The following is a 72,089-nucleotide window of genomic DNA, read 5'->3' as shown; positions in this document are numbered from 1 at the left end:
TCTAGCCGCTTGAGATCACCCTTACCTGCCGATCTATAAATTACGTCTCTGTAATCTATCATGGGTAGGATGGTCATCTGAATCAGGGTTAGTTTGGCAGCTGGGGTGAAAGAAGAGCTATTACTATAGAGGAAACCAAGTCTAGATTGAACCTTAGCCTGCAGCTTTGATATGTGCTGAGAGAAGGACAGTGTACCGTCTAGCCATACTCCCAAGTACTTGTATGAGGTGACTACCTCAAGCGCTAAACCCTCAGAGGTAGTAATCACACCAGTGGGCATTCTTCCTACCAAACCAAATTACCTTTATTTTGGAGGTGTTCAGAACAAGATTAAGGGCAGATATATATACTATGACATTTGTAATGTCTTTACTGTTTTGAAACCTGTGTAATGTTTACTGTTAATTTTTGTTGTTTTTCACTTTATATATTCACTTTGTATGTTGTCTACCTCACTTGCTTTGGCAATGTTAACACATGTTTCCCATGCCAATAAAGCCCTTGAATTGAATTGAATTGAAATTGAATTGAATTGAATTGAATTGATAGCTTGTTGGACACTAAGAAAGTTTTGTTGTAGAGCATTTAACACAAAATCCGGGCAGCTGAGTATTAGACTATATTATCTGCATATAAATGGTTGTGAGAGCTTCTTACTGCCTGAGCTATGTTGATGATGTAAATTGAGAAGAGCGTGGGGACTAGGATCAAGCCTTGGGGTACTCCCTTGGTGACAGGCAGTGGCTGAGACAGCAGATGTTCTGACTTTATACACTGCACTCTGAGAGAGGTAATTAGCAAACCAGGCCAAAGACCGCTCAGAGACACCAATACTCCTTAGCCGGCCCACAAGAATGGAATGGTCTACCGTATCAAAAGCTTTGGCCAAGTCAATAAAAATAGCAGCACAACATTGCTTAGAATCAAGGGCAATGGTGACAAAATTTTAGACCTTTAAGGTTGCAGCGACACATCCATAACCTGAGCAGAAACAAGATTGCATACACGAGAGAATACAATAGACATCAAGAAAGCCAGTCAGTTCATTGTTTACATGTTTTTCCAGCACTTTTGATAAACAGGGCAAAATAGAACTAGGCCTATAACAGTCTCCCCTTTTAAATAAAGGATGCACTGTGGCTGCCTTCCAAGCAATGGAAACCTCCCCAGAGAGGAGAGACAGGCTAAAAAGGTCAGAGATAGGCTTGGCGTTGATAGGGGCGTTTTTTAGGGTCAATTTTAAAGAGCTCCTTTAGCACCTTGGACTCAGTGACCGCCTGCAGTGAGAAACTTTGTAGCGGGGCAAAGGAAAAAGAGGGAGGAGCATCGGGGCTAGTCTCATTTGAAGGGGTGGGAGATGAGGACATGTTGGACGGGCAAGGAGGCTGGCTGGAGGCAACGATGTCGAGGATGCAACAATGTGTGGCTCTTAAACAGATTCTGATGTGTAATTTGAACATGTTAGAATAACTGTCCACATTTACTTTTCCTCAGCCAACAAGACGAGTAACGAACAGCAAAAATCACTAACCTATATTAATCTACTACAGTAGAAAGGTTTAGGCTTCCTATTCTATTGGTCAGCTTGTCGAGAAAGAAATGGCCTATTCCAAACTGATTGTATGTAACGGCATTCATAGAAAGAAGGTGAGGACCAAGGTGCAGCGTGGTACGTGTTCATATTATTTATTTGAAACTGAACACTAAATACAAAATAACAAAAGGAATAACCGAAACAGTTCCGACAGGCGATACAAACACTCAACACAAAACAACAACCCACAAAACCCAGGTGAGAAAAGGCTACCTAAGTATGCTTCTCAATCAGAGACAACGATAGACAGCTGCGAGAATAAAAGCCTCTCTATGGCCAGGCCGTGACATTGTAGGACAGTTGTGGGACGATAGATCCCAAATTCATACATCCAGTAGGTCTAGGCTACATAAAAAGCAACAAATCTGAACATTTAGCTTAAAATATTGATCAACTCTTATTTCTTCAGATTATATGCGCACATGGCAGTAGGCTACATTTTAGGTTCTCTCAACTTTCTGCTCTCCTTACACAATCCCATTTCTTTGAAACCTCTGGAAGTAATTATGGTCCGTCACATGACAAATTGCTGCATCCCAAATGTTACCCTATTATATATGCTGTGTGCTAGTGTGCTAGTGAACAGGGTTCCATTTGACCAGAGCAGTAGTGAACAGGGTTCTATTTGACCAGGGCAGTAGTGAACAGGGTACCATTTTTCCAGAGCAGTAGTGAACAGGGTTCCATTTGACCAGAGCAGTAGTGAACAGGGTTCCATTTGACCAGAGCAGTAGTGAACCGGGTTCCATTTGACCAGAGCAGTAGTGAACAGGGTTCCATTTGACCAGAGCAGTAGGGAACAGGGTTCCATTTGACCAGAGCAGTAGTGAACAGGGTTCCATTTGACCAGGGCAGTAGTGAACATTTGATACACAGACCTTGTTATTCCTGACGTCGATGACAAGCCCTCTTCTCTTTTCTACTAGCGGTTACAAAGACATCAGAGAGGCTTTGAATGACACTGACTGTAACTCCAATCCAACGGCATCGTCACTGATCATCTGAAATTAGCCCTCTTATCGGTCTTCATTTCACCGGAGTCGCATCAACCATCACCCCACTGTAATAATCCTGCTCTTCACCCTGTCATCAACCCTCTCTAATGGCAAAGTGTGTGTGTGTGTGTGTCTCTCTCTCTCTCTCTAATGGCTATGAGCCTGCTGCCCTATCATCAGTAGAGGCTCAGTAATGGTTTGATGGGAGGTCACCACAGATGCTAGTTAGACACTGACACCGTTATTAATGGTATTATTATCTGGGCGACCTGGGTCTGACACTGTTATTAATGGTATTATTATCTGGGCGACCTGGGTCTGACACCGTTATTAATGGTATTATTATCTGGGCGACCTGGGTCTGACACTGTTATTAATAGTATTATTATCTGGGCGACCTGGGTCTGACACTGTTATTAATGGTATTATTATCTGGGCGACCTGGGTCTGACACTGTTATTAATGGTATTATTATCTGGGCGACCTGGGTCTGACACTGTTATTAATGCTATTATATCTCTCTCTCTCTCTCTCTCTCTCTCTCTCTCTCTCTCTCTCTCTCTCTCTCTCTCTCTCTCTCTCTCTCTCTCTCTCTCTCTCTCTCTCTCTCTCTCTCTCTCTCTCTCTCTCTCTCTCTCTCTCTCTCTCTCTCTCTCTCTCTCTCTCTCTCTCTCTCTCTCTCTCTCTCTCTCTCTCTCTCTCTCTCTCTCTCTCTCTCTCTCTCTCTCTCTCTCTCTCTCTCTCTCTCTCTCTCTCTCTCTCTCTCTCTCTCTCTCTCTCTCTCTCTGGAAGGAAGGAAGGAAGGAAGGAAGGAAGGAAGGAAGGCCTCAGAGCATTTTCACCTGTCATGAAATACTGCCATTCATAGAAGCTGCACGGAACGCGATAGAAGTCCAGCCAGTCAGGCTGTTGAACAGTGGGACACAGGACATAATGTGGGCTACTGTACACGGCCAGTCAGTAGACCACAAGGGCAAGGAAAATATGGGCAGCATATGTTGTGCTATAGCATTATGTTGTGGAAAATGTTTTGGGTTTCTTCTGAGTATCAACGTAGACACTGACTCCAGTGGCGGTTGGTGCCGCTCAAGAAGAGGGAGGGCGATAATTTGTTTTAATGATCATGGCCTTATTTCTATTACGGCATATTGGATGACTGTCATTCATATTCCATTCTCCCATTTCACGGATCCCTCCTTGGCCCCTATTCCCACTAATTGTATTTGTATATATGTGCCCTTTGGTTTCCATTGTGCCATCGATTATTGTTACAATGTCCGTTGGTACGTGTGAGTACCTGTGCTGTGTGTTTTTGGGCTTTCGTGCAAATGTGGATTGGGAATTTATTCGAGGTACTCCTCGCACTTTTGTTTGGGTTTCAACCCTATGTTTTTGTTACGTGTTTGTTTGGTCTTCGTCCCCTTGTCCTTATATGGCACGCCGTAATTTGGGTGAAATAAAAACCCATATTACGCATTGCTGTGCCTGTCTCCCGATCCTTCAACCCAGTTAAATGTAACATCGATAGGTTTTGGCTTCTACATGACACACATATTTTCCCTATACCCATCATGAGGTTGCTACAGCCTAGCCTATGAATGAATATACTCCTGATCACACACAAACACAGTTCACTTTCATAGCAGCCACATACAAACAGCATGATCATTGTATAATTCCTTCTCTCATCTACGCGCTCTCCTCCTTCCTCTCACCCTTTCCCTTTGCTTGTGGACTTCAGTGCAGAACACATTAGCGGTCTGTGACCAGGCGTAAAAATCTTTCCAAGCCAAACCTTCATATCTGGGTTGGCGCACCTCCCTTCGGTTGTGCCGTGGCGGAGATCTTTGTGGGCTATACTCGGCCTTGTCTAAGGATGGTAAGTTGGTGGTTGAAGATATCTCTCTAGTGGTGTGGGGGCTGTGCTTTGGCAAAGTGGGTGGGGTTCTATCCTTCCTGTTTGGCCCTGTCCGGGGGGGTCCTCGGATGGGGCCACAGTGTCTCCTGACCCCTCCTGTCTCAGCCTCCAGTATTTATGCTGCAGTAGTTTATGTGTCGGGAGGCTAGGGTCAGTTTGTTATAACTGGAGTACTTCTCCTGTCCTATTCGGTGTCCTGTTTGAATTTAAGTGTGCTCTCTCTAATTCTCTCTTTCTCTCTTTCTTTCTTTCTCTCTCTCGGAGGACCTGAGCCCTAGGACCATGCCTCAGGAGTACCTGACATGATGACTCCTTGCTGTCCCCAGTCCACCTGGCCGTCCTGCTGCTCCAGTTTCAACTGTTCTGCCTTATTATTATTGCACCATGCTGGTCATTTATGAACATTTGAACATCTTGGCCATGTTCTGTTATAATCTCCACCCGGCACAGCCAGAAGAGGACTGGCCACCCCACATAGCCTGGTTCCTCTCTAGGTTTCTTCCTAGGTTTTGGCCTTTCTAGGGAGTTTTTCCTAGCCACCGTGCTTCTACACCTGCATTGCTTGCTGTTTGGGGTTTTAGGCTGGGTTTCTGTACAGCACTTTGAGATATCAGCTGATGTACAAAGGGCTATATAAATACATTTGATTTGATTAGATTTTTTGTGTCATAATCAACATAGCTACAAGAACTCATGCATTAGTAAACCCGCTACAGTGTGCCGTCAGCAGCAAGCAATTTAACAGTTACACTGATGGGCCCCGGTGGCAATAAATTAACAAAACCAAAAGCTTACCTTGACTTGGAAGAGTTCCAATTTTGGATAGGCCAGCTAGCTAATGTAGCATCCCTCTCTGTTGAGCCAGGTGTTTGAGTAGGCTAAACTAGCTAGCTAAGTAAGTGAATGAGAAAGTGAAAAAAATATATGACAAAATATGGCTAGCTAGCTCTCTCTATCTCTCACTTTTTAAAGAAATGAAGTTGCTAAAAACTGCTATTGTTTTTCTCTGAGTCAACTACTCACCACATTTTATGCACTGCAGTGCTAGCTAGCTTTAGCTTACGCTTTCAGTACTAGATTAATTCTGATCCTTTGATTGGGTGGACAACATGTCAGTTCATGCTGCAAGAGCTCTGATAGGTTGGAGGAAGTCCACCGAAAGTTGTCATAGTTACTGTGTAAGACTACAGAAGGGGGTGAGAACCATGAGCCTCCTAGGTTTCGTAGTGAGGTCAATGTACCCAGAGGAGGATGGAAGCTAGCTGTCCGCCGGCTACACCGTGATTACACCATGGTGCTACCCTACAGAGTGTTGTTGAGGCTACTGTAGACATTCATTGCAAAACAATGTGTTTTAACAATTATTTGGTGACCTGAACATATTTTGTATAGTTTTAATCGAAAGGTTAACTTTTTTTATGAAATTCAATGAGGAGGATGGTCCTCCCCTTCCTCCTCTGAGGAGCCTCCACTGACTGACTCTGTGACTGGGTTTATCAATATGTGCATAGAGGATGTTGTTCCCACTGTGACAATTATAACTTATCCAAACTAAAAACCATGGATAGATTGCAGCATTTGCGCAAAACTGTGCAAAACATTGCATTTAACCATGTGACCAGGTGACTGGGAACATGGACGTGTACAAACAGACCACCTATGCCCTCTGCAAGGCAATCATAAAGGGGACAAAGTGGGACAAAGTGGAGTCGCAATTAAATGGCTCAAACACGTACAGTTGAAGTTGGAAGTTTACATACACTTAGGTTGGAGTCATTAAAACTTGTTTTTCAAACACTCCACAAATGTCTTGTTAACAAACTACAGTTTTGGCAAGTCGGTTAGGACATCTACTTTGTGCATGACACGAGCAATTTTTTAAAACAATTGTTTACAGACAGATTATTTCACTTATAATTCACTGTAAAACAATTCCAGTGGGTCATAAGTTTACATACACTAAGTTGACTGTGCCCTTAAACAGATTGTAAAATTCCAGAAAATGATGACATGGCTTTAGAAGCTTCTGATAGGCTAATTGACATAATTTGAGTCAATTGGATGTGTACCTGTGGATGTATTTCAAGGCCTACCTTCAAACTCAGTGCCTCTTTGCTTGACATCATGGGAAAATCAAAAGAAATCAGTCAAGACCTCAGGAAAATAATTGTAGACCTCCACAAGTCTGGTTCATCCTTGGGAGCAATTTCCAATCGCCTGAATGTACCACGTTCATCTGTACAAACAATACTAAGCAAGTATAAACACCATGGGACCACGCAGCCGTCATACCGCTCAGGAAGGAGACGCGTTCTGAGATGAACATACTTTGGTGCGAAAAGTGCAAATCAATCCCAGAACAACAGCAAAGGACCTTGTGAAGATGCTGGAGGAAACAGGTACAAAAGTATCTATATCTACAGGAAAACGAGTACTATATCAACATAACCTGAAAGGCCGCTCAGCAAGGAAGAAGCCACTGCTCCAAAACCGCCATAAAAAAGCCAGACTACGGTTTGCAACTGCACATGGGGACAAAGATGGTGCTTTTTGGAGAAATGTCCTCTGGTCATATGAAACAAAAATAGAACTGTTTGGCCATAATGACCGTCGCTATGTTTGGAGGAAAAAGGGGGAGGCTTGCAGGCTGAAGAACACCATCCCAACAGTAAAGCGCAGGGGTGGCATCATCATGTTGTGGGGGTGCATTGCTGCAGGAGGGACTGGTGCACTTCACAAAATAGATGGCTTCATGAGGTGGGAAAATTATGTGAATATATTGAAGCAACATCTCAAGACATCTGTCAGGAAGTTAAAGCTTGGTCACAAATGGGTCTTCCAAATGGACAATGACCCCAAGCATCCTTCCACAGTTGAGGCAAAATGGCTTTAGGACAACAAAGTCAAGTTATTGGAGTGGCCATCACAAAGCCCTGACCTCAACACTATAGAAAATGTGTGGTCAGAACTGAAAAACTGAAAAAGCGTGTGTAGGCAAGGAGGCCTGTAAACCTGACTCAGTTACACCTCCTCTGTAAGGAGGAATGGGACAGAATTCACCCAACTTATTGTGGGAAGCTTGTGGAAGGCTATCTGAAACGTTTGACCCAAGTTCAACAATTTAATCTACCAAATACTAATTGAGTGTTTGTAAACTTCTGACCCACTGGAATGTGATGTAAAAAATAAAAACTGAAATCATTCTCTCTACTATTATTCTGACATTTCACATTCTTAAAAAAGTGGTGATCCTAACTGACCTAAGACAGGACATTTTTACTAGGATTAAATGTCAGGAATTGTGAAAAACTGAGTTTAAATGTATTTGGCTAAGGTGTATGTACATTTCTGACTTCAACTGTATGTGGCAGGGACTCCAGACAATCACGGACAAAAACCAGCCATGCCGCAGACTCCTTGCTCATAGATAAACTAAAAACCTTCTTTGCCCTCTTCGAGGAAAACAACATTGAGTCACCGACACGGGCCCCCTCCACTCATGAGAACTGTGTGCTCTCGTTCTCCGTGACCAATGTTATTAAGTCAGTTAAGCGTGTTAACCCTTGCAGGGCTGCCGGCCCAGACGGCATCCTAAAATGCGTCCTCAGAGCATGTCCAGACCAGCTGGCTGGAGTATTTATGGACATATTAAATCTCTCAATATCCAAGTATGCTGTCCCCACATCCTACAAGATGTCCACCATTGTTCGTGTACCCAAGAAAGTGAAGGTAACTGAACTAAATGACTAGTAGCACTAACTTCTGTCATCATGAAGTGCTTTGAGAGGCTTTAAGGACCATATCACCTCCACCCAGCAACCTAGACCCACTACGATTCGCAAACCGCCCCAACATGTCCACAGTTGAGGCAATCACCATTTCACTGCACACTGCCCTTCATGGACTAAAGCTCAGCCTTCAACACCATAGTGCACTTCCAGCTTATCACTAAACTCAGCGCCCTGGGTCTGAACTCCTCCCTGTGCAACCATCTTGGTCTCATACGTAACATCTGGAACACTCAAATTAGTATGATACTCTACTTCTACAATATCGGTGGGTCTCCTGTGGGACGGTTGAGCTAACGTAGGCTAATGTGATGAGCATGAGGTTGTAAGTAACAAGAAGATTTCCCAGGACATCTGATATTGGCAGAAAGCTTAAATTCGTGTTAATCTAACTGCACTGTCCAATTTACAGTTGCTATTAGAGTGAAAGGATACCATGTTATTGTTTGAGGAGAGTGCACAGTTATTAACTTGAAAATGTATTAATAAACCAACAAGGCCCATTTGGGCAGTCTTGATACGAAATTCTGAACAGGAATGCAATGGTTCATTGGAAAAGTCTAAAACTTTGCACATACACTGCTGCCATCTAGTGGGTAAAATTTAAAATGCGCTTGAGCTGAAATAATACATTATGGCCTTTCTCTTGCATTTCAAAGATGATGGTACAAAAAAACACGTTTTTTCTTCGTATTATCTTTTACCAGATCTATTGTGTTATATTGTCCTACATTAATTTAACATTTCCTTAAACTTCAAAGTGATTCCTTTCAAATGGTACCTGTAGCTCAGGTCCTGAGCAACAGGCAGTTAGATGTAATTTTAAGTGAAAATTGAAAAAAGGGTTGTATCCTTTTCTACGCTTGGCATGGTTACATAAGACAGAAGGTTACTTAAAGGAACACTCCACCCAAATGTCTGAATGTCTAAGAATGGAATTGTATATACAACAGACTATGGTTGAGTTACAGTAACATGGTGCAGCCCAGACTCCCAGTGGAGAGTTATCATGATGCAGCCCAGACTCCCAGTGGAGGCTAAGTGGAGACTCCCAGCGGAGAGGATCAGGCCTGTACTAATCAACAAAACCACTGAGAGAGAACGTGAAGGAACGCATTCTAACACCAACGTCATCCTTGACTCGACTTACTTACAGCGGCACCTGTGTTGTTGTGAATGATTGAATTACAATCTTCTCAGAAATAGAACATGCTGGGTGATACATTTTTCATTTGTTATTGGCTTTGGTAAGTTAGATGGACACTGACTCCTGAGATCGGCAGTCAGGATACGCAGCACATACAAACCTAGGAAACTACACTCTGTCAAAGGGACACTTCAGGTTTTTTGGCAATGGAGTCCTTGTACAACTTCTACTTCCCCAGAGAAAGATGATCTTATGTTTCTGCGTTTAATTTGAAGGAAGTTGCTGACTAGCGTTAATTAGTGTTAGCAACTAGCGTTAGCGCAATGACTGGAAGTGTATGGTAACTGCTAGCACATTTTTGCGTCACAAATGGCACCCGGTACTCAAAATTGTGCACTACTTTAGACCAGAGCCCTATGGGTGGTACACTACATTAGACCAGAGCCTTATGGGTGTTACACTACTTTAGACCAGAGCCCTATGGGTAGTGCACTACTTTAGACCAGAGCCTTATGGGTAGTGCACTACTTTAGACCAGAACCTTAAGGGTAGTGCACTACTTTAGACCAGAGCCTTATGGGTAGTGCACTGCTTTAGACCAGAACCTTATGGGTGGTACACTACATTAGACCAGAGCCTTATGGGTGTTACACTACTTTAGGCCAGAGCCCTATGGGTAGTGCACTACTTTAGACCAGAGCCTTATGGGTAGTGCACTACTTTAGACCAGAACCTTATGGGTAGTGCACTACTTTAGACCAGAACCTTATGGGTAGTGCACTACTTTAGACCAGAACCTTATGGGTAGTGCACTACTTTAGACCAGAACCTTATGGGTAGTGCACTACTTTAGACCAGAACCTTATGGGTAGTGCACTACTTTAGACCAGAACCTTATGGGTAGTGCACTACTTTAGACCAGAGCCTTATGGGTAGTGCACTACTTTAGACCAGAACCTTATGGGTAGTGCACTACTTTAGACCAGAACCTTATGGGTAGTGCACTACTTTAGACCAGAGCCTTATGGGTAGTGCACTACTTTAGACCAGAACCTTATGGGTAGTGCACTACTTTAGACGAGAGCCTTATGGGTAGTGCACTACTTTAGACCAGAACCTTATGGGTAGTGCACTACTTTAGACCAGAGCCTTATGGGCGGTACACTACATTAGACCAGAGCCCTATGGGTAGTGCACTACTTTAGACCAGAACCTTATGGGTAGTGCACTACTTTAGACCAGAACCTTATGGGTAGTGCACTACTTTAGACCAGAGCCTTATGGGTAGTGCACTACATTAGACCAGAGCCTTATGGGCGGTACACTACATTAGACCAGAGCCCTATGGGTAGTGCACTACTTTAGACCAGAGCCTTATGGGTAGTGCACTACTTTAGACCAGAACCTTATGGGTAGTGCACTACTTTAGACCAGAGCCTTATGGGTAGTGCACTACTTTAGACCAGAGCCTTATGGGTAGTGCACTACTTTAGACCAGAACCTTATGGGTAGTGCACTACATTAGACCAGAGCCTTATGGGCGGTACACTACATTAGACCAGAGCCTTATGGGCGGTACACTACATTAGACCAGAACCTTATGGGTAGTGCACTTCTTTAGACCAGAACCTTATGGGTAGTGCACTACATTAGACCAGAGCCTTATGGGCGGTACACTACATTAGACCAGAGCCTTATGGGCGATACACTACATTAGACCAGAGCCCTATGGGTAGTGCACTACTTTAGACCAGAGCCTTATGGGTAGTGCACTACTTTAGACCAGAGCCTTATGGGTAGTGCACTACTTTAGACCAGAGCCTTATGGGTAGTGCACTACTTTAGACCAGAACCTTATGGGTAGTGCACTACTTTAGACCAGAACCTTATGGGTAGTGCACTACATTAGACCAGAGCCTTATGTGTAGTGCACTACTTTAGACCAGAGCCCTATGGGTAGTGCACTACTTTAGACCAGAACCCTATGGGTAGTGCACTACTTTAGACCAGAACCCTATGGGTAGTGCACTACTTTAGACCAGAGCCCTATGGGTAGTGCACTACTTTAGACCAGAGCCTTATGGGTAGTGCACTACTTTAGACCAGAACCTTATGGGTAGTGCACTACTTTAGACCAGAGCCTTATGGGTAGTGCACTACTTTAGACCAGAACCTTATGGGTAGTGCACTACTTTAGACCAGAACCTTATGGGTAGTGCACTACTTTAGACCAGAGCCTTATGGGTAGTGCACTACTTTAGACCAGAGCCCTTGTTTAAAAAAAAACAACAGAAAAGAAATAAGTGGTGTGTGCATATGTTTTCACCCCCCTTTGCTATGAAGCCCCTAAATAAGATCTGGTGCAACCAATTACCTTCAGAAGTCACATAATTAGTTAAGTAAAGTCCACCTGTGTACAACCTAAGTGTCACATGATCTCAGTATACACACACACACACAAAACACACACACACACAAAACACTCACCTTAGTTTATATTGTTGTTTTTCTCCATGTGCCTATCCAGTGATCTTCTTTTGCTCAGTTGTCTGAGAAGAATATGATGAGTTGACAGCTTCAGCAGGTAGACACAAGGACATGATGGTGAGAGTATAGTCAGTCAGTCATTCTATCGTCTCAGTGGACAGGTTTTGCCTACTGAAAAGAAGACCTCTGTCCTCTACTTTCTTGATACATTTTTATTGGGGCTAGAAATACCTGCAATGTGCTGTGTTTCGATCCCTCAAATTCAAATCTGGACCTAGAAGCCAGTTCCAACCCCCCCCCCCCCCCCCCCATTCTTCCCCTCTAATCAGGGATGGATTTAGAACTAGGACACCAGGTGGGTGCAATTCATTATCAGATGGTGGTTCAGAAAAGAGAGAGAGACAGATAGACAGACAGAGAGAGAGAGTGAGCGGGTTCAGAAAAGAGAGAGAGAGAGAGAGAGAGAGAGAGAGAGAGAGAGAGAGAGAGAGAGATGGGTGTGGATTTTTTTAGGGGTTAGGGGTTATTACACCCACACAAAGGTGATGCCACTCGGAAATTCGAGGCATTATGAAGTGCTTGTCAAATTGTGAAAGAGAGACTGATGAAGTGTGTACTGTCTGCGCAAAAAAACCACAGCAGAGCTGCCTTTATACATACAACTTTTTTCAAATCATCATTAGTCTCATCATGCAGCCTTACAATGTATTAAAAATCAAAACATACAGCCCAATGTTTGTATCACAACTGAAGTTGCATAGACAACTCTAAATGAAGCATTCTTTGTTAACTGCTCAACACAGAAGAGGCACGTGCGCAATAGTTTGGAGAAAATGTCCTTTCTATTTTATTCAGCTGTGTTCAATTGCATTCTTCATACTATAAAATAATATACAATAATGCCATGGAATTCTAAGCTAATCTTGTCTGCTGAATGAACTAGCCCACAGCCACATGGTATAGCCAGAACAGGGCCTAACATAAGGACAACTCAGACTATCTTCTGTTCTTCTGAAATAGACCTGTTTAAAATAAACAATGGATTTATTGTAATGGTGTATATTACATGTATTTATGTAGACGTTCCAAAGGTCTGCATCAGTGGCTTGTAGGCTATGCGTGGAAGGCAGGAGATGCTAAATGTGTTTATGTTAATCTCGGGTCAATTACAGAGTTATTTGCTTTTGAGGTCACCGTCTGACAAACTTTCATGACCGCCACAGCCCCAGTTGTGACAGTAAATTGTATGTTTTCTAACACTTAATGCAAAGAGCACATGATCACCATTCATAGTCAGAAAAAAAGGAATATGTAGATGTTAAATATATTTTATTTATCTGATATATTCAAGCAATTTCTCCATTTCATCCCATTTATTTATTGCCCATCCCCTGCTCACCCAACCCCATCTTGTCCCAATTATCTACAGAATCTACAAAGATTCTACACCAAAAAATCTGCAAATAATCTACACTAAATTATCTGAAAATAATCTACACTAAATAATCTACACTAAATAATCTACAAATAATCTACACTAAATTATCTACAATGAATCTACACTAAATAATTTACAAACAATCTGCACTCAATAATCTACAAATAATCTGCACTAAATAATCTACAAACAATCTGCACTAAATAATCTACAAATAATTTACACTAAATAATCTACAATTAATCTACACTAAATTATCTACAATGAATCTACACTAAATAATCTACAAACAAACTGCACTAAATAATCTACAAATAATCTACACTAAATAATCTACAATTAATTTACACTAATAATCTGCAAATAATCTACACTAAATAATCTACAATTAATCTACACTAAATCATCTACAATTAATCTGCACTAAATAATCTACAAATAATCTGCACTAAATAATCTACAAATAATCTGCACTAAATAATCTACAAATAATCTGCACTAAATAATCTACAAATAATCTGCACTAAATAATCTACAAATAATCTACACTAAATAATCTACAAATAATTCTGCACTACTATAGGTCAGCCATTCTATATTGTGTTACTCTAGACTACTTTCACTATCTACATAATAATGTTTCAAATGATTGCTAACATTGTCCTCTTCATCGCCGTGCTATAGCCTAACAATACTGATATATTTGGCCTCGTGGCTCCGTTAAAAGCATTACAATTCACAGTGATTGAGTGAGATGTGCATAGGTAGTTAGTTGGCTCTTATTTGTGGTGTACGGAGAAACCGCTCTGTGCCTATACAGGAGACAGTGGTCTTTGTTGAAGCTGGTTATAGAAGACTATTCAGTCCTACTTTAAAGACTTTAGTCTTCTCTCTTTTTTCAGGAAATTGGTTGTTGTTGTGGTTTTTGTGACATCATCCGGAGTCTGCCTCTGTCGGTTGCCCTGCCGTCTGATGTTACCGTGATGATGGAAGATTGTTCCATGCTCCCAGACGAGGAGTTTGATCGGTGATAGTAAAGGTAGATTCACACATCTGGAGAGAGAGAGAGAGAGAGAGAGAGAGAGAGAGAGAGAGAGAGAGAGAGAGAGAGAGAGGTCATACTTGGGTGAGAAATGAATGATGTTTTTGGATTAGCAGACACTTGTCAGTAAAGGGTTGTGTTCCACATGGCTCCCTATTAGCCCTGGTCTAAAGTAGGGAACTATATAGGGGATAGGGCTCTGGTCTAAAGTAGTGAACGACATAGGGGATAGGGCTCTGGTCTAAAGTAGTGCACTCTATAGGGAATAGGGTCCCACAGGGCTCTGGTCTAAAGTAGTGCACTATATAGGGAATGGGGTGCCATTTGGGATGCAGAGGATGTTTGGAAAGCATTTGCTCCTTCAAACCATTCTGCCCACATTGGTTTAACTTTTATTTAACTAGGCAAGTCAATTATGAACAAATTCTCATTTACAATGAAGGCCTACCCCCCCGGCCAAACCCGGACGACGCCCGGCCAACACAGATGGGTAGTTCTTATTTACCGTGTTACTGTTGACATCTCGATCTGGTCCCAAATATTTATGAACGGCTTTGCCTGATGTCCTTTGTGAATTGATACGATGCATTTAGGTGAGCGGACACCTGGGGCGATTGATTTGAGTTGCCCTTCGTGCCCGCTCCCATACCCTATAATTCTGTTTTTCTTTGTGACTAATTTGTATACAGGTAGAGCAGAAAATACACATCACTGATGTGTCAACCCTGAATAGAACCACCTGCTGCTCATCTGTTGACCACCCATCTGAGAGAGCGCTCAGTTTGCAGCTTTAAAGCTTATGTTCTGCAAATTGTGTACCCTTTGCCATGAGATGTAGAGAACATGTTGCCGTTTTAAAGTTAATTTCCTGCTATTTCTCTATTTTTTTTTGCCACGTCTATTGTGTGTTCATGTGCTATCTGAGAGACCTAAATATCACAACAAAATAAATGTGCTTTAAAAGACAAACCGAGCTAAAATCATTAGCTGACATGGGCTAGTGCCTACAGTGCCTTGCAAAATGATTCACCCCCTTGGCGTTTTTCCTATTTTGTTACATCACAACTTGTAATATACATTTATTTTTATTTGGATTTCATGTAATGGACATACACAAAATAGTCCAAATTGGTGAAGTGAAATGAAAAAAAAAAACTTTTTTTTAAATGTAAAAAAAACAACAACAAAACAGAAAAGTGGTGAGTGCATGTGTATTCACCCCCTTTGCTGTGAAGCCCCTAAATAAGATCTGGTGCCACCAATTACCTTCAGAAGTCACACAATTAGTTCAATTAAGTCCACCTGTGTGCAATCTAAGTGTCACATGATCTCAGTATATATACACAAACACTTGTTCTGAAAGACCCCTGAAAGAGTTTGCAACACCACTAAGCAAGGGGTACCACCAAGCAAGCAGCACTATGAAAACCAAGGAGCTCTCCAAACAGGTCAGGGACAAAGTTGAGGAGAAGAGCAGATCAGTGTTGGCTTACAAAAAAAATATCCGAAACTTTGAACATCTCGCGGAGCTGAGATTTAAATCCATTATTAAAAAATGGAAAGAATATGGCACCACAACAAACCTGCAAAGAGAGGGCCACCCACCAAAACTCACAGACCAGGCAAGGAGGGCATTAATCAGAGAGGCAACAAAGAGACCAAAGATAACCCTGTAGGAGCTGCAAAATCGGAGAAATGCCAAAGGGGGTGAATACTTTCGCAAGCAACTGTAAATGTGGATAAATATTTCTCTTCTGCTCACATTGTGAGTTAGGCTATAGGCCTTTGCCTGGATATTTAATTAGTGGAGTTGCCTGACGACTCACTACGAATTACGTTTCTAAACTGTTTTAATTCAGCTTCAAACTGATTATCCTACATGTCGTTTGTGCTGATGTCAAAATGAGGGGCGTCGTTCAAAGAAACTCTTGGATCGACTCTAACCAATCAGACTTTCAAAAACCAATGAGGTGATTCATGATTTGTGTAGGAGGATGTGGGTGTGTAGTCGGGTTACAAGAGAAGAGCACAGTGCAGGCAGACTGTCCATTAGACATAATGACCAACACAAACCACCCTCCTACTCGTAATTCTTGATGGCTATGGTTTTGCCACTCTTTTGATATTTTGATATTTTATTTGTTTAAAAATCTAAATGTATTTATCACAGGATACAGGAGCTGTAAAAATGGTACAGTGAAATGCTCTCAACAATTGCAATTACAAATATCAATGATGTTTTTTTTTTTCTTTTTTTCTGAAAGCATCTCTTCATGATGAGCGTCTAACTGCTAAATTGAATATAAATATATTCTAATTTGCATCAGGATGAGTATCGTAGACCTGAATCATAATCCACTCATAAGTATGGGTCTATTGCGCAGTGGCACATGTAGGCTTGTACGTACTAGTCCCAGAAACCTGTTAGCGGGTTCTAGATGAATTGACAGGTAAGTCGTGTTACTGTTGGCGTCACGATGGGTGAATTGAACAAATCCGTCTTTTAGACGTTACTTGTTGCTCTGGACGTTCTGCTAACGGACCCCGTGTGTACCCAATGATGGCAAAAGGAAGTAATCAGTGTGATGGACGTATGAGTTTGAATGGTTAGCATTCTCTAGGTGTACACAATGTATCTTGTTTATAGGATTTAGAGGACAATCTATCGCAGACCGCCAGATGTGTCTTGTTTTGATAACGGTCAGAATGAATAAAATGATAATCAGTCTGTTAGATCATGGATGTATGAAGGTACAGTACATGCTGTTTGTATGAACTGAACATCATGTTTCTAGACCCCCCAGATGCCAGGTGCAAGGTGCCAGCTGCAAGGTGCCAGGTGCCATGTAAAAGGTGCCAGGCAGTGTGTGTTGTTTGGGATTCCCGTGGGGAGAGAACACACAAAGTGTAATTATAGCCCAGGCCAGCTACAGGGACGTCTCCTCTGCCACGTCGTCATTATTAAGTCAACAGTTGTCATGGGTCCTTTTTGTGTTCTCTAACTCTGTAACAGATTGGATGTTGGTCTGTGTGCTTCCTCAGCGGCCTGCTACATGGAAATCAGACCTTCTGACTCTTAGACTCATATGCGTTGTCAGATGACCTTTAATGACGAAAATATTTTGCCACAATAATGACAGTTACAAGATGTCTCCTGTGTGATTCTTCATGTGATAACTTAGAGAAGTGTGCTGATTGTAACATTTTCCACAGAACCTTTATTTATCTAAGTCAGTTAAGAACAAATTCTTAGCTACCCAGCAACGTGCCAGCCACATAGAAATAGTGACAAAAAGCACAAATTTAATGCTAAACATTTTTTGCTTTTATTTCCTGCTTGTATCCATGGTTACACTCAATACGGCAGTCGGTAACTTTGACTTGAGTAAGAACGTCCGTTCTAGTCATTCTACTTCTATGTACAGCCACTATCAGCCGGTTCCCCCTCACAGGCTTACTGGCTGGCTGGATCTATGTTCAGCCACTATCAGTCGGTTCCCCCTCACAGGCTTACTGGCTGGCTGGATCTATCTTCAGCCACTATCAGCCGGTTCCCCCTCACAGGCTTACTGGCTGGCTGGATCTATGTTCAGCCACTATCAGCCGGTTCCCCCTCACAGGCTTACTGGCTGGCTGGATGTATGTCCAGCCACTATCAGCCGGTTCCCCCTCACAGGCTTACTGGCTGGCTGGATCTATGTCCAGCCACTATCAGCCGGTCCCCCATCACAGGCTTACTGACTGGCTGACTCTATGTCCAGCCACAATCAGCCGGTTCCCCCTCACAGGCTTACTGGCTGGCTGGTTGACTGGCTGACTGACTGATGGAATGACAGACTGGCTGGCTTCCTGGCTGACTGAATGCCTATCTGACTGCCTGGATGACTACCTGGCTGAATCTCTGGGTACCTGACAAAATTACTGTCTGACTGGCTTGCTTGCTGAATGAGGTTCCAGGTGCCAGGTAAGGCTTACAGACTGAGTTACTTAATGCCTGGCTGACACTCTGGGTACCTGACTGAATGACTTGCTGAGTGACCGGTTGACTAACTGACTGGCTGGCTTGCTGAATGAGTTACTTAATGCCTGGCTGACACTCTGGGTACCTGACTGAATTACTTGCTGACTGACCGGTTGACTAACTGACTGGCTGGCTTGCAGACAGAGTTACTTAATGCCTGGCTGACACTCTGGGTACCGGACTGAATGACTTGCTGAGTGACTGGTTGACTGACTGACTGGCTGGCCTTTGTTTCATGTTTAGCCTATTTCACTGACTGACTGACTGACTGACTGGGTACCTGGAGTTGGTTTAGTGTTTATGTCCCAGGCAGACTGGCGTAGTGTGCTGTGTCTTTGACATTGGTTTAGTGTTTAAGTACCAGGCAGGCTGGCGTAGTGTGCTGTGTCTTTGACATTGGTTTAGTGTCCCAGGCAGGCTGGCGTAGTGTGCTGTGTCTTTGACATTGGTTTAGTGTCCCAGGCAGGCTGGCGTAGTGTGCTGTGTCTTTGACATTGGTTTAGTGTCCCAGGCAGGCTGGCGTAGTGTGCTGTGTCTTTAACATTGGTTTAGTGTTTATGTCCCAGGCAGGCTGGCGTAGCGTGAAGTGTCTTTGACATTGGTTTTGTGTTTATGTCCCAGGCAGGCTGGCGTAGTGTGCTGTCTTTGACATTGGTTTTGTGTTTATGTCCCAGGCAGGCTGGGGTAGTGTGCTGTGTCTTTGACGTTGATCTATCTGTTCTAGTTGCGTAAGAAGAAGAAGCTTTTATTTACTGTAGTCTTTCATGAATCTTTAATGGAAAACACTTTAGATGGCAGAGAGAGGAGAGAACATCTTCCTTTTGGATGGAGTTACATTAGTGTTAGTATTGGGGTGGAGAAGAGGAGCTAACTGTGCCTGTGATCTAACATGACTGTCTGCAGTAGAGGTCGACCGATTATGATTTTTCAATGCCGATACCGATTATTGGAGAACCAAAAAAAGCCTTTATCGATTAATCGGAAGATTTTTATTTATTTATTTGTAATAATGACAATTACAACAATACTGAATGAACACTCATTTTAACTTAATATAATACATCAATAAAATCAATTTAGCCTCAAGTAAATAATGAAACATGTTCAATTTGGTTCAAATAATGCAAAAACAAAGTGTTGGAGAAGAAAGTAAAAGTGTAATATGTGCCATGTAAGAAAGCTAACGTTTCAGTTCCTTGCACAGAACATGAGAACATATGAAAGCTGGTGGTTCCTTCCATGAGTCTTCAATATTCCCAGGTAAGAAGTTTTAGGTTGTAGTTATTATAGGACTTTTTCCTTCTATACCATTTGTATTTCATTAACCTTTGACTATTGGATGTACTTATAGGCACTTTAGTATTGCCAGTGTAACAGTATAGCTTCCGTCCCTCTACTCGCTCCTCCCTGGGCTCGAACCAGCAACACAACGACAACAGCCACCATCGAAACAGCGTTATCCATGAAGAGCAAGGGGAACAACCACCCCAAGGCTCAGAGCGAGTGACGTTTGAAACGATATTAGCGCGCTAACTAGCTAGCCATTTCACTTCGGTTATACCAGCCTCATCTCGGGAGTTGATAGGCTTGAAGTCATAAACAGCGCAATGCTTGACGCACAACGAAGAGCTGCTGGCAAAACGCACGAAAGTGCTGTTTGAATGAATGTTTACGCGCCTGCTTCTGCCTACCACCGCTCAGTCAGATATTTGTATGCTTGTATGCTCAGTCAGATTAAATGCAATGCAGGACACGCTAGATAATATCTAGTAATATCATCAACCATGTGTAGTTAACTAGTGATTATGATTGATTGTTTTTTATAAGATAAGTTTAATGCTAGCTAGCAACTTACCTTGGCTAACTGCATTCGCGTAACAGGCAGTCTCCTTGTGGAGTGCAACAAGAGAGAGGCAGGTCGTTATTGCGTTGGACTAGTTAACTGTAAGGTTGCAAGATTGGATCCCCGAGATGACAAGGTGAAAATCTGTCGTTCTGCCCCTGAACGAGGCAGTTAACCCACTGTTCCTAGGCCGTCATGGTAAATAAAAATGTGTTTTTAACTAACTTGCCTAGTTAAATAAAGGTATAAAAAAATTAATAAACAAAATTGGCAAATCGCTGCCCAAAAAATACCGATTTCCGATCGTTAAGAAAAATTGAAATCGGCCCAAATTATCAGCCATTCCGATGAATCGGTCGACCTCTAGTCTGCAGATAGATAAAATAACACAATGCTACACAACACAGACAGACAGACAGACAGACAGACAGACAGACAGACAGACAGACAGACAGACAGACAGACAGACAGACAGACAGACAGACAGGATAACACAATAGTACACAGACAGACAGAATAACACACTACAGACAGACAGAATAACACACTACAGACAGACAGAATAAAACAATAGTACACAACACAGACATACAGAATAACTCACTAATACACATACAGACAGACAAAATAACACAATACAGACAGACAGACAGAATAACACACTACAGACAGACAGAATAACACAATACAGACATAGAGAATAACACATTACAGACAGACAGAATAACACACTACAGACAGACAGAATAACACAATAGTACACAACACAGACAGACAGACAGAATAACACAAGACAGACCGACAGAAAAACACAATAGTACACAATACAGACAGACAGAATAACACAATACAGACAGACAGAAAAACACAATACAGACAGACAGAATAACACAATAGTACACAACACAGACTGACAGAGTAACACAATACAGACAGACAGAAAAACACAATAGTACACAACACAGACAGACAGAATAACACAATACAGACAGACAGACAGACAAAATAACACAATACAGACAGACAGACATAATGTGACTGTTGTTTTCAGAGTAGTAGGTTAATACTGTTTTCCAAACCTCACTGTTAGACAGACAACCTTCCTATGTAATATCACAGCGATGAGGATGATGACCCCAGTATATAATCTCAATGAGGATGATGACCCCAGTATATAATCTCAATGAGGATGATGACCCCAGTATATAATCTCAATGAGGATGATGACCCCAGTATATAATCTCAATGAGGATGATGACCCCACTATATAATCTCAATGAGGATGATGACCCCAGTGTATAATCTCAATGAGGATGATGACACCAGTATATAATCTCAATGAGGATGATGACCCCAGTACATAATCTCAATGAGGATGATGACCCCAGTATATAATTTCAATGAGGATGATGACCCCAGTATATATTCTCAATGAGGATGATGACACCAGTATATAATCTCAATGAGGATGATGACCCCAGTATATAATCTCAATGAGAATGATGACACCAGTATATAATCTCAATGAGGATGATGACCCCAGTATATAATTTCAATGAGGATGATGACCCCAGTATATATTCTCAATGAGGATGATGACCCCAGTATATAATCTCAATGAGGATGATGACACCATTACATCATCTCAATGAGAATGATGACCCCAGTATATAATCTCGATGAGGATGGTCCTCGTGCATAATCTCACAGCTAGGACGATGAAGATGATGACCTTCATATGTGGTTACAAAGGTAATAAGAAGCTCTGAGGATGGCTACTAAGGTTATAGAATGTGGTAAAGGCCCTGATTTATTTCCTCTTTGCCTAGTGCTTTCCTCTCTCCTACTTCTCTTCAGAGAGTTTTGAACCACACTTTCCTTTGTTCAATGCTGGCTGAAGACCTAACTAGCCAGTAACTAGCTAACACCAGACACAGATGAAGACATAGCTAGCTAGCCAGTAACTAGCTAACACAAATGAAGACCTAGCTAGCTAGTAACTAGCTAACACCAGACACAGATGAAGACCTAGCTAGCCAGGAATTAGCTAACACCAGACACAGATGAAGACCTAGCTAGCCAGTAACTAGCTAACACCAGACACAGATGAAGACATAGCTAGCCAGTAACTAGCTAACACCAGACCTCTGGATAACAGCGTCTACTAAATTACTAAAATGTGAAAATGTTTCTGCATGTTTTAAACTGTTTGATCAAAGCTCCACAAGACAACTACTTTCCAGATATACTTTCTGTATATGGCATTGGTCAAAACACACACACACACACACACACACACACACACACACACACACACACACACACACACACACACACACACACAGGGAGTTAGTGGTGACAGACCACTGTAATCAGTCCACTGAGTAGGCAACCAATTAAGTAGACAGAGAATCTAAAGGCTATTTCCTTATTAGTACCGCTATCAAATATACCCCCATAAATCTAGCTGTGTTAAAACACTGTTAGAGCTGGTTAGGCCTAAACACTAAACACACAGGCAGTGAGAAGTGGCAGCGGAGTGTGTGTGTGTGTGTGTGTGTGTGTGTGTGTATAGACAAATGAGAGCAATGGTCTGGCTTTGATCAAACATTTTAGCAAGCACAGATTTTTACTTCGACATTCTAGTGTGTGTGTGTGTGTGTGTGTGTGTGTGTGTGTGTACCATAAATAGCGGCAATAGTGTTCCACTTCGTGATCTAGTAAAATACCGTTCAGCCATCACTCGGCGGCAGTGGGACCATTCAGCCATCACTCTGTGACAGTGGGACCATTCAGCCATCACTCGGTGACAGTGGGACCATTCAGCCATCACTCGGTGACAGTGGGACCATTCAGCTATCACTCTGTGACAGTGGGACTGTTCAGCCATCACTCGGTGACAGTGGGACCATTCAGCCATCACTCTGTGACAGTGGGACTCAACGCGAAAGAGGACATAGAAAGGTATACAGGTAGAAAGTGGAAAACTCTAAAAAGTGATTGACATTTTTATGAACAATAGTGCCTATCCCAGTCCCTCGCCCAGTACTAGTAATGATGCTAAGGTACATGACAAATGTCCCCGTCTGATAGTGTACCGCTGACCACAGCCCCTTAGTGTAAAATTATTAACACGGTACAACCAGACTATTTCCCAGACACATTACATTTCACCCTTGAAGAGGTAGATCACGTTCCCTAACAAAACAAAAAAAAGGCAATTGTTACAGATGGTGTCATCTACGAGACACTAAAGTGCAGTGTTCTATGAAAGACACAGTGGAGGTAAACGCTGGTACAAGTCTAAAATTAATAAACCCCCAGCAGTTACACTAATGAACAAACCAATCGGAGATTACTCTCATCACGAAACATGTAGTTATCTCGGCACATAAACTCAGCAAAAAAAAAAAAGATGAAGTCCTCTCACTGTCAACTACGTTTACTTTTCAGCAAACTTAACGTGTGTAAATATTTGTATGAACATAACAAGATTCATCAACTGAGACATAAACTGAACAAGTTCCACAAAATCAAAAGTAACAGTCAGTATCTGGTGTGGCCATCAGCTGCATCTCCTCCTCATGGACTGCACCGGATTTGCCAGTTCAGCTGCGAGATGCTACCCCACCCCACTCTTCCAACAAGGCACGTCCCAGACGTGCTCAATAGTATTGAGATCCGGGCTCTTCACTGGCCATGGCAGAACACTGACATTCCTGTCTTGCAGGAAATCGCGCACGGAACGAGCAGTATGGCTGGTGGCATTGTCATGCTGGAGGGTCATGTCAGGATGAGTCTGCAGGAAGGGTACCACATGAGGGAGGGTCATGTCAGGATGAGCCTGCAGGAAGGGTACCACATGAGGGAGGAGGATGTCTTCCCTGTAAAGCACAACGTTGAGATTGCCTGCAATGACAACAAGCTCAGTCCGATGATGCTGTGACACACCGCCCCAGACCATGAAGAACCCTCCACCTCCAAATCGATCCCGCTCCAGAGTACAGGCCTCGGTGTAACGCTCATTCCTTCGACAATAAATGCGAATCCGACCATCACCCATTGTGAGACAAAACTGTGACACGTCAAGGAAGAGCACTTTTTGCCAGTCCTGTCTGGTCCAGCGATGGTGGGTTTGTGCCCATAGGCGACGTTGTTGGCGGTGATGTCTGGTGAGGACCTGCCTTACAACAGGCCTACAAGCCTTCAGTAAAGCCTCTAACAGCTTATTACGGACAGTGTGAGCACTGATGGAGGGATTGTGCATTTCTGGTGTAATTCGGGCAGTTGTTGTTGCCATCCTGTACCTGTCTCGAAGGTGTGATGTTCGGATGTACCGATCCTGTGCAGGTGTTGTTACACGTGGTCTGCCACTGCGAGGATGATCAGCTGTCCGTCCTGTCTCCCTGTACCACTGTCTTAAGTGTCTCACAGTACGGACATTGCAATTTATTACCCTGGCCACATCTTCAGTCCTCATGCCTCCTTGCAGCATGCCAAAGGCACGTTCACGCAGATGAGTAGGGACCCTGGGCATCTTTCTTTTGGTGTTTTCAGAGTAAGTATAAAGGCCACTTTAGTGTCCTAAGTTTTCATAACTGTGACCTTAATTGCCTACCGTCTGTAAGCTGTTAGTGTTTCAACTAACTTTCCACAGGTATATGTTCATTAATTGTTTATGGTTCATTGAACAAGCATGGGAAACAGTGTTTAAACCCTTAACAATGAAGATCTGTGAAGTTATTTGGATTTGTACGAATTATCTTTGAAAGACCGGGTCCTGAAAAAAGGGACATTTCTTTTTTTGCTGAGTTTACGTTTAATGTTGCTGGCGAGTGTGGGGGGGAGGACAAGTTAATTAGGTTCTCTGTGAGTATTCAACAATGCTTGATATGATTAACATTTCCCCTCTGCATGTCAAAATGAAGCTAGAAGCTGTGAGAGAGGTGGCCCTAGAAAATATTCAGCATCTTCTTGCAAACATGAATATCCCACAGAAAGTTCTAACAAAAGTCCATTTAAGTGGTGAAAAAGTGGCTATGCTTAAAAGCACTCACACCACACAGGATGTTGTTCTTCATGAGTCAAATAGATGCCTGTTTAGGTGTCCTGAATATTAAGTAGATGTAACCTGCTACAGGACATGCTCAACAGTGATGATGTGACAGTTAGGGAACTAACCAGAGCCTCCCTCCTTCTGGACCTACAAGGGAAGGAAAGTTCCAGTGGCCAGAAGTGGCCAGAACAACTTCCTGGACTTCAAGAGGAAGGCCAATGGACAATTGGACAGTTTTGCTGTGGGCTTTGGAGTCCAGTCAGACTGGCTGGACCTCAATGACCTGTGCAACAGGACTGGGGCTAAGGTGGACACTGACTGATATGCAAACTGAGCCAGTGACTTTTCTCTGATGCAGTTGTGGCAGATCGCAGTGTTCTTATGGAGGCATTATTGAACACCTCATCTTACATCCAGGACAACACTCCTTGGTGTTAGAGAGATGCAGCTACTGTAACACTGGAGGCTGCAGGGGAAACTCACTGCTCTGGACTGTGCTGATGACTCTGTCTCCCATTCCATGTACCAGAATGCTCCCATTGGTGAGGACGTTCTCACCTTTACCGTTAAAGCGAGGTTGCTAGTTCTACCAACAAAATATAATCAGGTACTCTTTTAACCTTAAAATCGTGACCCATTTTGTATTCTACATGAGTCAAATGTAATGGGGGTCATTGCCCATGTTGTGAATGGCTGCATGTTGACCTGAAAGCCAGCAAGGTGAGACAAGTGGTCTCACCAACAGCACACATGCAGAAACAGTGTTGTGTAAACAGAAATATTATGTGTTTTCCTGTTTGCCAAATAAGCCAGATATTGTTGTTGTGGGGGTTGGCCAGGGGGAGGTGCTTATGTTGTTGTGGGGGTTGGCCAGGGAAGGTGCTTATGTTGTTGTGGGGGTTGGCCAGGGGGAGGTGCTCATGTTGTTGTGAGTGTTGGCCAGGTGGAGGTGCTCATGTTGTTGTGGGGGGAGGACAGCGGGAGGTGCTCATGTTGTTGTGGGGGTTGGCCAGGGGGAGGTGCTGATGCTGTTGTGAGGGGGTTGCTCATTTGACAGCTGCATTGATCAGGCCTTTGCAGAGAAGCTGCTTAAATACCAGCCCCTCGTGTCACGCTTGGACAGCCTCGGGTGGAGGTGCAAGCTGGCTGGAACAGCCTCGGGTGGAGGTGCAAGCTGTTTGGAACAGCCTCGGGTGGAGGTGCAAGCAGGCTGGAACAGCCTCGGGTGGAGGTGCAGGCTGGCTGGAACAGCCTCGGGTGGAGGTGCAAGCTGGCTGGAACAGCCTCGGGTGGAGGTGCAAGCTGGTGGCTCTGATATTCGGCAGTCTCGGCCACGTACACAGGCTTGAAGAGCATGGCCTCCACTTTGTGTTCTGACAAAATCTATAGCAAAGCAATTGGCCAGGTACTGCTCTGTTTCATCTGTCGTGGGCAGCCTAATTGTTTGGAGAAGGAGGTGCTTCCTGTTCCCTTTAGTTCCATGCAGACAGGGACCTTTGAAATGTTTGGATCCTTCTTTTTGAACAGTTGATTGGTGGATTTAAATAACTGGACAGGTTCAGCCAAGCCATGGTCCTCATTAGTCTACACACACACACACACACACACACACACAGAGACACACACACACAGAGACACACACACACACACACAGAGACACACACACACACACACACACACACACACAGAGACACACACACACACACACACAGACACACACACACACACACAGAGACACACACACACACACACACAGAGACACACACACACACACACAGAGACACACACACAGAGACACACACACACACACACACACACACACACACACACACACACAGAGACACACACACACACACACACACAGAGACACACAAACACACACACACTCCGTTGCCACTTCTCACTGCCTGTGTGTTTAGTGTTTAGGCCTAACCAGCTCTAACAGTGTTTTAACACAGCTAGATTTATGGGGGTATATTTGATTGCGGTACTAATAAGGAAATAGCCTTTAGATTCCCCGTCTACTTAATTGGTCGCCTACTCAGTGGACTGATTACAGTGGTCTGTCACCAATAACTCCCTGTGTGTGTGTGTGTGTGTGTGTGTGTGTGTGTGTGTGTGTGTGTGTGTGTGTGTGTGTGTCTTTTTTTAAATTTCAGGAACATTTACATCAAAACAATAAACTTAATGTCTCCTTCCCCCTTTTACTGACACACACCAACACGCACGCCAACACGCACACCAACATACTGACACACAAACTAAGACATTAACACACCCACACACACAGGCTAACACATACACAAACACACTGACATACACACTAACACACACACACAGGCTAACACACACACTAACACACAGGCTAACACACACACTAACACACACACAATCACACTGACACACACACTAACACACTGACACACACACCAACACACACGCCAACACACACACCAACATACTGACACACAAACTAAGACACTAACACACACACACAGGCTAACACACACACAAACACACTGACACACACACAAACACACAAACACACACACAAACACACTGACACACACACACAAACACACACACACACACACACACACACACACACACACACACACACACACACACACACACACACACACACACACACACACACACACACACACACACACACAGCAGGGTTTCCATCAGGGAAATGTAGCATTTGACAGTCAGCATTTTAATTTACCAGACATCTGACAAATGTACCTGACCCATATGCATTGGGCGCTTAACCTGATTAGGGCATCCACGCACGGTCCTCAGAATGACAAATGATCATTCGTATTAACAGAACATGGATGTCGAGAAGGCAACAATGTGTGGCTCTTAAATAAATTCTGATGTGTAATTTGAACATGTTACTTTTTCCTCAGCCAACAAGACGAGTAACGGACAGCAAAAATCACTAGTCTATGTCAATCTACTACAGTAGAACATTTTTATACTACCTATTCTATTGGTCAGCTTCTGGGTATAGACGAGCTTCCTTATGCCGCATTTGTGGCAGATGGTGGCAGATTGTGGTAAATGGTGGCAGATTGTGGTAAATTGCGTCATTCTGTCATTGCACCACAATTGGGAGTTAGAGCGTTAATCTATCTTTTTGTAAATTGAATGAAGGTGTGAATGTTTTAGTCCATGAGTCCCTCTTCTATGTAACTAGAGTCCTGAATCAGGCAAAACAAATTTGCTGGTGGGTGGTCCTGGAGTTGAGAAAACTTGTAAATACAATGGCGCAATTACACTTGACATGTGGACTGATGATTTTCAAAAAAACAGGAACGGTGTGCCTTTGTTTTCTCTCCCTGTAAAAACAGAACGAAATCATTCTAAATAACAAAAACTGTCTTCATGTACCACAGTGTGAGAGTGAGTCCCTCTATATAAAGTGAGTTTCTGAAACTCTCTACTTCTTTGCTGATGTGAAGAAGAAACTGAATGAAAGAGAGTCCAGCCAGGAGAGGGAGTGGAAAAAGGTCGCCTATATTTTGAAGACCTGAGCTACTTCATTTATATATGAAATGTACATTCACACCACCATTAATTTACAAACGGATAGTCTAATAGCTCGGCTAGGTGTGAAAAATCCCCCAATTTGTGCCACAGTTTAGGCGACCGATAGATGCTGATGTCAGTCAAAATTCAGAATCAAATCAAATCCAACTTTATTGGTCACATACACATGGTTAGCAGATGTTATTGTGAGTGTAGCAAAATGCTTGTGAAATGCTTCAGAGTTGAGTCCTATTGTAAAGCCTAAAGGAGAAAACGGGGATTCACTTACAAAGTATTCGAGGCTTAAGTGCTCTAAAGTTTTACGAAAAATGCAACAACTAAATACAAATATACAAATGTATTATAATCCAAATAGTAATTGCTAAAGACAATCAGAATGAATGTGTCTTTTACTCAGCATTACAATTTAATATATTAATTTAGGCTTGGCCTATTTAGTAGGCTATTTTGCAGCATAAATCTATAATTGTCTGCGTAAAGCTGACTGACTCACTCATTTGTGGCTTTGGATCAAAATAAAGAAGTACCAACATTTGGTTTTTAATAAAGAAGTGTTTTGACCAAGTTAATCTGCTTATGTTGTGTGTCTGTTAAATTATTTGTGAAATGGTGGTTTACAATGAAGAATTTAAACTAAATAAATCCAATACAATACATAATGAATAATCAATAATAAATCATCAGAATACGTGTTGCAAGCTTTTTTTTTGTACGATTTTATTTTAGAATAAAAACATACACTGTTAAGTTCCCCAGTTTCTGTGTTGTTGTGGGCTTGTATGTGTGTGTGTGTATTTCAGTAAATGGAATTCTGGATTCTTCAAACAGCTGATTGGTCGGCCCCATCTGATTGGAGCTCTGAACCCTCCCACTCGTCGGGGGAAACAACTGTCTTCAATCAACCAACTCCTCCTCCAGCTGGATAAAAACCAGTGTTCCTTTGTCAGGAGAGAGAACGTTTAATGTCCTGTGTTGGTTGTTAGTCCGTGAACATTTTTGTTGGAAGTATTTTGTAGCTGCTACTTCTGAGGTGTGTGTGAGCCAATAGGACTTAGTGCTTTTGATGATTGAAATGGTTCACTTTAACTTAGTAATTATTCTGTTTCATTTGTTCCCAGCGGGGGAAGGGGAACACACCTTAGGAGTGTTTAGGCAAGAGGCCTGTAGGCATACATAGACCCGTAGTATGTTCTCTGTCACTAGGTAAGACCTGGGGGAGCACCCCCTGTATTTTGGTTAACACGCCAGGAGGTGCTAAAAGATTAGGTAAGTAGTTGGCGCCAGGAGGTGCTAAAAGATTAGATAATAGTTGGTAGTTAAGGTAGGAGATGGGACTCTTGAACTTTTACTTTCTTTGCCTTGGTTCTGTCCAGCCCCATTTCCCCACAATACCGTGTTAGGAATAATAAATCCCCTGTAAATGGTAATTTTCTCTGCGTCTGTCGTCCTCCCCCCGCACCTACGATCACATACCTTTTTCACTCCACGGGGAGTTGAGTTGTAGCAGGGTGTTGAGTTCCCTCCGCCAAGAGGCTTATGTAACATACACATACGAACGACAACTACATCACCCCTGTCCAGACGCACCTGCTCACACCCCCATCTCCAGCGTATCACTCTCCACCACACCCCCATCTCCAGCATCACTCTCCGCCACACCCCCATTTCCAGCGCATCACTCTCCACCACACCCCCGTCTCCAGTGCCCGCATCACTCTCTGCCACACCCCCATCTCCAGCATCACTCTCCGCCACACCCCCATCTCCAGCGCATCGCATCACTCTCCACCACACCCCCATCTCCAGCGCATCGCATCACTCTCCACCACACCCCCATCTCCAGTGCCCGCATCACTCTCCGCCACACCCCCATCTCCAGTGCCCGCATCACTCTCCGCCACACCCCCATCTCCAGCTCAGGTATCACTCTCCGCCACACCCCCATCTCCAGCTCAGGCATCACTCTCCGCCACACCCCCATCTCCAGTGCATCACTCTGCGCCACACCCCCATCTCCAGTGCATCACTCTCCTCCACACCCCCATCGCCAGTGCATCACTCTCCGCCACACCCCCATCTCCAGTGCATCACTTTCCTCCACACCCCCATCGCCAGTGCATCACTCTCCTCCACACCCCCATCGCCAGTGCATCACTCTCCGCCACACCCCCATCTCCAGCTCAGGCATCGCACTCCGCCACACCCCCATCTCCAGCACCCGCATCACTCTCCGCCACACCCCCATCTCCAGTGCAGGCATCACTCTCCGCCACACCCCCATCTCCAGCTCAGGCATCACACTCCGCCACACCCCCATCTCCAGCACCCGCATCACTCTCCACCACACCCCCATCTCCAGTGCCCGCATCAATCTCCGCCACACCCCCATCTCCAGCATCACTCTCCGCCACACCCCCATCTCCAGTGCATCACTCCCCGCCACATGGCCTCAAACTCCACCATTTTCTTTCTCCCCGTCGCCCCCACATTCTTTCAACATTTTGAAAATAAAGTATTTAAAGGTGGACTTTGGTTGATTTAAAAAAAATACTTCTGTCAGACAAATTTCTAACTCCACCTATAACTTTTGGGCTTTTTAACATTCCCAGAAGGCATGGATTATTATAATCTAATGACAAATGAATCTGGTAGTTTAATTTACTGCAAGCCTAAGACCATGGGTTTAACCTTCTGAATGAATGATTATGTTGAAGATAGAAGCTGCCTTTTTAATGAGTTCCGAGAGCCGATCCGTTACCCAACAAAACAATATAAATGTATTTAGCCTAATTGTTTTGATGACTACAGACGGTAGCCTATTATTCCTCTTTCCCTTCCTGCGTTAAGGAATTAGTCTGCATGTCTATTCAACATTTGGATAAAAAAGAAACCACAACATTAATTTAAAAAAATTATTCACAATGCGGGCACTTTAACAACTCAAATCACTTTAAAAAACCTTCTAATATTAGACAAACAAATACATATATTAAAACAATAACTTCAAAAACAGTCTTCAAATTGATGTGCAGGAAAGAGATGTCATGCACCAATAATGCACTAATACTGTGTCTCTTACCAGTGAACCTCTGGGTGTTCATCATTAATACTGTGTCTCTTACCAGTGAACCTCTGGGTGTTCATCATTAATACTGTGTCTCTTACCAGTGAACCTCTGGGTGTTCATCATTAATACTGTGTCTCTTACCAGTGAACCTCTGGGTGTTCATCATTAATACTGTGTCTCTTACCAGTGAACCTCTGGGTGTTCATCATTAATACTGTGTCTCTTACCAGTGAACCTCTGGGTGTTCATCATTAATACTGTGTCTCTTACCAGTGAACCTCTGGGTGTTCATCATTAATACTGTGTCTCTTACCAGTGAACCTCTGGGTGTTCATCATTAATACTGTGTCTCTTACCAGTGAACCTCTGGGTGTTCATCATTAATACTGTGTATCTTACCAGTGAACCTCTGGGTGTTCATCATTAATACTGTGTCTCTTACCAGTGAACCTCTGGGTGTTCATCATTAATACTGTGTCTCTTACCAGTGAACCTCTGGGTGTTCATCATTAATACTGTGTCTCTTACCAGTGAACCTCTGGGTGTTCATCATTAATACTGTGTCTCTTACCAGTGAACCTCTGGGTGTTCATCATTAATACTGTGTCTCTTACCAGTGAACCTCTGGGTGTTCATCATTAATACTGTGTCTCTTACCAGTGAACCTCTGGGTGTTCATCATTAATACTGTGTCTCTTACCAGTGAACCTCTGGGTGTTCATCATTAATACTGTGTCTCTTACCAGTGAACCTCTGTGTGTTCATCATTAATACTGTGTCTCTTACCAGTGAACCTCTGGGTGTTCATCGTTAATACTCTGTCTCTTACCAGTGAACCTCTGTGTGTTCATCATGAATACTGTGTCTCTTACCAGTGAACTTCTGGGTGTTCATCATTAATACTGTGTCTCAGAAGTTTCTGTCCATGAGTGATGCAACCCGAAAAAACATTAAAAACAGAGTTAATGAGTACTTGAGTTTATCGATAAAGTCTGGACATGGCCTGCTCTCCCTTATGTAAGGAATTAGGCACTTTACTATGTTTACTATATAGACTACAGTAAACATCTCATTGTCCTGATGCTTTTTTTCAGACTGCACAGTAGCCTAATACACATATACATGTTTAAACAGTATATATTTGTTATCGAATACAGTAATATATTTGTACAACGGATGATGATGTGTTTTAATTTTTAGAATACAGTTCTCGGTTTACTGTAGTGATGGACAGCTGGAGGCATTTTGAAAACATGTTTACAAACACTTGTTTATGACAAGTGTAGTTAGGATGTGAACTCTGCAAACAACGTTTCCACTCTGAGAAAGAGAATGGTAAATTACTGTAATTAATACATTCATTCAATACATTGGAATACAAAAGAAGCCATGCGCCATGATGAGCTATTAGCAGAATAATATACTTTCGCCAAGTAGGAGATCAAGGAGGAGTCCAGGAGGAGATCAAGAAGGAGTCCAAGAAGGAGTCCAAGAAGGAAATCAAGTAGAACGATCAAGGAGGAATCAAAGATGGAATCCAAGAAGGAGATCAAGTAGAAGTTCAAGGAGGAGTCCAAGAAGGAGATCAAGAAAGAGATCAAGGAGGAGATCAAGGAGGAGTCAGAGAAGGAGTCCAAGAAGGAGATCAAGGAGGAGTCCAAGAAGGAGATCATGGAAGAGTCCAAAAAGGAGACTATGAAGGAGTCCGAGGAGGAGTTTTTTACATTTTTTATTTCACCTTTATTGAACCAGGTAGGCTAGTTGAGAACACCTTTATTTAACCAGGTAGGCTAGTTGAGAACAAGTTCTCATTTACAACTGCGACCTGGCCAAGATAAAGCGTAACAATTCAACACATACAACAACAGAGTTACACATGGAATAAACAAAACATACAGTCAATAATACAGTATACCAAAATAAAACAAAAAGTCTATATACAGTGAGTGCAAATGAGGTAAGTTAAGGAAATAAATAGGTCATGGTGGCGAAGTAATTACAATAATAGCAATTAAACACTGGAATGGTAGATCGGCAGAAGATGAATATGCAGGTGGGGTGCAAAGGAGCAAAATAAATAAATAAATACCAGTATGGGGATGACGTAGGTAGATAGATGGGCTGTTTACAGATAGGCTAAGTACAGGTGCAGTGATCTGTGAGCTGCTCTGACAGCTGGTGCTTAAAGCTAGTGAGGTAGATATGAGTCTCCAGCTTCAGAGATTTTTGCAATTCGTTCCAGTCACGGGCAGCAGAGAACTGGAAGGAAAGGCGGCCAAAGGAGGAATTGGCTTTGGGGGTGACCAGTGAGATATACCTGCTGGAGCGCGTGCTACGAGTGGGTGCTGCTATGGTGACCAGTGAGCTGAGATAAGGCGGGGCTTTACCTAGCAGAGACTTGTAGATATCCTGTAGCCAGTGGGTTTGGCGACGAGTATGGCCAGCCAACGAGAGCATACAGGTCGCAGTGGTGGGTAGTGTATGTGGCTTTGGTGACAAAACGGATGGCACTGTGATAGACTGCATCCAGTTTGTTGAGTAGAGTGTTGGAGGCTATTTTATAGATGACATCACCGAAGTCGAGGATCAGTAGGATGGTCAGTTTTACGAGGGTATGTTTGGCAGCATGAGTGAGGGATGCTTTGTTGCGATATAGGAAGCCGATTCTAGATTTGATTTGGATTGGAGATGCTTAATGTGAGTCTGGAAGGAGAGTTTACAGTCTAACCAGACACCCAGGTATTTGTAGTTGTCCACGTATTCTAAGTCAGAACCGTCCAGAGTAGTGATGCGGGCAGCGATCGATTGAAAAGCAAGCATTTAGTTCTACTTGTGTTTAAGAGCAGTTGGAGGCCACGGAAGGAGAGTTGTATGGCATTGAAGCTCGTCTGGAGGTTAGTTAACACAGTGTCCAAGGAGGGGCCAGAAGTATACAGAATGGTGTCGTCTGCGTAGAGGTGGATCAGAGAATCACCAGCAGCAAGAGCAACATCATTGATGTATACAAAAAAGAGAGTCGGCCCGAGAATTGAACCCTGTGGCACCCCCTATAGAGACTGTCAGAGGTCCAGACAACAGGCCCTCCGATTTGACACACTGAACTCTATCAGAGAAGTAGTTGGTAAACCAGGCGAGGCAATCATTTGAGAAACCAAGGCTGTCGAGTCTGCCAATAAGAATGTTGTGATTGACAGAGTCGAAAGCCTTGGCCAGGTCGATGAATATGGCTGCACAGTAATGTCTCTTATCGATGGCGGTTATGATGTCGTTTAGAACCTTGAGCGTGGCTGAGGTGCACCCATGACCAGCTCTGAAACCAGATTGCATAGCGGAGAAGGTATGGTGGGATTCGAAAAGTTCAGTAATCTGTTTGTTAACTTGGCTTTCGAAGACCTTAGAAAGACGGGGTTGGATAGATATAGGTCTGTAGCAGTTTGGGTCTAGAGAGTCACACTCTTTGAAGAGGGGGATGACCGCGGCAGCTTTCCAATCTTTGGGAATCTCAGACGATACGAAAGAGAGGTTGAACAGGCTAGTAATAGGGGTTGCAACAATTTCAGCAGATACTTTTAGAAAGAGAGGGTCCAGATTGTCTAGCCCGGCTGATTTGTAGGGTCCAGGTTTTGCAGCTCTTTCGGAATATCGGCTATCTGGATTTGGGTAAAGGAGAAATAGTGTGGGCTTTGGCGGGTTGCTGTGGAGGGTGCCGGGCAGTTGACCGGGGTAGGGGTAGCGATGTGGAATGCATGGTCAGCCGTAGAGAAATGCTTATTGAAATTCTCAATTATAGCGGATTTATCAGTGGTGACAATGTTTCCTAGCCTCAAAGCAGTGGGCAGCTGGGAGGAGGTGCTCTTATTCTCCATGGACTTTACAGAGTCCCAGAATTTTTTTGCAGTTAGTACTTCAGGATGCAAATTTCTACTGGATGCAAAGTCCAAGGAGAAGATCAAGAAGGAGATCAAGGAGTCCAAGGAGGAGAACAAGAAGGAGTCCAAGAAGGAGATCAAGTAGGAGTCCAAGAAGGAGTCTGAGGAGTCCAAGGAGGAGTCCAAGAAGGAGTCCAAGAAGGAGATCAAGTAGGAGTCCAAGAAGGAGATCAAGTAGGAGTCCAAGAAGGAGTCCAAGGAGGAAATCAAGAAGGAGAACAAGAAGGAGATCGAGGAGGAGATCGAGGAGATCAATGAGAAGTCCAAGTCGGAGATCGAAGAGTCCGAGGAGGAGTCCAAGAAGAAGTCCAAGAAGGAGATCAAAGGAGGAGACCATGAAGGAGACCGAGGAAATCAAGGAGAAGTCCAAGAAGTGGAACAAGAAGGAGATCAAGTCGGAGATCAAGGAGGAGTCCAAGAAAGAGATCAAGTAGGAGAACAAAGGAGGAGTCCAAGAAGGAGAACATGGAGAAGTCCAAGTACGAGTCCCAGAAGGAGTCCAAGAACGAGACCAAGGAGGAGTCCAAGAAATATTAAAATATTAAAATATATATATATTAAATAATATTAAAACAGTCAAATACATTTGTGAATTCAAACGCTTTAGCTGACATGTTGCAGTTTATTAATTGTTTAATTATTATTGTGATAATTGCGTTGTTTAATCTATAACCTGTTAGTTCATATGCCTTGACACCGTGCTATACTGTAAGACCTAAAGGCTGAGACAATTAGAAGACACAGTGGCAGAATAAATTCAACCACACCTTTTGTTTTATCACAAAATTGGATAGCAACTGGATAGCAACCTCTGTCCAGTGAAGTCCACAAATCATATTGAATGTACAGTAACCTACAGCACGGTCAAGCACGTTAATGTTCCCCCATATCTTCGGACCACTTATCACCACTATTGATTTAGAACCACAGAGAGTTAACCGCAAGTCACAAATAAAACAGGAGCTGCCTCCACTGTTCCAGCACTATTTCAACTTCAACATTTCAACATCATCAAATCACTTCTAGTTAGTTTAATACAGTGACAACTAAACAATACCAAAAACAATTTAGTCCAATCAACGTAAGCTGGGTTCGTGCAGAACATGTTGACTCACCCTACTTGTAGAGAAACGCCAATGCCATCCTCCTCTCATGTTGACGAAACAGTCTATCTTCCACTCATGGGCAACGTTAGCTAGTTAACATTAGCCTTCTACATCTAGCTACATATTGAACTTCCATCCTCTCAGACCAGGGACACAACAATGTAGGAATTGTACAATCTTGCCATTATAATCATTGACCAGTATGGAGAATTAAGTAAAAACACAAGTCCAAATCCCTATCTCCATGCATGGCTAATTTAGGGAAAGGCTGGCTAGCTGGCCACCGGGGAACGACAGCACAACGAGATGCAACAATTCAAGTTTTTGTTGACGTCCATGACGTTGGCTCTCAATGGGATTTGATAGGAGTGACGTCAAATCCAAGCTGGTTTCCCCTTGACACTTTGTTATGGTGCGCCAGGACCATTCACAGTTGAGCTCGCTCAGTTTAGCTCGACGCTGATTGGCACATTTTTTTATTTAATTTTTTGGGTCAAGGGAGGCCCGATGCTCTCTGATAGGCACAAAGGCAATATTTAGCAATGGGATTTTTTTCTTCTTCTCCCGGGACAATTGGCCAGCGGCAATTTTACTTATCAGCTTTTCAACAACAACAACAACAACAACAACCACAACAACAACAACAACAACAACAACCTGACAAAAGCCGCTAACGGAAACCCTGACACACACATTCTGGGCTAACGCTGAGGATAACATGGATGTCTATGAATAACATAGCACAGGAAGGAGGGAGGACATTAAAATGGCAGCCTGGTGGAGATAGAAGTTGATTTATCCTCTGTTGTTCTGCTACGATGGCGTTCATACTTTCTGTCTGAATTGCCCATTGGTAATGGATGGAGTGCAGAGACCAGACTACTGGGTCTATTTATCAATGGGAGTAAATATAGGTAGAATGGCTCTATTTATCAATGAGAGTAAATATAGGTAGAATGGGTCTATTTATCTTTGAGAGTAAATATAGGTAGAATGGGTCTATTTATCTTTGAGAGTAAATATAGGTAGAATGGGTCTATTTACATTGTTATCAATGAGAGTAAATATAGGTAGAATGGGTCTATTTACATTGTTATCAATGAGAGTAAATATAGGTAGAATGGCTCTATTTATCAATGAGAGTAAATATAGGTAGAATGGCTCTATTTACATTGTTAACAATGAGAGTAAATATAGATAGAATGGCTCTATTTACATTGTTATCAATGAGAGTAAATATAGGTAGAATGGGTCTATTTACATTGTTATCAATGAGAGTAAATATAGGTAGAATGGCTCTATTTATCAATGAGAGTAAATATAGGTAGAATGGCTCTATTTCCATTGTTAACAATGAGAGTAAATATAGGTAGAATGGCTCTATTTACATTGTTAACAATGTTAGTGAGGAGGAGGTGCAGGGGGCTGGCTGGCTGCTGGGGGGTTGTAATTGAGGGATACTGTCTGTGGGGAGGAGAGGGAGGAGGTGCAGGGAGCTGGCTGGCTGCTGGGAGGTTGTATTGCGGGATACTGTCTGTGGGGAGGAGGAGGAGGTACAGGGGGCTGGCTGGCTGCTGGGAGGTTGTAATTAGAGATACTGTTTGTGGGGAGGAGGAGGAGGTGCAGGGGGCTGGCTGGCTGCTGGGAGGTTGTAATTAGAGATACTGTCTGTGGGGTGGAGGAGGAGGTGCAGGGGGCTGGCTGGCTGCTGGGAGGTTGTATTGAGGGATACTGTCTGTGGGGAAGAGGAGGTGCAGGGGGCTGGCTGCTGGGAGGTTGTATTGAGGGATACTGTCTGTGGGGAGGAGGAGGAGGAGGTGCAGGGGGCTGGCTGGCTGCTGGGAGGTTGTATTGAGGGATACTGTCTGTGGGGAGGAGGAGGAGGTGCAGGGGGCTGGCTGGCTGCTGGGAGGTTGTAATGAGGGACACTGTCTGTGGGGAAGAGGAGGTGCAGGGGGCTGGCTGCTGGGAGGTTGTATTGAGGGATACTGTCTGTGGGGAGGAGGAGGAGGTGCAGGGGGCTGGCTGGCTGCTGGGAGGTTGTATTGAGGGATACTGTCTGTGGGGAGGAGGAGGAGGTGCAGGGGGCTGGCTGGCTGCTGGGAAGTTGTAATGAGGGACACTGTCTGTGGGGAGGAGGAGGTGCAGGGGGCTGGCTGCTGGGAGGTTGTTTTGAGGGATACTGTCTGTGGGGAGGAGGAGGAGGTGCAGGGGGCTGGCTGGCTGCTGGGAGGTTGTATTGAGGGATACTGTCTGTGGGGAGGAGGAGGAGGTGCAGGGGGCTGGCTGGCTGCTGGGAAGTTGTAATGAGGGACACTGTCTGTGGGGAGGAGGAGGTGCAGGGGCTGGCTGCTGGGAGGTTGTTTTGAGGGATACTGTCTGTGGGGAGGAGGAGGTGCAGGGGGCTGGCTGGCTGCTGGGAGGTTGTATTGAGGGATACTGTCTGTGGGGAGGAGGAGGAGGTGCATGGGGCTGGCTGGCTGCTGGGAGGTTGTATTGAGGGATACTGTCTGTGGGGTGGAGAGGGAGGAGGTGCAGGGGGCTGGCTGGCTGCTGGGAGGTTGTATTGAGGGATACTGTCTGTGGGGTGGAGAGGGAGGAGGTGCAGGGGGCTGGCTGGCTGCTGGGAGGTTGTATTGAGGGATACTGTCTGTGGGGAGGAGGAGGAGGTGCAGGGGGCTGGCTGGCTGCTGGGAGGTTGTATTGAGGGATACTGTCTGTGGGGTGGAGAGGGAGGAGGTGCAGGGGGCTGGCTGGCTACTGGGAGGTTGTAATTAGAGATACTGTCTATTTACTCTCATTGATAAAAATATAAATAGACCCATTCTACCTATATTTACTCTCATTGACAACAATGTAAATAGAGCCATTCTACCTATATTTACTCTCATTGATAACAATATAAATAGAGCCATTCTACCTATATTTACTCTCATTGATAAATAGACCCAATCTACCTATATTTACTCTCATTGTTAATGCTGTTTAATGTGACGATGTGCCAACGCAGAGTTCTTTTATTATTGTTTTGCATTTTTAAGTAGCCTATTCCCTTTTAAAATTTTAATTCTTTCCTCCTAAGTATTCCCTCTTTTCGTTTAGTCCTCGTCGGTCGTAGATACATTGAGTTAATCGGTTGTGCAATTTCTTAATTTCCTCCAATCACTGTGATGCTAGCCGGAGTATTTCATTTTTCATACCCAATCACGCGGAGCCAGTCAGCCAGGAACACAACCTTCAGCATCCATCTCTAACACAGCCCTTTACCGTCGAGGCCCTGGCTCTGGCGACGTCACACACGATTATATACACTAGTTGGATCAGGAAAACAAGAATGTTTCTTCAGGAATAAGAGAGATGTGAAAGATTAAGCGTTAATTGAAAATATCAGTGTTGAAAATGAATCCAGCACAGAATGTATCTACTTAAAGAGGCAATAGAATACACATATATATATATATATATATATACTCCATCTGGATTCATGGCTGTAGTCTTTATCTTTACCAGGCCACTGAGCTAAAGAGGTTTTCTACTGGAGACCAGAGAATAGGAGACGGAGAGGAGAGAGGGAGAGGAGTGGAAAGAGGGAGGAGACAGAAGAGGAAAGAGGGACCGGAGAGGAGAGAGGAGACAGGACGGAGAGGAGAGGAGACAGAAGAGGAAAGATGGAAAGGAGAGGAGACAAGTGGGAGAGGAGAGAGGGACAGGAGAGGAAGAGGAGAAGAAAAAGTGAGGAGTCAGGAGGGGGAGGAGAGGAGAGAGGGGGGAGACAGGAGGGGGAGGAAAGGAGAGAGAGAGAGAGGAGAAAGGAGGGAGAGGAGAGAGGGAGAGGAGAATAAAAGGGGAGGAGACAGGAGGGAGAGGAGAGGATAGAGGGAGGAGACAGAAGAGGAAAGAGGGACAGGAGAGGAGAGAGGGAGAGGAGACAAGAGGGAGAGGAGAGAGGGAGAGGAGAGGAGAGGAGAGGAAAAGAGAGGAGACAGGGGAGAGTAAGAAAAATAGAGAGAAGGAGACTGAGATGACTGAGGCACTTAGCTCCAAACCTGAAAGGACGGGAGGGGAGTCTCTCTCTCACTCAACACAGCTCAAATGGTCAATAATCCAGATCTCCTCACACACAAACTGTGGCTCAAATTCAAGTCCCGCTGAGACTGTTCAGCCAGCCATGGAACCATCTCACTGGGTTGACAAATGTGTGATCTCGATTGTGTCTCTCTCTTTTAGAAGTAGCACACAACAATCTACTTTTTAGTGGGACGTGTGTTGTGTTCATGTCTTTACCTCTGTTTGTTTGAGAGGAGGCCAGAGCAGGCCAGGCACTACTGTAAAGCATCCAATAATGTGTGGGTTTAGTACATGTGGGTTTAGTAAATGTGGGTTTAGTAAATGTGGCTCTAGTAAATGTGGGTTTAGTAAATGTGGGTCTAGTAAATGTGGGTCTAGTAAATGTGGGTTTAGTAAATGTGGGTCTTGTAAATGTGGGTGTAGTAAATGTGGGTGTAGTAAATGTGGGTGTAGTAAATGTGGGTTTAGTAAATGTGGGTCTAGTAAATGTGGGTTTGGTAAATGTGGGTTTAGTAAATGTGGGTTTAGTAAATGTGGGTTTAGTAAATGTTGGTTTAGTAAATATGGGTTTAGTAAATATGGCTTTAGTAAATGTGGGTTTAGTAAATGTGGGTTTAGTAAATGTTGGTTTAGTAAATATGGGTTTAGTAAATATGGGTTTAGTAAATATGGGATTAGTAAATGTGGGTTTAGTAAATGTGGGTTTAGTAAATGTTGGTTTAGTAAATATGGGTTTAGTAAATGTGGGTTTAGTAAATGTGGGTTTAGTAAATGTGGGTTTAGTAAATATGGCTTTAGTAAATGTGGGTTTAGTAAATGTGGGTTTAGTAAATGTTGGTTTAGTAAATATGGGTTTAGTAAATATGGGTTTAGTAAATATGGGTTTAGTAAATGTGGGTTTAGTAAATGTGGGTTTAGTAAATGTTGGTTTAGTAAATATGGGTTTAGTAAATGTGGGTTTAGTAAATGTGGGTTTAGTAAATGTGGGTTTAGTAAATGTTGGTGTAGTAAATGTGGGTGTAGTAAATGTGGGTTTGGTAAATGTGGGTTTAGTGAATGTGGGTGTAGTAAATGTGGGTTTAGTAAATGTGGGTTTAGTAAATGTGGGTTTAGTAAATGTGGGTTTAGTAAATATGGGTTTAGTAAATGTGGGTTTAGTAAATGTGGGTTTAGTAAATATGTGTTTAGTAAATGTGGGTTTAGTAAATATGGGTTTAGTAAATGTGGGTTTAGTAAATGTGGGTTTAGTAAATATGGGTTTAGTAAATGTGGGTTTAGTAAATGTGGGTTTAGTAAATGTGGGTTTAGTAAATGTGGGTTTAGTAAATGTGGGTTTAGTAAATATGGGTTTAGTAAATGTGGGTTTAGTAAATGTGGGTTTAGTAAATATGGGTTTAGTAAATGTGGGTTTAGTAAATGTGGGTTTAGTAAATGTGGGTTTAGTAAATATGGGTTTAGTAAATGTGGGTTTAGTAAATGTGGGTTTAGTAAATGTGGGTTTAGTAAATGTGGGTTTAGTAAATGTGGGTTTAGTAAATGTGGGTTTAGTAAATGTGGGTTTAGTAAATGCTGCACTACTTGTACTTTCCTTCTTTCCTGTTCTCACCCAGACACTGAAACACACTCACACACACAGTATGGAGCATCATAACCTCTGCTTCAAGTATGGCGACAGCATGAGACAGAAACAGTTAGTTAGGCTATTCTTCCTTCTAGCCAATCCCCAGCACTCCCATCGCCTCTCATTCTTATCCAGAGTAACGTGTGTGTGTGTGTGTGTTTTGTGTGTGTATATGCACTTAAGTAGATGTGTGTGCGGCATAATTGCATGTATGTGTGTGTTGGGAGTCATTGTGGGACAGTATATTGACCTGGGTGGTTATTATCTTGGGTGACAGTATATTGTCCTGGGTGATCATTATCTTGTGTGACAGTATATTGACCTGGGTGGTCATTATCTTGTGTGGCAGTATATTGACCTGGGTGGTCATTATCTTGTGTGGCAGTATATTGTCCTGGGTGGTCATTATATTGTGTGGCAGTATATTGTCCTGGGTGGTCATTATCTTGTGTGGCAGTATATTGTCCTGGGTGGTCATTATCTTCTGTGGCAGTATATTGACCTGGGTGGTCAATATCTTGTGTGGCAGTATATTGACCTGAGTGGTCATTATCTCGTGTGACAGTATATTGACCTGGGTGGTCATTATCTTGTGTGACAGTGTATTGACCTGGGTGGTCATTATCTTGGGTGACAGTATATTGTCCTGGGTGATCATTATCTTGTGTGGCAGTATATTGTCCTGGGTGGTCATTATCTTCTGTGGCAGTATATTGACCTGGGTGGTCAATATCTTGTGTGGCAGTATATTGACCTGAGTGGTCATTATCTCGTGTGACAGTATATTGACCTGGGTGGTCATTATCTTGTGTGACAGTGTATTGACCTGGGTGATCATTATCTTGGGTGACAGTATATTGACCTGGGTGGTCATTATCTTGTGTGACAGTGTATTGACCTGGGTGGTCATTATCTTGGGTGACAGTATATTGTCCTGGGTGATCATTATCTTGTGTGACAGTATATTGACCTGGGTGGTCATTATCTTGTGTGACAGTATATTGACCTGGGTTGTCATTATTTTGTGTGACAGTATATTGACCTGGGTGGTCATTATCTTGTTTGACAGTATATTGACCTGGGTGGTCATTATCTTGTGTGACAGTATATTGACTTGGGTGGTCATTATCTTGTGTGACAGTATATTGACCTGGGTGGTCATTATCTTGTGTGACAGTATATTGACCTGGGTGGTCATTATCTTGTGTGGCAGTATATTGACCTGGGTGGTCATTATCTTGTGTGGCAGTATATTGACGTGGGTGGTCATTATCTTGTGTGACAGTATATTGACCTGGGTGGTCATTATCTTGTGTGACAGTATATTGACCTGGGTGGTCATTATCTTGTGTGGCAGTATATTGACCTGGTTGGTCGTTATCTTGTGTGACAGAATATTGACCTGGGTGGTCATTATCTTGTGAGACAGTATATTGACCTGGGTGGTCATTATCTTGTGTGACAGTATATTGACCTGGGTGGTCATTATCTTGTGTGGCAGTATATTGACCTGGGTGTTTTTTTTGTTTTACCCCTTTTTCTCCCCAATTTCGTGGTATCCAATTGTTGTAGTAGCTACTATCTTATCTCATCGCTACAACTCCCGTAAGGGCTCGGGAGAGACGAAGGTTGAAAGTCATGCGTCCTCCGATACACAACCCAACCAAGCCGCACTGCTTCTTAACACAGCGCGCATCCAACCCGGAAGCCAGCCGCACCAATGTGTCGGAGGAAACACTGTGCACCTGGCAACCTTGGTTAGCGCGCACTGCGCCCGGTCCGCCACAGGAGTCGCTGGTGCGCGATGAGACAAGGACATCCCTACCGACCAAGCCCTCCCTAACCCGGACGACGATAGGCCAATTGTGCGTCGCCCCATGGACCTCCCGGTCGCGGCCGGTTACGACAGAGAACCCAGAGTCTCTGATGGCAGTACAGCGCCCTTAACCACTGTGCCACCCGGGCAGGCCATGGGTGGTCATTATCTTGTGTGGCAGTATATTGACCTGGGTGGTTGTAGGTTATGAAATGATATCAAACTCAACCGTTTATATTTTCCAGTGATGAAGACATGGATGTCTCATGGTATGGTGGGGTGTGCAAAATGGGTCAACTTTGAGAACCTCTTATCTCCTGAATATTTTGGCATTCAGGTCCAAAAAGTCACTGACTACTTGGCAAATATGTATGGAAAGTTTTGTTCAAATCAAAAATGGGTGTGGTCAAAAAGGGATTGAAATCAAATGTAAATTACCCTGTTATCAGCAGTAGAAATCATACAGTCCGTATCGCATCTCAAAAAAGACAACCAGCTGACCCTTCTCTGTTTCCGTCTTCGCTAGCATATCATATTATATCTCGTAAAGACTTGAGTATACACACAAGACAACACACACACTCACCCCTAATCTTTGGCCACAGACACATTACAATAACAAGGCAGAAGACATTTACCTCTGCGGTCCAAGAAGCTTTATTAACTAATATGAATTTATTAAGTAAGATTTATTAACTGATTGAAAAAGAAAGGATGCGAGTAAGAGAGAGAGAGAGAAAGTAGGGAGAGAGAGGAAGTAGGGAGAGAGAGGAAGTAGGGAGAGAGAGGAAGTAGGGAGAGAGAGGAAGTAGGGAGAGAGAGGAAGTAGGGAGGGGGAGAAGGGTGTTGGGGTACGTGGTGATAGAGGAAGTAAATAATTCCAGTTGGAAAACAACAAGCTGTCTGTTTTGGAAAGTCCTTTTCAATCTAGCGACACATTTACCACAACTTTAGTTAGTTGCCACTTTGTCGCTCAATATTCTGTATTTTTCAGATGTTGTGTAGCAACCAACGTGGCTGAACGTCAATAAGAAACATGTTCAACAGCAACAATCCCCTCTATCTCCTCTCATCGTAATCACAGCAGGTCTGCTGTTCAACCGTTCTGCACACGTACTGTGTTTTCTGTTTATACTTTTCTTTGTAAATCAACAGCGAAGATGTTCAACAGGGTTACAGGGTTAGGGTTAGGGTTAGGGTTAGGGTTAGGGTTAGGGTTACAGTGGGGGTTTCAAATGACATTTTCTCTATCCTACTTTCTTCTATAAAGTGTAAACTTTATAGATCTGATTCTGATAATAATCTGACTTGCTATAAAAAAATAAATAAAAATCAAGATGTACAAGTATGACTGATTGATTTTATGTTTCTAGACAAAGCATCCATAACAGTAGATGTGCTTTATTAAAGGGTACAAGCCGTGCTAAGAGGGACAGCTCTATCCTGTTTTGTTTTGTTATAGATATTCCCTCTGTGTTGGGTTACAAAATTCGGGTAACATTCCATGAATTCCCTGATTTTTTTTCCAGAAATCCTGGTTGGAGAATTCCCTGATTTCCTGCGTATTCCCCCTCGTAATTCCAGGAATCTTCAAATCTGGATTTCTGAAAAACCACGGCACTTTGGGAAAGACACCCTAACCTAGTGTCTCTGTTTCTCACTCAGTATGCAGGCTCCATGCAGCTTTACTCTTCTGAAAAGGCAGTCCAGTCAAACCTGTCTGGGCCAGTTGAGTTTATGCTGGGTTTTCATTTCTCTGCTCTCTTTCGCTGTCTTGCTTTCTGTCTCCCTGCCTCTCTTCCTGTCTCTATTTCTGTCTCTCTGCCTTTCTCCCTACTCCCTCTCTTTATCTCTGCTGCCTTACCGCTACAATGAGAGGCAGTGTCTAACTCCCTGCCTGGTAGGTAGCCAAACAAACCTTCTCTGGGAGTGGGGTGGAGTAGAGGAGGAAGGTGTTGGGTAGAGGGAAGGTACAGTAGAAGATGGCTGTCTGTCTGGTGTTATGGCACAATGGGTGAGTCAGAAGACTGAGGTGATGGGGTGCCTCGAAACTAAAAACCGCCCTTAGCCAGCCGTGCTACACCTCTTTGATGGGCTCCAGAAACACCACATGCTTGTTGTTACTGACCTTGCGGCCTGGGCCCTCTGTGGTGCTGGGTGGGGGGGAGGTCAGGATCGAGGACTGGTCGTTGGCGGGGCTGGGGGTACCCGGCGGCAGGGGGTGCTTGCAGCACCAGCAGCGGCAGGGGGTCAGGTAGAGGTACATGAGGACCAGGACGAGGGTCGTCACGCACCCTATGAGGGTTGTAAACCCCGTGTTGAAGGGCTCGGCCTCGTCGTGCCGCATCAACACCGTCACGTTGACCTCCCATGACTCGTTCTTCTTGACTGCGTCGAAGACCTTGCACCAGTACACGCCGGAGTCCTCAGCCTGCGCTGATAAGATCTCCAGGCTGCCGTTGGCGTGCATGCGGAGAGTGCCGTTGTTCTCCGGCGGAGCACCGGCTCCATGGTGAGGTGAGACCCACAGGTAGGTCAGGTGCTGTCCTCTGAGCGTGGTGTGACAGTCCAGAACCACGCCATCTCCTTCGTACACCAGCAGGCTGCCCTCAGGCTCCCTGACAGCTCCAGCCACCGCCGAACTGCAGTTTAAGTTCAGTTCAAAGAAGCGTCTGTGCTGGAAAAACTTAACGGAGGCCTTGCGTTCCCCGTACACCAGGCAGGTGTATTCCTCACGAAAATCCCTGACGGAGGTGAATCCCTTCTGTTCCCAGCGCCGGAACATATTGTACATTTCGCACTCGCAGATCAGGGTGTTGTTGTGGAGGAAGAGTCCGCTCTGCAAGGCCGCCGGCAGGGTCTCGATGTCCACCAGGGGGAGTTTGGACATGCTGTTGGAGGACAGGTCCATGGTGGCCAGGAAGGGGTGGCTGTCCTCCTGGATGGAGAAGAATGGGAAGTCCGTGAGGTGGTTGTGGCTGACGTAGGCCTTGCGCAGGTTACCGAGTGCCGCAAGGGCCTTGCTCTCCACCCGAACGATGCGGTTGTTGAAGAGCAGCAGCTCCTCCAATCCTGTCAGCTCCAGAAAGTAGTGCACCTCCACTTTGTCTAGCTGATTGGACGAAAGGTCCAGTTGCCGTAGCGATCTGCTGTTCCGGAAGGTTCCGGCCTCAAGGCATTTCAGCCGGTTGTGAGCCAGGCGGAGGGACTCCAGACGGGGCAGCGCGGCAAAGCTTCCCTCCTTCAACTCAGTCAGGTGGTTGTGGTTGAGGTCTAGGGTGGTGATGTACGCATGCAGCTCAGAGGGCAGCGCCTTCAGACCCTGGTCGGCGCAGCTGAGGATGTCAGAGCAACACAGGCATCCCTTGGGACAGCTGCTGACCTCAGCCTCAGCCTCACTAGCCCCGACCTCAGCCCCATCCTCAGCCTCACTAGTCCCGACCCCAGCCAAACAAGCTCCGAAACTGACCTCAGCCCCAGGTCCGGTCTCAGCCCCAGGTCCAGCCTCAGCCCCAGGTCCGGCCTCAACCCCGACCTCAGTCACAGTCTCAACCCCAGCCCCAACCCCAGCCCTGACCTCAGCCTTAGCCCTGACCCAAGCACCGACCCCAGAATCAGCCCCGACCTCAGTCCCAACCCCAGCCTCAGTCACAGTCTCAGCCCTGACCTTAGCCTTAGCCCTGACCCCAGCCTCAGTCACAGCCACAGCCCCAACCTCAGCCTTAGCCCTGACCCAAGCACCAACCCCAGAATCAGCCCCGACCCCATCCTCAGTCACAACCTCAGCCCCGACCTCAGCCTTACCCCTGACCCCAGCCTTACCCCTGACCCCAGCCTCACCCCTGACCCCAGCCTCATCCCCAACATTGGCCTCAGCCCCAACTCCGGCATCAACCCAGACCCCAACCCCAACCCCGGCCTCTGCTCCGACCCCAGCATCAGCCCCTATCTCGGCCTCAGCCCAGACCTCATCCTCAGCCCAGACCTCAGCCTCAGTTACCTGCTGTTGCAGCAGCAACACTAGGAGGAGAGGGTTCAACACCAGCACCAGAGGGGCAGCTACACTCTGAGACCAGAACATGGCGCCGATGGGACGGGAGAGTAGCCAGAGTGTCACCAGGCGTGGAATCTGTACGTCCGTCCGTGGGGCTTGGTTTGGTGCACGGTCTCTGTTTTGGTGAGTGTAAAGTCTCTCTATGTCTCAATAGGAGTTTGGTTAGTGCTTTCTCTCTCTCTCTCTGTCTCTCTCTGTCTTCCTCTCTGTTTCCAAATGGGAGTGGAGTTGGGAGTTGTTGTACTGTTTCTGTCTCAACAGGAGCTTGGATTGGTTGGGGATTATAGCAGCTACAGCCGTAGATTGACAACTGCCAGAACAGCCTGCCTTTCCACTTGGCCGGAAAAGCAGAGAGGAGAAAATAACTAGTTCAATAGCCCCAAAGGTCACTCAGTCCCTGCCCTGGTTGGGTTTGGGCCTCAAAGGTCACTCAGTCCCTGCCCTGGTTGGGTTTGGGCCTCAAAAGTCACTCAGTCCCTGCCCTGGTTGGGTTTGATCCCTGACGAAATGCCCATGATCATTATTTGGCTCTGGGGATGTACTGTACATCTGCATCACAGCTCAGTGATAGCTGAAAGTGGATTAGGGTTAATGTACTTCTGCATCACAGCTCAGTAGCTGAAAGTGGATTAAGTTTATACTCCTCACCTACTCAAAGTCCATAAATATCATGTCAGTGTCTCATTAAATCCACTCCTGGAACTGTTGCTGTGGCAGTACTCATCAGACACCCTGTTTAAACTGTACGCTGGTCTGACGACTTCCTCTGTCTTCAGAGCTATAATAAAAACACGTGGCTGCTAGAGTCCTACTGGAGTCCTCTCTCTTAATGGTCCTCGATAAGCTTTATAGACAAGCAATTCCGTTGTAGTTCTTTCTCCGTTTAGAAGAAGAATACTTTATTGTCCATTTATCATCTTTACGGTCCACGGAAATGGACAGTTGTAGTTCTCTTCTTAGCTTGTTGATGTCACCACCATGTCTGGGGAAGCCGTAGTCCACTGCCGTCTCCTCTCCTTTTTCTTTACGTTATAATCTAATGTCCTTTTATCCAGTCAGACAAGTCACTAACCCAGCTGCCTGCGACTGATAGTACGGGCACAGAGAGAACGAGGGATGGGTTTGGAAAAAAAAAAGTCAGCATTCTGTCCAGCCCACTTAACACATTCATATAGCCAGCTGCACAGACAGGCAGTTCAGGTTTCACTCACCCCTCTCTCTCTCTCTCTCTCTCGGTCAATACAAAACAATCTTCTCTCTCCTTGAGCTGACGGATGATTTATCGAAACGAAGCCCAATAATTATTTATAGAAACACCCTCCTCGGGAGCCCAGTATCCATTATAGAAAAAATACTCATTCTCCTTGATAGTAGGCTGGTAACCTACAAACCAAAACCTCAAGAATCTTCCGTCCTCCCGTCTTCTCCTCCGATCACACAGGGAGGAGTCTTTAGAAAATATAAGCGGCACACTCTGTGGGAATAAACTTAATTAATAATCGACTCCATCGTCAGGGGATTTCATCTGAGACACCGGTGTCCAAAAGAAAAGTTGTAAAACTAGTTGAGTATTTTCCTCTGCTCAGGTTGTCTGTAGTATGCTACAGTTTAGGATGATGATATGCTGTAGTATGCAGTGAAGCATCTATGATAGGACAGGTTGCTGTAGTATCCAGTGAGACATCTATGATAGGACAGGTTGCTGTAGTATCCAGTGAGACATCTATGATAGGACAGGTTGCTGTAGTATCCAGTGAGAAGAGTGTGATGGAGGGTTGTGACTTCGTCTCTGTGTGGCTGCTCTGCGTTGAGTCGCGTGTGGAGCTTCTTCTGGTCCTATCCCAACGCTACACTACGCATCTGACTCTCTCTCTCTAGCTCTCTCACTATCTCTCTCTCTCTCTCTCTCTAGCTCTCTCTCTCTCTCTCTCTAGCTCTCTCTCTCTCTCGCTCTTTCTCTCACGCTGTCTCTCTTGCCGTCTTTCACTCTCTCTCTCTCTCTTGCTCTCTCTCACTATCTCTCGCTCTCTCATTTAATCCTTCCTGCGTTTGAGTCCGTCCCTCCCGCTTTCCACCCCATTCCCTGTGAAGTTTGACTGCTCTCTCCCTCAGCCTCATATGGCGCCTCCTTCCCTATCACCCGCTCACTCTCTCTCGCGCGCTTTCGCTGCTCTCTCGCCCTCCCTCTCTCTCTCTCTCTCTCACTATCTCTCTTGCTCTTTCTCTCACTCTCTCTCTTTCTCTCCCTCTTTTCTCTCTCTCAATTAAATTCAAAGGGCTTTATTGGCATGGGAAACATATGTTTACATTTCCAAAGCAAGGGAAATAAATAATAAACAAAAGTGAAATAAACAATCAGAAATTAATAGTATAAATTAATAGTAAACATTACACTGACATAAGTTCCAAGGTAATAGAGACATTTCAAATGTTATATTATGGACATGTACAGTGTTGTAACAATGTGCAAATATTAAAAAATAAATTAACATAAATATGGGTTGTATTTACAAAGGTGTTTGTTCTTCACTGGTTGCTCTTTTCTTGTGGCAGCAGGTCACAAATCGTGCTGCTGTGATGTCACACTGTGGTATTTCACCTAATAGATAATGGAGTTAATCAATGTTTGATTTGATTTCAAATGCTTTGTGGATCTGTGTGATCTGTGGGAAATATGTGCCTCTAATGTGGTCATAAAATTTGGGAGGTTAGGAAGTGCAGCTCAGTTTCTACCTCATTTTCTAGACAGTGGGCATATATCCTGTCTTCTCTTGAGAGCCAGGTCTGCCTATAGCAAGGCTATGCTCACTGAGGCTGTACATAAGTCAAAGACTGTTCTTAATTTTGGGTCAGTCACTGAAGAACGCTGCAAAGCCAATACATCTATCTGTATGATGCATTGAAAATAATTACAAAGAAAAGAAAAATGAAGTAAGCTTTCTGCAACGTCTTTTTTCGAGTGTACCTTTTGTTAGTCTGATGTGCTGGTCCCCTATTGGCTGGTTTGCTCACCAGCCAAGCTTCTGGGAGAGCTTTATGGTCCCCTATTGGCTGGTTTTACTCACCAGCCAAGCTTCTGGGAGAGCTTTATGGTCCCCTATTGGCTGGGTTTACTCACCAGCCAAGCTTCTGGCAGAGTGTCATGGTCCCCTATTGGCTGGTTTTACTCACCAGCCAAGCTTCTGGGAGAGCTTTATGGTCCCCTATTGGCTGGGTTTACTCACCAGCCAAGCTTCTGGCAGAGCTTCATGGTCCCCTATTGGCTGGTTTTACTCACCAGCCAATCTTATGGGAGAGCTTTATGGTCCCCTATTGGCTGGTTTGATTTTCAAACTATATATATACAAAAGTATGTGGACACCCCTTCAAATTAGTGGATGTGGCTATTTCAGCCACGCTTGTTTCTGGCAGGTGTATAAAATTGAGAACACAGCCATGCAATCTCCATAGACAAACAATGGCAGTATAATGGCTTTCCTGAAGAGCTCGGTGACTTTCAACATCCATCATAGGATGCCGCCTTTCCAACAAGTCAGTTAGTCAACTTGCTGCCCTGCTAGAGCTGCCCCAGTCAACAGTAAGTGATTTTATTGCGAAGTGGAAACGTCTAGGAACAACAGCAGCTCAGCCGCAAAATGGTCAGCCACACAAGCTCACAGAACGGGACCGGCGAGTGCCAGAGTACGTAACACGTACAAATCGTCTGTCCTCGGTTGAAACACTCACAACAGAGTTCCAAACTGCCTCAGGAAGCAACGTCAGCACAATAACTGTTCATTGGGAGCTTCATGAAATGGGTTTCCAAGGCACACAAGCCTAAGATCCCCATGAGCAGTGCGTTGGCAAGAGTGGTGTAAAGCTCGCCTTTATTGGACTCTGGAGCAGTGAAAACACGTTCTCTGGTGTAATGAATTACACTTCACCATTAAAGTATTTTTATTTTTTTACCTTTATTTAACTAGGCAAGTCAGTTAAGAACACATTCTTATTTACAATGACGGCCTAGGAACAGTCAGTTAACTGCCTTATTCAGGGGCAGAATGACAGATTTTTACCTTGTCAGCTCAGAGATTCAATCTTGCAACCTTTAGGTTACAAGTCCAACGCTCTAACCACTAGGCTACCTACCGCCCCAGTTGACAGACAAATCTGGGTTTGGAGGATGCCAGGAGAACACCGCCTAGTCCAATGCATAATGCCAACTGTAAAGTTTGGTGGATGACGAATAATGGTCTGGGGCTATTCTTCATGGACCCGGCTAGGCCCCTTAGTTCCATTGAAGGTAAATCTTACCGTTACAGCATACAATGACATTCTAGACAATTCTGTGCTTCCAACTTTGTGGCAACAGTTTGGGAAAGGCCCTTTCCTGTTTCAGCATGACAATGCCCCCGTGCATAAAGCGAGGTCCATACAGAAATGGTTTGTCTAGATCAGTGTGGAAGAAGTTGACTGGCCTGCACAGAGCCCTGATCTCAACCCTATCACACCTTTGGGATGAATTTGAACAACTGAGCCATGCCTACTCGTCCAACATCAGTGCCCAACCTCACTAATGCTCTTGTGGCTTAATGGAAGCAAGTCCCAGCAGCAATGTTCCAACATCTAGTGGAAAGCCTTCCCAGAAGAGTGGAGGCTGTTATAGCAGCAAAGGGGGGGGGGGACAACTCCATATTAATGACCATAATGGTAATTTTCTGTAGCCTATATGGCCGATTCAGGCACACATAATAAAGCCATGCATAGCGGTAGCATTAATCTCAACATGGCTGCTTTTATAATGAGAAAGTGACCAATAACCAGGTTCCTGTTTTCATGGAAAGCTAAGTTGAAGACAACATTAGCTGTTGTCAGTCCTCATAATAACCGCATGTGATTTTACCACAACAGAGTAGCGCAAACACCATCCAATTGAAGCAGTGGAAAACAAACGAAAGTGGCCACATCTCTTAAAAGAAAAATGTAATCGTGGATAATTATAACAGAGCGGGAGAACTTATAAAATGGCTACAATAATTACAGTCTTTTCAAGCACCAAATTGAGGAAATGTACTTTTCTGATCTCAAAATTCAAGTTCAAGTAGGCTACTTCAAGTCCCTTGTATTGTTTACAATTGCAAGTGTAACATGGAAAAACACAATGTATTTGTCATGTTATTTTATTGCCAGGTCATTTTGTGAATTAGCCCACTAGGCTATATAATTTGTTGTCATAGAAATAGTGTTTGGTGTTGCGCAATTAGTCTATCCTACACAATTGCGCACAGTAGACTCAGTGTCCAATTCGAGGGAAACAAAAACATATGATAACATAAACTCATTACCTTCAATGTTTCCTCTGTTAAATCTAAAGACACCCTGCTGTAAATCAAGCAGACAACAACAGATGACCAACATCAATTCACTAGGGATATTAGATCCAACGTGGATCCAGGCACAACTGTCTTCGCCAGTCTTCTAGACATTCCTCGCAGCATCCTCGATCACAACAGCTGTTGTCATTCGGGGAAAATTCCTGGATCAGACGATGATGTGTGAAAATATCACAGCGTAATTAAACAGCTCGACACCAAATCTGCATTCAAAAAAGTATTATTCATAATTATTGAAGACCCACGTTAACGACATTATCAATTTAGGTTGTAAGTATCGAGGAAGGGTGACTCTTTCGGATATAAGCATTCAATTTTTTAATATACAGTATAATTGTGGATTTGTGTGAGTGAAAACGGTTTTAACCACGTAGGAGACACAACATGTTGGGTATTTACATCGCATTTCTGAGATATCTATACAAAAAAAACTGTCCCGACAGCTAGATCCAGGATTCGTACAGGGTTCCAGGTCAATGTCTAATTTAACTGGTTAATGCTTAATATACTTTGTTATACTGTAATGACAATTTATACTGACATAAATGCCAGGACAGAACAGTTATGTTTTAATGCCACATGATTTTCGACTAATCTGTCAAGACAGCAACCATGATAAAGGGTTAAACATACGTTTTAAATCAACTCGTGAATTGTATTGAATATAGCTACGACCCCCCTTATATTGGATTGTAATGACATTACAATTTTTTTGTTTGCAGATTATTATCAATGACTTATCAACAGCTCTTATCAAGTTGTCCAGTGTAGGAAATCCTCATCGGTACCCTAGTTTCTGGAAAGACCCACATATGACTAATAAAACTAGAATCTCTCTCGCTTAATTGTACATGTTGTCCTCAAAACGTTTCATTTAGTTACATATCAATTCCCATATATTAGTGTTAGAAATTAAATTGAGTGAAATATTTACATGATATGTACTGTATAGAAAGAAAATGTTATTAATTTTAGAGGGGTGTTCCCTGCCTCTGTTCTCTATTTCTCTCTGCTATGTAAGTGACTACTTAGTGAGGTCTGCAGTGGCCTAGCTGGGTTGAGGAGTCAGATCAGGACGGCTTGGGCTCTCAGCCTCGCCTCCCTCCCTCCCTCCCTCCCTAGATCTCAATATAACAACATGACTTGATCAATCAAAGATCTCAATAACCTGACTTGTTGATCAGTCTCCCAATATAACAACTACAAGGGCACAAGGTGAGACCCAAATGCAGACACAGGAGGCAGATGCTTGAGCTCCGATATTTATTACACCAAAATGGGTAGGCAAAAGGCAGGTCAGGGACAGGCTAGAGTTCATAAACCAGGTCAGAGTCTAAACAGTACCAGGCGATAGGCAGGCTCGAGGTCAGGACAGGCAAGGGTTCAGTGATCAGTACTGAGTCCAAACAGTACCAGGGGATAGGCAGGCTCGAGGTAAGAACAGGCAAGGGTTCAGTGATCAGTACTGAGTCCAAACAGTACAAGGGGATAGGCAGGCTCGAGGTCAGGACAGGCAGAGTGTTCAGGCAGCTGGATTCTGCGTTAGGACAGGCAAGGGTCAAAACCAGGAGGGCTAGGAAAAAACAGAGACTGGGAAAAATAGGAGCTAGGAGAAACGCTGGTTGACTTGGCAAGACAAGACAAACTGGCACAGAGAGACAGGAAACACAGGGATAAATACACTAGCACAGAGCGACAGGAAACACAGGGATAAATACATTAGCACAGAGAGACAGGAAACACAGGGATACATACACTGGCACAGAGAGACAGGAAACACAGGGATAAATACACTGGCACAGAGAGACAGGAAACACAGGGATAAATACACTGGCACAGAGAGACAGGAAACACAGGGATAAATACACTGGCACAGAGAGACAGGAAACACAGGGATAAATACACTAGCACAGAGAGACAGGAAACACAGGGATAAATACACTAACACAGAGAGATAGGAAACACAGGGATAAATACACGGGTACAGAGAGACAGGAAACACAGGGATAAATACACTAGCACAGAGAGACAGGAAACACAGGGATAAATACACTAGCACAGAGAGACAGGAAACACAGGGATAAATACACTGGCACAGAGAGACAGGAAACACCGGGATAAATACACTAGCACAGAGAGACAGGAAACACAGGGATAAATACACTGGCACAGAGAGACAGGAAACACAGGGATAAATACACTAGCACAGAGAGACAGGAAACACAGGGATAAATACACTAGCACAGAGAGACAGGAAACACAGGGATAAATACACTGGGACAGAGAGACAGGAAACACAGGGATAAATACACTGGGACAGAGAGACAGGAAACACAGGGATAAATACACTGGCACAGAGAGACAGGAAACACAGGGATAAATACACTGGCACAGAGAGACAGGAAACACCGGGATAAATACACCGGGAACTAATGGGGAAAACAAGAGGAACTGGCTCAGAGAGACAGGAAACACAGGGAGAAATACACTGGCACAGGAGAGACAGGAAACACAGGGATAAATACACTGGCACAGAGAGACGGGAAACGCAGGGAAAAATACACCGGGTATTAATGGGGAAAACAAGAGGAACTGGCTCAGAGAGACAGGAAACACAGGGATAAATACACTGGCACAGAAAGACAGGAAACACAGGGATAAATACACTGGGGTCTAATGGGGAAAAAAATAGGAACTGGCTCAGAGAGACAGGAAACACATTGTTCTTCCTCTGTCAATCATGGTTACGTGCAAGGAAACACGTGCCGTCATCATTGCTTTGCACAAAAAGGGCTTCACAGGCAAGGATATTTCTGCCAGTAAGATTGCACATATCAAGAATTTCAAGGAGGGCGGTTCAACTGTTGTGAAGAAGGGCACCCAAGAAAGTCCAGCAAGCTCCAGGACTGTCTCCTAAAGTTGATTTAGCTGCGGGATCGGGGAACCACCAGTACAGAGCTTGCTCAGGAATGGCAGCAGGCAGGTGTGAGTGCATCTGTACGCAGTGAGGCGAAGACTTTTGGAGGATGGCCTGGTGTCAAGAAGGGCAGCAAAGAAGCCACTTCTCTCCAGGAAAAACATCAGGAACAGACTGATATTCTGCAAAAGGCACAGGGATTGGACTGCTGAGGACTGGGGTTAAGTCATTCTCTCTGATGAATCCTCTTTCTGATTGTTTGGGGCATCTGGAAAAAAGTTTGTCAGGAGAAGACAAGGTGAGCGCTATCATCAGTCCTGTGTCATGCCAACAGTAAAGCATCCTGAGACCATTCATGTGTGGGGTTGCTTCTCAGCCAAGGGAGTGGGCTCACTCACAATTTTGCCTAAGAACACAGCCATGAATAAAGAATGGTACCAGCACATCCTCTGAGAGCAACTTCTCCCAACCATCCAGGAACAGTTTAGTGACGAACAATGCCTTTTCCAGCATGATGGAGCACCTTGCCATAAGGCGAAAGTGATAACTAAGTGGCTCGAGGAACAAAATATCGATGTTTTGGTTCCATGGCCATGAAACCCCCCAGACCTTAATCCCATTGAGAACTTGTGGTCAATCCTCAAGAGGCAACAAAAACAAAAACCCACAAATTCTGACAAACTCCAAGCATTGATTATGCAAGAATGGGCTGCCATCAGTCAGGATGTGGCCCAGAAGTTAATTGACAGCATGCCAGGGCGGATTGCAGAGGTCTTGAAAAAGAAGGGTCAACACTGCAAATATTGTCTCTTTGCATCAACGTCATGTACTTGTCAATAAAATCCTTTGACACGTATGAAATGCTTGGAATTATTCTTCAGTATTCCATAGTAACATCTGACAAAAATATCTAAAGACACTGAAGCAGCAGACTGTGAAATAATATTTGTGTCATTCTCAAACTTTTGGCCACGAATGTGCATAAATAAGTTCAATATTGCAATTCAATCCATCCAACAATGACATTTAGGATTTTGTGAAACTGGTATCTCACATATCAAAAACACTGACGATAAAACAGTGGTCTCTAAAATGACATTTTGGCATCTGTACCCGCTTTATTAAAAGTTTTTAAAAACTCACCTCCAAAAACCCAATATATCTTGGTTCTAAAGAGCTGTGCAGGAAACAGGAAATAGGAAACAGTATGGGACAATAAACAAACTTGAATCATCACAACTGTAAGACATCTATATATCAAATGTGACGGAAAAGCTCTTTAACATCAACTACGTAGGGTCCCTCTGTTGTTCACCCTACTCTGTATGCATTAAAATGCTCGTCAAGACATATTGTTTGTAGGGCAAAAGTAACCAACAGTAACCTCATCTTTAACAACAACATTTAGGATTTTCTGAAAAACTAGCATCTCACAACGGACTTTAAGACAAACAACGAAACCTGAACGATACATATTTCCATGGTGTTTGGCGTATTTAACATTTAAAACCGTGGTGTCAATTGGTACCTGAAGAGTCTCAGCCATCTTACAGCCCCAGTCTACCACATTTCAAGAACAAAACATTTTATCAATGACTCTGTTGGTGTCAAATGTCTGCCAACTGTATGCTATTTGCTATTTGACTTGTGTTTTTTTTTTTTTTACCAATGCTTTAGTTACATTTTTGAAACTTTTAAATTGTATATTAAAGACATTATGTTTTCTTCATAGCGCATGCACCAGCTACGTAAAACTGGTCCAATTTTAATATGGGGTAATGCACTACAAAATGATGCTTCGGTAGCAGCCTCTTTTTTTTGGAAACAATTGCTTGAATAACCTTGAATAACAAAAACAATTGTAATACCCTTTGATATCATTGGAGAAAAAAAACAATGTTTACTATCTGAAGCAACAGCAAGAGTAAATACCAGTGTAGATCATTTGGACAAGCTAAGTCTCCAAAGATAAGTGGTAGATTGCGAAGTAAACACCAGGACTGGATAGCATTTAACCCCAAGTCATTAGAGCCCTCTCCTAACTTCACAGCAGGAGGTTTGTTGTTTTGCTCATAGTTAAAGTTCTTTATTCTCCTGTATTTTTCAGTTGATGTTGTGTACTTGTCTATCAAGTGCAGTATTAGCGGTGTCATGTTATATTGTGCCACTCCCTCCAAGATAATAATGGCGACAGAGAAGTTTTCACATGTATTGAAGTACTGCAAGGAATTTAGAACGTCATCACATAGGGAAGACGGGGATTTATCTCCTTTTCTTTGGTGTTCTGCATGAAGTGCATAACTATCTTGGGTGAATCTTCATCAAATTCAGTCTGAAAGTCCTCTTTCTCAGCAAGACAACAATAACTGGCACTGAATGGTTCAACAAATCAAAACAAACAGTGGAGACCAAGGTTGTCACAATAGTTCCATACACTGGTTGATCACACAAGGGGACCATAATCTCAGACAAAAGCAGCAACAATATCTGGCACTGAATGGTTCAACAAAACCAAATAAACAATGGAGACCAAGGTTGTCACCTCTAACTTGGGACAATAGTTCCATACATTGGTTGATCATACAAGGGGACCATAATTCCATACCGCTCAAGTACTTTAATATCCTGTAAAAATAGTTCAAATAGTTTGAAAGCCATATGTTTTAACATCTTGAAATAAAGCAAACAAATGAATATTAAGCAGAAATTAGCTGAACTTGAGAAATTCCGTAAGGTGAAATAGATTGCTACTGATTTATGTAGTCCCTGTTTTGATCCAAGAGGATTTGCAGTTTCAAAATCATCATAGAAACGCCCCGTTTTGATCCAATCATCATAGAAACGCTGTATCTGAACGGCTTCTGTTTTGAAAATAGAGCGTGGCTCATGAACAGATCTCCATCACGTCAGTCATAACATTTTCTTCAACTGGAATCCGTCTACATCATCTCCTCCTAAACATAGAAAAATGAACATAGAATGCCCACCCAAATCATATTAGGGTGTTTGTAAATGAACTAATGTTTTCAAAATTGGGATATAAACAAATTTATCAGTAACAACAATTTGATCATAGTCTCCAGTAGTCCGATTGCGTTGTGTATCAAATTTTGTTCCAAGACACGTATTCAACTGGGTGTCACGATCGTTGAATAAATAAGTGGACCAAGGCGCAGCTTGAGTAGAGTTCCACATATTACAGTGAAACTTCAAAAACCACAGTGCATTAACTTACTTTCAGAATTTAATACACCAAAAGGATTTTACATTTTTTTCAAAACACATTTTACACTCAATGTCACTTTTAATAGGCTCCTGTATAGACAGACACTTCTTCACAGCTTCTTTAGCTTGAATATGAATATCATCAACTATCTCTTCCATGGAAATGACCAGAGTTAATGGTGGTTTAATCTACACCTGCCACTTTAAGTTCAGCTGTGGTTGCAGCGCAGCGGTCTACAATAATCTTATTGACAAGGACTGCGTCAGAAGGGGTACTTGTTGATGGCAAGTCATCAAAATGACTTCCTGCTACATATTCAGCTGTAGAGGAGCCTTCACCATGATCAGAACACAGTTAATGTGCTTTATAAAGATGCAAAAGATGAACCCAGAAAAAGTGACAAACTTGTGAACAACCAGCCTGACCGCATTTAAGACCAAGTGTCTTTCCTGGACAAAAATCAGTGGACGAGCGTCAAATGTTTTGTCAAGGAATTAGCATTTCCCTGGGTGTTTTCGCAAGCAAAACACAACATTATAGATGAATGATATGAAAAAGTTGTCATATGCAGTGTTTTAACCCTTGCAACTTAAAAATGTTTTTTTCTCGCAATCCTAGGATTAACCTTAGTGGTATCAACATCAACATTCATGAGTTGTGGTTTGCAAGAAGTTGGACACACTTACCAGATCCTGGTTGTACGAGGTACCAAAGACAAAATTACCTTTGAAAAGCTGATCAAAACAGGCAAGAGAGTCTGGTGACTTACAAGGTATTGCATGTTTGTCAATCACAATGAAGTACTTGTGAATCCCACTCTCTCTGGGACCCCACAGCAAGCAGACAGGGTTTTAGGCTTTCCGTGACGCTCTCCAGATGCCCCTGGATACTGGTCTCAGTCCGACACAGAAACTTAATTAGTGTTAAAATGAATCACGGTTCATAAACAGTTTGTGAAAATGTAAATTACAGCTACACGTGATCTTTCCATGATTTGTCCAACTTATTAAAAGTAGTTATTAGATGCCTCCCGGGTGGTGCAGTGGTTAAGGGCGCTGTACTGCAGCGCCAGCTGTGCCACCAGAGACTCTGGGTTCGCGCCCAGGCTCTGTCGTAACCGGCCGCGACCAGGAGGTCTGTGGGGCGACGCACAATTGCCCTAGCGTTGTCCGGGTTAGGGAGGGGTTGGCTAGTAGGGATATCCTTGTCTCATCGCGCACCAGCAACTCCTGTGGCGAGCTGGGTGCCAGTTGCGCGGTGGTGGGTGCCAGTTGCGCGAGCTGGGTGCCAGCTACACATTGGTGCAGCTGGCTACCGGGTTGGATGCGCACTGTGTCAAGAAGCAGTGCGGCCTGGTTGGGTTGTGTTTCGGAGGACTTTAAACCTTCGTCTCTCCCCAGCCCGTACGGGAGTTGTAGCGATGAAACAACATAGTAGCAACTAAACAATTGGATACCATGAAATTGGGGAGAAAACGGGGTAAAAAAAAATAAAAAATTAGGATTAGGAACAGAACAGGCAACTGTAACCTCACCTTGATAAAAGGACCAAAATGGAGGACATGTCACTGTCCCATCCTGAAAGTACGCATTTTCACTCAGTTACATCATTCCATTTTGCTTTCAAAAAACAATGCTCCTTTAGTACAATACTTTTATTCCAGCATAACCATTTTCCATTTTCTGTTGTGGATTCAGCATTTTGAACCAGGTTTTGCAGGTCGCCTGTCTGTTTGAGGCCAAGGCTTTGGTCAATGACTTTCTGCTTGTAGAGAGTAGGCCACTTCTCCAGGAGCTTTGCAGAGGTTGTATCACTAAAATCTTGCTCAATCTGCAGACAAGATGGAATAAGTCAAGACAGAACAGTAAACATGGTGTGGCATTGTGGTCATGTAGTATATCACAGTCCTAATCAGACTGTTGTAGAACAAAAAAACAATTGTCTTTACAGTTTCAAGGCAAGGCAGTGATAGATCCACATACCATTCCTGCTATGTCTAGGAAACCTGCAAACGCTGTGAATACGTCAGAGGACTTCACTCGGTCATGAACCATCTTTTTTGGCGATAGGAGAAATGTCTTCTTCATCTTCTCCTTTACAATTTCTTCATCAGCTGTATGCTTCAACAGGGCAATGGCCTCACAACACAGGCTTTCTGTTGTTGGACAGTTTTCCTCTCTATCAGCTTTTGGACCACCTGTAACACGGTGAAACTTTTACAGATTACTGGGTGTGTCACGCCCTGGCCTTAGAGCCGTTTTATTTCTCTATTTGGTTAGGTCAGGGTGTGATGTGGGGTGGGCATTCTATGTTTTCTGTTTCTATGTTTTGGCCGGGTATGGTTCTCAATCAGGGACAGCTGTATCGTTGTCTCTGATTGGGAATCATACTTAGCTAGCCTGTTTTGCCACCTGAGTCGTGGGTAGTTGTCTTTGTTAGTGGCTTGTATAGCCGAAAGTCAGCGTCACGGTCGTCTCCTCATGCTTTGTTTTGTTGAAATGAACGCTCACCATGCTGCACCTTGGTCCGGTCATTTCCATGATGACGACGGTCGTGACAAGGTTTGTCTGCTCTATACAAGCATATTAATATTGTCATAAGATATAAAAAATAAAGACTCGGAAACTCTGCAAGGATGGCATGCAGATATGTCAGATGAAAAGTAGGATTTATTTGACTCAGAAACAGAATTAATACTAAGAAATACTAAACGGGTAAGAGACTAAGAAACACTTGCTTATACAGATGTTCACATACAATTATTCTCTGGTCTGGTCATGTGTCATGAAAGACTAACCACAATGAAAATCACTTACACTTGAATGACTGACGCATGTTGTCCCTCCGATGCTTCCCTTTGAACACATTTCAGTGTCCATGTTAAATATACATATTCTGTATCGTAATAATGCTCCTAAAGCAAACGATAAAAACATCAACCAACAGTAAAACAACAATTTAAATATTGACATTCTGGAAAAAATTGTAAGGTGTAAGAGTCCAAGTGTCATCGTTGCATGAAGAAGGAAAGCGCAGCGTGGTAAGTGTTGATGATTTTATTTAAAACTGAACACTAGAACAAAAAATAATAAAGCGAGAAACGAAACCGACACAGTCCTGTCAGGTGCAGAACACCTCGGCGTACACATCACAGACAAACTGAATTGGTCCACCCACACAGACAGCATCGTGAAGAAGGCGCAGCAGCGCCTCTTCAACCTCAGGAGGCTGAAGAAATTTGGCTTGTCACCAAAAGCACTCACAAACTTCTACAGATGCACAATCGAGAGCATCCTGTCGGGCTGTATCACCGCCTGGTACGGCAACTGCTCCGCCCACAACCGTAAGGCTCTCCAGAGGGTAGTGAGGTCTGCACAACGCATCACCGGTGGCAAACTACCTGCCCTCCAGGACACCTACACCACCCGATGTCACAGGGAGGCCATAAAGATCATCAAGGACATCAACCACCCGAGCCACTGCCTGTTCACCCCGCTATCATCCAGGCGAGGTCAGTACAGGTGCATCAAAGCTGGGACCGAGAGACTGAAAAACAGCTTCTATCTCAAGGCCATCAGACTGTTAAACAGCCACCACTAACATTGAGTGGCTTCTGCCAACACACTGACTCAACTCCAGCCACTTTAATAATGGGAATTGATGGGAAATGATGTAAAGTATATCACTAGCCACTTTAAACAATGCTACCTAATATAATGTTTATATACCCTACATTATTCATCTCATATGTATACGTATATGCTGTACTCTATATCATCTACTGCATCTTTATGTAATACATGTATCACTAGCCACTTTAACTATGCCACTTTGTTTACATACTCATCTCTTATGTATATACTGTACTCAATTCCATCTACTGCATCTTGCCTATGCCGCTCTGTACCATCACTCATTCACATATCTTTATGTACATATTCTTTATTCATTATCCCCTTACACTTGTGTCTATAAGGTAGTAGTTTTGGAATTGTTAGCTAGATTAATTGTTGGTTATTACTGCATTGTCGGAACTAGAAGCACAAGCATTTCGCTACACTCGCATTAACATCTGCTAACCATGTGTATGTGACCATTAACATCTGATAACCATGTGTATGTCACAAATCAAATTTGATTTAAAAGGCTACCTAAGTGTGGTTCCCAATCAGAGACAACAATAGACAGCTGTTCCTGATTGAGAACCATACCCGGCCCTAAAAAAAAAAACATAGAAAAATGAACATAGAATGCCCACCCATATCACATCCTGACCAAATCAAAATAGAGACATAAAAAGCTCTCTAAGGTCAGGGCGTGACACAGAGAGAGTTAAAAAGGTTTTTAATGTACTTACATACATAACCAAACTTGCTCCTAGGAATGGCCAGGCATGGGAACAAGGCAATGAGGCATAGTCCTCTTTACCACGCCTTGAAGGACTTGTCCTTGAAACACACACATACTTTACTGTTTTCATTTATTTCACCTTTATTTAACCAGGTAGGCCAGTTGAGAACAAGTTCTCATTTACAATTGCGACCTGGCCAAGATAAAGCAAAGCAGTGTGACACAAACAACAACACAGAGTTACACATGGAATAAACAAACATATAGTCACATGGGCTATGTACAGCTGCTGTGATATGTGAACTGCTCTGACAGCTGCTGCTTAAAGCTAGTGATGGAGAGGAGTGTCCAGCTTCAGTGATTTTTGCAGTTCATTCCTGTCATTGGCAGCAGAGAATTGGAAGGAAAGGTGGCCAAAGGAGGAATTGGCTTTGGGGGTGAACAGTGAAATATACCTACTGGAGCGCGTGTTGCAAGTGGGTGGTGCTATGGTGACCAGTGAGCTGAGATAAGGTGGGGCTTTACCTAGCAACGACTTATAGTTGACCTGTAGCCAGTGGGTTTGGCGACGAGTATGAAGCGAGGGCCAGCCAGCGAGAGCATATAGGTCGCAGTGGTGGGTAGTATAAGGGGCTTGGATGACAAAATGAATGGCACTGTGATAGATTGGATGCAATCTGCTGAGTAGAGTGTTGGAGGCTATTTTGTAGATGACGTCGCCAAAGTCAAGGATCAGTAGGATTGTCAGTTTTAGGGTATGTTTGGCAGCATGAGTGAAGGATGCTTTGTTGTGAAATAGGAAGCCAGTTCTAGATTTAATTTTGGATTGGAGATGCTTAGAGTGTTTCCCCCTTTGAAGAGGGGGATGACTGTGGCAGCTTTCCAATCTTTGGGGATCTCAGACGATACGAAAGCGATGTTCACCAAGCTAGTCTTAGGGGTTGCAAAAATATTGGCGTGTCATTTTAGGAAGAGAGGGTCCAGATTGTATAGCCCTGCTGATTTGTAGGAGTCCAGATTTTGCACCTCTTTTAGAACATCAGCTATTTGGATTTAGCTGAAGGAGAAATGGAGGAGGGTTTTGCAAGTTGCAGTGAGGGGTGCAGGGCTGTTGACCGTGGTCGGAGTAGCCAGGTGGAAAGCACCTGAGATCCAAACAAAAGTATTGATGCTAAAAATTGTGTTAGGTGGTAAGGTATGTAATGAGTATATGACATATACCAATGTTCACTTGTCATTTGTGCAACCAATATCTTGACCATATCGCGTCTTCTGCTGTCTGTTAGGCTTTTTGTCCGAACATACTCATTGATGATCCTCTCTCCTCTCTCCTCCAGGTTTGTTCTGCAGAAAGTCTTCAATCATCTAAGTTGGAGTAATTTAAAAAAGGAACACACTAACACTTTTAAAACAGCAATGAAATAGTTGATGTCATTTATTTATGTAATTTATCACTGTATCTTCAAGTTTGGCATTTGTTTAAACTGGAAATGTGCAGTACTTACATGAGAGACAATTATCCTCAGCTGTCTTTCTTGTAGCAGAACTCTGCTGCAAGATAATGGTGCCATCGAAGTCCCCCTCCTTGTCTCCACTGCATTTTGACAAGGAGCTGTTTGCAGAGGAGCTCAACGTATCTAGCAATCATGTTAACTGGTGTGATTAACACTGCAATTATAACACATTTAGGTGTAAACATCCATTATTATGATTAGAGGACTTTTGTTAATGACAAGCGGAATGCAAAAATGTAACATTTTGAATTGATTAGACCCCACTACCGTTCTAAAAGGGGTGAGAGAGGTGAGCGCAAAAACAAAGATCATTTTAAAATATCAAAACGAGAAAAAGAAATCAGCAGATATATCTGCTTGTCTCACTCAAATTCAGAACAACATGGCTAGCCAGGACTGTATGGATGAATGTCAAGTTCTAAGCTAATAAGCAACTCACCATCAGGATTTGGTTCTTGGGGAAAACGAATCTCCAGCACACCAAGGTATTGTTTCTTTAGAAAAAACTCAAACAACTTCAGTCTTTGATTCATCATAGACTTTTAAGTCCAAGGTTGGAATGTCAAATTTGTTGGCAACTGTGAAGACAAAATAAGTTTGCACAACCTTATTGGTTAAATGTGTTGTGTATTTTTTTGGGGGGAGAAAAACCAGAACAGAAGACAGAAATCAAGAGGTCATCTTTACGTGAACATCGTAATCCCAAAACTGACTTAGTGCTCCTTTCCACATCAATTCCAATTATAGGCAGTCTACAGCCTGTCAACTACAGCCACGTACTGAATTATTATAACAACAGTCTGAGTATTATAGCAATAAACCAGATCAATCAATCAAGCCCAATTTTTCAGTTTTTGATTTGTTAAAAAAGTTTGAAATATCCAATAAATGTCGTTCCACTTCATGATTGTGTCCCACTTGTTGTTGATTCTTCACCAAAAAATACAGTTTTATATCTTTATGTTTGAAGCCTGAAATGTGGCAAAAGGTCGCAAAGTTCAAGGGGGCCGAATACTTTCGCAAGACACTGTAATTACACTCTAAAATGATTTAATTTCACTACTTGAGAGGAAAATAATTTTAACTCCAGAAAAAACACTCTCCAGTTTTTACTGTGTAGAAGAGACAGAAATGCTATTGGGGGAGGTGTTGCTGTATATATTCAGAGCCATATCCCTGTAATGCTTAGATAAGATCTTATGTCAAGTGTTATTGAAGTGTTGTGGTTGCAGGTTCCCTTGGCACATCTAAAGCCTTTTCTTTTGGGGTGTTGCTATAGACCACCAAGTGCTAACCGTCTGTATCTAAATAATACGTGTGAAATGCTTGATAGTGTGTGTGATGTAAACAGAGGTCTACTTTCTTGTGGACCTGATAATTGACTGGTTTTCATCAAGCTAACTGCTCAAGAGGAAACTTCTCACTGTAACCAGTGTCTGCAATCTGGTTCAGGTTATTAATCAACCTACCAGGGTGTTTACAAACACTACAGCAACAAGATCATCCACATGTATCGATCACATGTTTACTAATACTGTAGAACTTAGTTCTAAAGCTGTATCTGACCCATTGGATGCAATGCATCACAATATAGTGGCTATATCCAGGAAAGCCAAAGTCCCAACAGCAGGGCCTAAAATAGTGTATAAGAGATCATACAAAAGATTTTGCTGTGACTCTTATGTGGACGATGTTAAACATATTTGTTTGATCTGATGTGATTAATGAGGAGCATCCAGACGCTGCACTTGATGACTTTATGAAATTGCTTCTTCCAATTATTGATAAACATTAACCTGTAAAGTAACTGACTGTTAGAACTGTTAAGGCTCCATGGATTGATGAGGAATTGAAGAACTGTATGGTTGAAAGAGATGGGGGCAACAGGAAGTGGCTAATAAGTCTGGCTGCACATCTGACTGACTGACTTACTGCAAATTGAGTAATGATGGGACTAAACTCAACTATGAGAAGAAACTGTATTGTGAAGCCAAGATCAATGATATCAAGGTGGAAAAACACTTTGGAGTACTTCAAATGAAATTATGGGCAGAAAGACAAATTCAACTCCATCTGTCATTGAATCAGATGGCTCATTCATCACAAAACCATTTGATGCTGTCAATTATTTTAATGATTGTTTCATTGGCAAAGTGAGCAAACGTAGGCAGGAAATGCCCACGACAAAAACAGTGAGCGTGAGTGTATTCATGCATAAAAAAAAATGAAAAAATGAAATAAAAGCAGTGCAAGTTTGACTTTTGTAAAGTTAGTGTGGGAGAGGTGGAAAAATGGTTATCGATCAATAATGACAAACCTCCTGACATTGACAACCAAGATGGAAAGCTACTGAGGATGGTAACTGACTCTATAGCCACTCCTATCTGTCATAATTTTAATCTGAGCCTAGAGGAAAGTCTTTGTCCTCGGGCCTGGAGGGAAGCCAAAGTCATTCCGCTACCCACGAGTGGTAAAGCGGCCTTTACTGGTTCTAACAGCAGACCAATCAGCTTGCTGCCAGCTCTTAGAAAACTGTTTGACCAAACAAATTAACAGTAGACTTTCAGCATGCTTATAGAGAAGGGCACTCAACATGTACTGCACTGACACAAATGACTGATGATTGGTTGAAAGAAATTGATAATAAGAAGATTTTGGGAGATGTACTGCTAGATTTCAGTGCAGCCTTTGATATTGTTGATATTGTTGACTATAACCTGTTGTTGGAAAAAACACTTAAGTGCTATGGCTTTTCAACCTCTGTCATATCGTGGATTCAGAGCTACTGTAGGTATTCCTCTTGGATGAGGGCAGTGTGGAGAGCAATTGACATTGCGGCATCTGTGGATCTGTTGGTGCGGTATGCAAATTGGAGTGGGTCTAGGGTGTCTGGGATGATGGAGTTGATGTGTGCCATTACCAGCCTCTCAAAGCACTTCATGATTACAGATGTGAGTGATACAGGGCGGTAATTATTGTGGCATTAAGCCTTAGAGTTCATGGGAACAGGAATGAATGGTGGTCAATTTAAGACGTGGGGATTACAGACTGGGCCAATTAATAAGGAGAGGTTAAAAAATGATTGTGAATATGCCCTGCCTGCTGTTCTGAGTGGCCTTGTGAGTGTTGACCTGATTAAAGACCTTACTGATGTCAGCCTCGGAGCGCGAGATCACTGGTTCGGTGGGGGGGGTGGCCCTCACGCACAGCATGATGTTATTATTGTCGAAGTGTGCATAAAATTTACTTAATTTGTCGGGTAGAGAGGCATCGTTGGCAGATCACAGCTGGACAGATACAGAATCAGGATAATAACACATGTCCTGAATATTGAATAACCAACAGACGGACTGTTCACATTCTAATTGCTATTTAGTTGTTTTTATATCAGTACTGCCATCTTGTACATATCGTTAACAATCCACAGTCGCGTCCAGTATTTAGAAGAATATACACGAAATATGCAAATGCATTCCTGACAGTCATTCTTTAAATATGTAAGAGAGACCTCTCGTAGCCTGTCCAACACAGTGACCGACAGGGAGACCTCTCGCAGCCTGTCCAACACAGTGACAGACAGGGAGACCTCTCGTAGCCTGTCCAACACTGTGACAGACAGGGAGACCTCTCGTAGCCTGTCCAACACAGTGACAGACAGGGAGACCTCTCGTAGCCTGTCCAACACAGTGACAGACAGGGAGACCTCTCGTAGCCTGTCCAACACAGTGACAGAAAGGGAGACCTCTCGTAGCCTGTCTAACACAGTGACAGACAGGGAGACCTCTCGTAGCCTGTCCAACACAGTGACCGACAGGGAGACCTCTCGTAGCCTGTCCAACACAGTGACCGACAGGGAGACCTCTCGTAGCCTGTCCAACACAGTGACCGATAGGGAGACCTCTCGTAGCCTGTCCAACACAGTGACCAATAGGGAGACCTCTCGTAGCCTGTCCAACACAGTGACAGACAGGGAGACCTCTCGTAGCCTGTCTAACACAGTGACCGACAGGGAGACCTCTCGTAGCCTGTCCAACACAGTGACCGACAGGGAGACCTCTCGTAGCCTGTCCAACACAGTGACCGATAGGGAGACCTCTCGTAGCCTGTCCAACACAGTGACCGATAGGGAGACCTTTCGTAGCCTGTCCAACACAGTGACAGACAGGGAGACCTCTCGTAGCCTGTCCAACACAGTGACAGACAGGGAGACCTCTCGTAGCCTGTCCAACACAGTGACAGACAGGGAGACCTCTCGTAGCCTGTCCAACACAGTGACAGACAGGGAGACCTCTCGTAGCCTGTCTAACACAGTGTCGTGTCTTTGGCTATGCCGGATTAAGTCATATTACATGCTATTCTATAAAATCATTTCCCTGTAAATAATGTTACGTGATTAAGCTAATCATGTAAATGTAATTAACTAGAGAGTCGGGGCACCACAAAATAATATTTATAGAGCTGTTATGTTACGAAAAAACTCTTAAAGACCTGGTAATCCTTTGCATCAAGAGCAGTCAATATTTAATCGTCACCTTGTTTAGTCTCATCGGAAAGTTGTAAATTCTTGCTTATCTTCACGAACCCTGGCTAACAAGTTGAATCAGCAATACAACATTTGGTTAAATGATTTATTTACTAAATACCTAAATAATCACACAGAATTACATCTACACAGAATGGATCATACATTGATTACAAATGATGTCATAAAGGAAAACATCCCTAGCGGACGGAACAGATATGACAGCTGGTTACACAAAGAAAGGGGGTTGGGTTTTGAGTGAAAGAGCGGGAAGACTGAGGAACAAAGGGAGAAGCTATGCTATCGTAAATACAGTATCTTATTCATTCTAAATAACCGCCCAATTGAAAAAGGAAGATGAAATTAATACTTACTCTGAGCTGCGCTTCAATAGGTTGGTGGTAGATAGAAGGCGGAGTGGTCCAGCAAGGATCTCTGGTCTGCTGAAGACTGTCTAGTGGTGAACTGGAGCGTGGTAGAATGGATATTCTGTCCGTCCTCTCCCAGCCCACGTTTAGCGGGTGGAGGGGGTAACAGTTCTTTAGTGAATAAGAGTTCAATGTTCATACCAAGTAGCCATACTTTAAGCTCATGCTATATTCTGGCTGGTATAGTCAAAATTCATCCTTCGGCGTGTAGGTCGTCACCTTCAAATTGAGATTCGATGCTTATTTCGTTAGGCTCTTGTCGTTCAACCAGAGCTCAAGCTGAGAGAGAGAGGGAGGGAGGGAGGGAGCAGAGAACATGAATAATGAGAGGGAGAGAAGGAGGGGAGAGGAGGAGGGAGAGGAGGGGAGAGGAAGGGGAGAAGGGAGTGGAGGAGAGGATGGGAGACCTGTATAAGAGGCAGTAGATATTGCTGTTAATGTATGCATGTATGTAATGTATACTCTATGTGGTGAGAAACACTGACCCCTATAGACAACAAGACTGAAGAGAAACACTCTGACCCCTATAGACAACAAGACTGAAGAGAAACAGTCTGACCCCTATAGACAACAAGACTGAAGAGAAACAATCTGAACCCTATAGACAACAAGACTGAAGAGAAACACTCTGAACCCTATAGACAACAAGACTGAAGAGAAACACTCTGAACCCTATAGACAACAAGACTGAAGAGATACACTCTGACCCCTATAGACAACAAGACTGAAGAGAAACACTCTGACCCCTATAGACAACAAGACTAACGAGAAAAACTCTGACCCCTATAGACAGCGAGACTTAAGAGAAACACTCTGACCCCTATAGACAACAAGACTAACGAAAAACACTCTGACCCCTATAGACAACAAGACTAACGAGAAACACTCTGACCCCTATAGACAGCAAGACTGAAGAGAAACACTCTGACCCCTATAGACAACAAGACTAACGAGAAACACTCTGACCCCTATAGACAACAAGACTGAAGAGAAACACTCTGACCCCTATAGACAGCAAGACTGAAGAGAGCAGAAGGTGGTTGGAGGTGTGTAGTGGGATACATGTACTGTGTGAGGAGGGGAGGAAAACCATTAAATATAAACCATTCTATATCTATATGCTATACTAGGACCTAACGATCCGCTGGTGTTATAGGGAAACATTCATTAATTCATTTATTTAGTTTGTAAATGTATTAGAATAATGCTTT

At 43.6% G+C, this 72,089-nt stretch overlaps 1 protein-coding gene across 1 annotated transcript; it reads right to left on the bottom strand.

Annotated features, from left to right (window-relative positions):
- Positions 1–13,184: 13,184 nt before the first annotated feature.
- Positions 13,185–50,652, bottom strand: LOC110493305 (amphoterin-induced protein 3). Its single transcript, XM_036950953.1, has 2 exons — positions 46,624–50,652; positions 13,185–14,421 (listed from the first exon to the last, which is right to left on the bottom strand). Exons 1-2 carry the CDS (start codon positions 48,574–48,576, stop codon positions 14,344–14,346), a joined length of 2,031 nt encoding a protein of 676 aa, XP_036806848.1. The 5' UTR covers positions 48,577–50,652; the 3' UTR covers positions 13,185–14,343.
- Between the last annotated feature and the right edge of the window lie 21,437 nt (positions 50,653–72,089).

This window comes from Oncorhynchus mykiss, chromosome 17 (genome assembly GCF_013265735.2).
Source record: "Oncorhynchus mykiss isolate Arlee chromosome 17, USDA_OmykA_1.1, whole genome shotgun sequence".
In the NCBI taxonomy this organism is placed as follows: Eukaryota; Metazoa; Chordata; class Actinopteri; order Salmoniformes; family Salmonidae; genus Oncorhynchus; species Oncorhynchus mykiss.
The sequence above is the reverse complement of the archived record's forward strand: the minus strand, read 5'-3'. Positions and strand labels throughout refer to the sequence as shown.

What these genes read in the sequence shown, in the direction of transcription:
- LOC110493305 (XM_036950953.1), bottom strand. Translation starts at nt 48,576, where the DNA reads ATGTTCTGGTCTCAGAGTGTAGCTGCCCCTCTGGTGCTGGTGTTGAAC. An exon ending in CAGAGGGCCCAGGCCGCAAG is followed by an intron (nt 14,422 to 46,623) that starts GTCAGTAACAAC and finishes CTCTCTCTCCAG; the next exon opens with ATGTGTGAATCTACCTTTAC.